Consider the following 62,209-nt stretch of genomic DNA (forward strand, 5'->3'; position numbering starts at 1 on the left):
GACACCCGAAAGATGTGGCATATGCTCTAAAGGAGGTGTACGAGGGCATATATTCATCTAAGGAGGTGATGCACTCCTAGAGTAGGCGTCCTTACTCTTGGGATAATATCCCGAAACAGGGAAACACGGTGTACTAGTGACCGATTTATCGATTACTGAGAAATTTTGGCGGGAAAGGTTTACTTCCGCTGTTGGGAGGTCCCTGGGTAGCCACTTCTTGTTGGGGGATGCGTTTGAGTCCTCCCCGTGCTGCGGGCTTGCGTGAGGCTTTTTTAGCGGGGCTAGCCGAGGGGGCGGCAGCCTTTCAGGCACTGGCGTGGTGGGAGGGAGAGGATGCAGCACGGAGCAGCTCTTCCCAATGACGAGGATGAAGTCGTCGTACCTGGGACTGGCTTTGATCCGCCGACATCTATCTGTGAGTCCAAGTACTTGGACTTAGAGGTGTAGTCCGAGGAGCCGTTGCTCATATGCGGGTCTTCGACTTGACTTCGGGACGGACTTGTGCACAGCTTAGCGCAACGGAACACTCAGGACAAGAGTGGGACATTCCTTGGCTTCTGTCTTGTAACCCATCCGGATATTTGTGCCATCTTGCGTCCGAAGGAGACGATGGAGTCTTCGCCTAAGGGAGGACCCGTATAATGGTGCCAGGACTGCACCATAAAATACATTCGAGCTTTATATGTGTGGAATTCCCCTTTCTGATGTGCCGCTGACGATAACGTAATGTTGCGCTTACAAACAAATTCTTAATGTCACAAGTGCAGTTGTTTCGGATTCTAGAAAAATTAAGCACGACACGTATAGCAGCACAGCGGACTAAAAGTGATCTTGATACTTGAGGTGATAAAGGGGCGAATAATGTTGCAGTGCCAAAAGTATGCGTACTCAATAGAACGTCGGTCAACCCTGTAAGTCTAACCAAGTGAAAGGCACTCCATATCAGATAAAATATTTATTCATAACAATTTATTTGGCTAACCAATATTAGAAGACATAGTAACAATAAAACAAGTGGTTAACAATTGGTCATTAAAATCATATTCTATGTACACACAAATAAGTGCCAATGTTAAATGTCACTTTTAATACGGTATCACATAACATCCGTCATTGGGAATGTAATAAATATAATTGCATTAGATTTTCAAATAATTGCAAGTTATATAACATATTTTGGATAAAAACAGTAAATCATAACATTAAAATAATAGAATTTTTAATTCAATAAAAATAATATGAAATATTTCAATTATGTTATAAGAAGTCTCTATTCGTTATGCTATCATGTTATGACTCTTACTAAAGAACTTGTGTTCCTTTAAAATCAGCGCCTGCTCTTCCTGCAGTTTAGAATCAGCGTTTCTTATATCCTCTTTAATTGCTTCAATCAAGTCATTCAATGAATTGAAATTTTTTTCTGGTCTCATGTAACCTAATATACATATCTTTAAATTCGATCCGTAAAAGTCATTGTCAAATTTGTGCATCACATGTGTTTCCTGTAATAAATAATGGTTGTTTATTTATTTTTAAATATAATTCATATGTAGGAAATGTAAAAAATGTTATACAATTACTTATCATCAGGCATGAGATATAGTTTTTACTACTGATTAGTGGAAGGTTCCTATTTAGATAAATCAGACAAAATTTAATGTTTGAAAGAAACTAAATTGTATGTAGAAAGAGAAAATAATAAATTAAACCATTTAAAAGACCTACATTTCACACTTTACCGACCATACAGTTGAATTTTAGTATTTGTCATTAGATAAAGAAAGATAAACTAAGTTTTTTATTTGCAATGAAATACAATGTAACTAAATTATGTAATAGTTGACAGATGTAACTAACAGATGTACTTATGTCAACCACATACTGGGTACATTACAATATTAATAATAGCTTTAACAAAAATATTCCAAGCGCTTGGTTATAACACATAAGCTTTGAAAGGGTGAATGACTGACTTTATAATTGCAGTGCCAGCCAAACTACCTTTCTCTAAGCGCACACTCAGTGCATATACTATTTACATATATAGTGTAATAGAAATAAAGTGTTATTATATTAATATGAAATGTAAAATTGTGATCAGATAAACGAGAGAAGAAAGGCAATGTAGGGAAAGATTTACAAAGGAGGATAGAGAGACCATGTGAAGGACAAAAGAAAAACATAAAAGATATTGTGAAGAAAGAAATGTTTACCCGAAATGTAACATTCCTGCCCCACACAAGGCATAAATTGTTATATCATATATAACCAATTACCCTGTATTGTTACATATTGTTGCTTCCATATAAATTACCTAATAATATACAGAGTATGATGACATATATCTAAACAAGACCACAAAAATATTGACTTATTTTGGGTTCTTTGCCTACAGGAAGAACCAAATAAAGATTCTATACATAGTTAACATGCAGCAATTTATCCCCTAGACGTACAATGACTTCTCTAACTCATTACACAATTCATGTGCCATTGTAGACTTTGTGGAATCTCGCTTGTTGGGGAATGTCTTTGGCGAACACGGGACGGTATATTATTGGATTGTTTGTTTTGGTCAAGCATCAATGGTGTTTTGTTCAGCTTCATACAGGTGTATCCCCACTGATAAATAAATTCGCCTCAACAAAAAATAAACAAAAAGTATCACAGAGAGATCATTGTAAACTGAATGCCTAACTCATTTGAAAACATTCTTGTGACAAAAATTATAGATATAGTTACAAAATACCTACAAAAACTTAGCAGTGTAAAACTTGTCTCATTACACAACAACTTATTATTACTGCGTAATATTACTAAATCATTGTAAACTAACACAGAAATAATACACTATAGGAATGTATTAAATTTTATACAGCAATCTAAGTTTGAAAATAAAGCACATTGATTCAGAGCTGAAATATAAGTAACTACTGTTGCGCCTGGCAAGCTAAACTAAATGGTATCATTTGCTTGTGTCAATCTCAATGCACATTTTATTGATATGTCAAGGGGTTAATTGACAGTTGAATCTCAACTTACAATAGACATTTCCTTGTTGTCATAGAATGGGCACCATCCAATATTTGCAACCATTTTAAAAACCGCTTGGGAGTCTACTTGTGCCCAGCCATAATAAACTCCTGGTTCTAGACCTTTAGGAAGTGATCGCACAACTTCTATAGAATAATTGGCTGAAAAAAAAATTTAGTTTTACTCACAATAAAAAAAAGAAACACGGTTCATATATTTTGGTCAAGTATAGGGATCCATTGACAGCTGCTTTAGGCTATCCCTAAGAATAATGCGAAATAGGTTTCATATATTCATAATATCCATGATACACTTAAAAAATCACTATGTATGCACCGAGAAGTTTGTACTGTAAATGGAGCTGTGTGAGAATTAATTCTCTGTGACCAGTAGTATGTTAATGGTAGGCCGCGGAGTATGTACAAAGACCAGCTTTTTTATCATTACTAGTATTTTTATTATTTTTTTTCATTGAGAGTTTTTCCTATAGGTATTAATACATTTATATGTTTCAATTACAATTACATTTTTTCGTAGGTAGTTTTGTTATCTCATTTTAGTCAGACTCATTTGATTAGATGACAGACAATTTCATAAATTTTAGATTTTAATGTTCAATCTAAAATTATACAAACTGCTATTGTATTAAAAAAAATTGGTGGCAAGGCATCAACTATTCAATGATTTTACACAGTCATTATTTATAATGTACTCTCCAAGGGTGTTAAACATTATTTGAAAAATTACAAATAATAGTGTTTGTTGCCAACAAAACAATTAGCTATAGTGCTACAGAAACCGTTGTACCACACCTTAGGTATGCACAATGTGAGCTGGGTGGATGTATCAGCCGACCAATGCAGTTTCAGTAGTACTAAATTAAAATAAAACACAAACATGGTAGAAATTTAATGGTAGTATTAAGTAGTGAAACTGAGTTCCTTCAACTGAGCAATAACAGTATACTCTATAATATTGAATGCAGTCAGCTCAAGTCTGGTCATCATGGCGATCTTTGGGGGAGACCTTTGCCTTGCAGCAAGCATCTATCGGCTAACACCATGATGATGAGTAATAAATATGTATATCTAGGAATATTGTCATATTTATTTTTCTTTCTTAATACAGATCAGAAGGCATACAGTTACTAGGTTTTTAACATTCCCATAAACATTTTTGCCTTTGGCATTTACAGGTTAATCAGGTAACATGTGCTACAGAACTTAAAGTACATTTAATAATTAGTAATTCTGGAAGCTTTCCTAAGTGTCTCAACTTCTTCTCTCCTTAGGACTATTTATATTCCTCTCAAATACAAAATATCTTTATACAAGTAGGCTTTTACATGAAGATCTGGATAGTCAATTATTTTAACATTACAAGTAGTAAGCCAGCCAGCTAGTCATGTACCAAATTGATGCAAATTGCTGAATCGGGCACTTTGATTACAAATACATTATGTATTTAGCATTTAATATAGATTATACAACAACATTATACTTAGAAAATGTAACTAATATCACCAGATAGTAGGTCATTAAATTTATAACTCTATGTAATTGTAAAGACAGTGAACAATAATGAATGTTATCTATGTGAAATTAATTAATCCTCTTGATACTTTTGTCTACTACAAGGCAATGTACTTTAAATGTTTGCTATCTAATATCAAGGCCGAATAATAAATGTGTGATACTAGAGTGTTTTAAATTAAAAATTATTACCATATTTTGAATACAGTATTTTTCTTACTAAAAATGTAATCCCTGAATTTCATAAATTCAAAGAAATAAAAAATTATATAAATATGCTTACAATTACATTTAATATATTTAATTCATTGAAATGACCTATACAAGGAAGCATCAATATTTATTATAATTATGTATTAGATCAATATTCCAAGTTGTCCAAAAATATTGCGGATTCAACATTTAGTTTACATCAGAACCTGTTTGTTGTTTCTTAGGTGCAAAATGTAAGAATAAACTAATAAAAATGAGAATAAAAACCTTAATACTACACTACAACTTTTTATTACTAGTTACGAAAATATCTTACCTGTTGGACAGCCTAATTCTTTAGATCCTCTTCCAAAACCTTTGACTACTTCTCCCTCAATAAACAAAGGTAATAAAGTCCGTGACATTTTACCCAAACCCATATACGTGGTTATAATTAACTATTAACCAATATCATAAAGAACCTTAAAACAAAACTAATGAATGTAAACTTTTCGTAAAAGTTTAATCATATAGAAAAATATAACATACCTAATATTTTGTAAATAATGCAAGCACATGAGTCAATTAAAAATGTTTAATATGTGATAATTATTTCTGAAAATATTACAGAATTTTTAATTTATTATCGACGTGAATACGTGAGCGCTCTTGATTAATAAACAAGGAACACTATACTCCAAGCAGTAGTATAATAACTACTTAAGAAAAATTTTTGACAGTAGGTTTTCAAATATACGACAACGCTATTGCGAGATAGTGATGAAACTATTGCGAGCGAAAATTTCCAAATCTGAGGGAGACACAAAAAAAAATGAATTCGTTTGCATGAAGCGAGTTCATTAATTGCATGAAATTTTAAAGAAAGATATTTGCATATTGCTTAAAAGTCAAAGGGTATTTAATTTTTTTAAGTTAATCAACACTTCATTCAATAATTATAAATCCACTTAATGCTTCTGATATTTATTATTAAACAAGGAATTGGTGTAATAGCACCACAATAATTTATTTATTTTAATATTTATTCCTATTTTGGGAAGTTTGTTACGTAGTAAGTTACGCCATCTTTGCCATATATCAGTTCGGATATGATCGGAACAGCGTATATTTTATTGTCACTTAAGTAAGTAACAAAACTTGAAAATAAATTCCTCTGCTACTGTATTAAGAATATTGTAAAAGTAATCCCAATAAACCCGTTAGAGTTTATTGTGGGCTCTTCTCAGAACAAAATGTGTTAGGGAACTTTAGTTTTCAAGGAAATCATTATTCCTGTAATCTCAAAATGATTCTGGTTTCTATGAAATTAGACTCTATAGACATATTTTCATGTTGCACATAAGGTCATTGTACATTATTCTATGTGGATAATATTATTAAATTGTTGTAGTACTTGGGATAACTCATCCAACTTCGAAACAGAGATCATTCGCCGAATCTAACTCGGATAAGCGACATTCGGAAAGCTCCGAAACATCTTCTAGTCTAAAATACCTCAAAGTCAGAAGATGAAAGGCTTTGACAAGTGTTTGTTGCTGGTGACGACTTACAGATCCGAGACATAGTCGCTCATATGAAGGCTCAAGGTTACCCAGAGTTACTCCAGAGCAATGGAGAAGCTATGCACGGATTTTCGATGCGAGCTTCAATCATAAATAAAAAGAATCGCAGAAGAACCAAGGCTACCGATGTATAGTCTGCAATAGCGTTGATGAATATTGCATGCAAATCCATTGTCAGTAATTTTTCACAAGGAATTAGGAAACTTTTATTGTACTTAAATCACGGTACTTTAGTCATGAACTGTAACAGATAAAATAAAATTAAGAGAAAAGTAAAACAAAAGGAATATGTGAATGATAATTTTTCATCTTAGTCACGTTAAAAATATTAACTATATACTTCTAAGAATTTGTAGCTTAATGTTTGATTCTGGACACTCGAAAGTTTTTTAATTTGTTTCAGTAACTTACTGTTTACGTGTCAGTGTCAACAAGAGCGATTCTGTCAAATTCATTAAAAACCAAAAGTCAATGTCAAACAATCAAGATAGGCAAATTAATATAGAAGTGATGATTTTAGTTTTGTCCTAAATTATGCAAGAAAGTTTTAAAAAAAACAATAAACATACGATCACATATTCCCAATTTTATTCAGTAAGTCTTAAGTCGGTTATTTGAACGTATTGACATGTTTATTTATTTGTGATAAAACTAAAGAAATTACTTTTTTTACAGGCTGAATATAAATATTTTCAATGTCATGGTTCGCTGAACTCGCCGGAAAGGCGGAGAACCTTCTCAACAATATAGATGAACAAACCGGTGCGGCAATTCGAAGCCATAATGCGTTAAAACAAAAAAAACATGACTATGTGATTCATACTGATAATTCATGGCCTCAGAACAGGCGTACATCGCCTCGTTCTCAAAAAAAACCTGGTCATGAAGCAAAACGCAGTCCATCTCCTGCACGAAAACCTTATCTATCCACTACACAATCTCACACTAAGGAAGTAGAAAATATTTCACAAGATCAGCTAAAAAAGAAACCACCTGCAAGAAAAAATGCTACACAGAATTATACTCCTATTACTTCAAGAAGTTCTGCCAATGAAATGAAATTTGGTGATTGGGGTATTGAACAGTATGGGCTTAGGAAAAGAAGTAGGAAATTTTTATGATTATAAGAGTACTTAATGACATAATATTTTTAAATATTTTATTTATAGAGTGTAAATATTAGGAAAGAATAAATATTTTTAGTTTATGTCAAATTTGGCGGGTTCTGAAAAGATTGAAAATCTAATTAAAAATCGCTGTTGAAAAATGTTAAAATATATAAACTCTAAACCGTTGTTAATAATTGTTGGTTTAAAACAAGTTGTAGAAAAAAACTAGTATTGAGCATGTTATTTGGCACATCAGGCATCAGACGACTGGCAATAAATGTCTGGACTCGGTTTTGTAGTGTTGTTTTTATCAAATGATGCTTTTAATTGTGATAGACAAAAGTAATACATACAAAACTGAGCATAGTTGAATATCTGAATAATAGAAATTTTTTTTTAGGGAATACTTTATCAGGTGACATAAATTCCTTACACAGGGATAATGTATATAAACTGCAGAACCTTGAAGTTGAAAATGCAATGTTGAAAAATGAAATTAATGTTATGAATAAAGAAATTTCTGAGCTGTTGGATAGGTTAAGGAAAACTGAGGATGGTATGTGTTTTATAATTGTGTTATCAAAAATGTTAAGCAATAGTTTATAAGTAAATTATTAAGTATAAATTGAGATTGAATCAGAAATGAGGTGATCCATAGAAGAAATGGTGACCTTTTTTCAACATAGTTGAAGAAGTGGTTCTTGAAGTGTGTGTGTAAAGTGGCAGTGGTTGGGGCACATCACATGTGCAACTGATAGTATTAGGGATTGAAAGGCGTCAGTGACCCGGTAGGCTCCTACAATATAGTTAAGGTCACACGAGGATGCTGCATATGAGCAACACAAAACTAGTCATCATGGCAATCTTTGGAGGAGATTAAAGCCTTGATGTCTATTGGCAGAATTAAAGATGATGATTGTAATTAACTTTGAGAATACAGTGAATGTTGACTTTCACACATAACTGGGTAGTGAAACTGTTTGTTTAAAACTACAAGGATGTAAAAAAATCTAAATTAAAAGCAGATTTATAAGTAATTTAAAAAGGAGTATTAAGTGCTTTAGGATTATTTTTTATTTGACAAGTGTTAGCTGTATTTTGTACTAGGTCAGTTGCTTTGATAGCTCTTGTCATAAAAAACTGAATAGAAATGTATGGTGTAAAAGTGGATGATTTTCCTCAGTTATATAGTGGATAATATTTGGTGGCTTGTAGTTCTTCTACTATCAACATTGTCTTTTATTATAACTTTATCAAATCTCAATTTATTCTTATAAATGTTGTCATGTATTTCAATAAAAGTTTTTCTGTATAGTTATTTATTTGGGGTTCCCAAAATTCAATGTTAAACTGTAATCAGGCAATTGGGCAGGTTGTAGCAAACTTTAAGGAATGAAACACAAACAAGTCAAATATATTTATATTATGACTATTAACAAAAACTTTACTGTAAGTAACATTTTTATCAAAGCGAGATAAACTCCATCAGCTTGATTTTGGAAGACAAAAGCAGTTAGTCAACTTTCTTTATCGTCATCATTTCAGCCGATAGACACATACTACAAGCCAATAAGTTTCTCCTAAAAAACACCACAATGAGCGGCCTTACGTTTGACTTTGATTATGTTATCTGTTGAGTGTAGATAGGCGGTGGCCCTACTTGTCAACTCTCAATTACTCAAATTATTATCACATCCAATTTTAAACAATTATCTGCAAGAGGCAAACCTACCTTGTACTGTTTTTCATGCCTGATTACCCCAATGTTTTCTTCTTCTTTTCAGTCTATTTACTCTAGTCTATTGCCCACTGCAAAGCAAAGGCCTACCCCAAAGATCATCACGATCCTCGTATTCAGCGATTTCCCGTGATCTTATCTATGTCGTCAGCCCACCTAGAAAGGCACCAACTCGTGGTCACCTGGAGAACCTGAACCTAATGTCTGCTATACAATGTTTGTGTCACTGTATATTAATAAATGAAGTACAGTAATATACTAGTATTAAATGCAATTACATATGTGTTTTGTACATTGTATTTTACTTTATTATACAAATTTGGAAATAACTTTAATGTACTAAAATTTTGTTGTTCTTTTTCCAGATCTGAGCCAATACAAAAGCGCACCAAATAATATTGAGTTAAAATTAAATAATGATATGTTACTATCACAATTAGAGCAGTTGAAACGTAAATTACAAGATCTGATCACCAAAGATGTAAAGAGTAGGGAGCAAAGTCAAGAGCTTGAGGCGGAAACATCACAACTAAGAAGCATGAATAGGCAGTTGGATGAAAAGTAAGCTTTTTTATCCACTATCTGTTCTAATAAAAATATTGGTGATTTATAGACACAATATTTATTTACGTAATGTATGTCTAATCATTTACAATGATTACTTCTAAAAAAAAGTTTTCCATTTCACATACTGGAAGACTAATATATCTATAGTCTCACAATGATCAGTCTTACGTTACCCGCATTCAGTGATTTTGCGATCTTGACTATTTGATCGGTCCATCTTCTGGATGAATTACCCACAAGGTGGACGCTTATGGTCGCCAATCGAGAACTTTTCGGCTCCAACGGCCGTCGGTAGTACTGGCGATGTGTCCCTTCTAGTAGCGTTTACAATAGTTACGTGCTATTCTACGAGCTTCGTCGGTGACCTTGGTTCTTGTGCTGATCTCCTCATTATTGAATCGATCTCTAACCGAAGTTCTAAGAATAGCCCTTTCTATTGCTCTCTCGGTAACCTTGAGCCTTAAGTCCAACCAAACTAAGTCTCAGATCCATATGTCATCACAGGCAAGACACACTGGTCAAAAGACCTTCATCGTTGGACATTAATGAGTTTCGGAATTCACATAATTGATTAAATTCCTATTAAAAGAGCTACTGTGTAAGACAATTTTTGATTTAATATCTCCATTGATTACATACTATCACACTTTGTTTTTGTTTTGATTCACATCTAATGTCTGATTGCTAGGAACAAATGTTTTAATTTATAATGGACAGGGAAGTGTTATTTTTACTATTTTAGCATTTTTCATGCAATTTTTACCTCTATAAGAACCTTCATTGTGCCTATAAGAAATTTATTCATATGTTATTCATTAAGCAGAATTTATTTAGATACAGAATATAGAGGATAGATAAAATAATTAATAAATGTTCATTTTTTTATATTTCCACAGACTAAAATTAGTAAATGAAGAGCTACACAATAAAGACTTAGCTATATCTAAACTGGAGATTGAATTACGTCATGCACAGGTTGTAATTAGTGAACAGCAGAGCAGCATAGAAAAATCCACACTGGAATGTCATCGTTTAGAAAAAGATTGGGAAAGTTATAAATTGAGAGTAAAGAGTATGCTTTTTGCTAAAGATGAAGAATTAAAAAAATTGAGAGATGGTAATAATTTGACAGAGGACACAAAGGAATTAATTGACCAGATAAAGGCCCTGAAGTAAGTTACATTAATCTTTTTTTTAATTGTGTTGACTATATATATCAATAAAAATATAAAAAGGTAACAAGTGATAAAATACTTATATGGTATTATAATCATCTCGTTTTGCCAATTTACTGTTATTCATTTATACTTGTTTACGGTACACGTTTGTGTGACAAGAGAAGCCAGAAGGCTGAAATTGATTTTTTTATGATCATTTTCACATTATCTGTACTACATAACTAGAGAATTCAAAAGTTTTAATTAAATTTACAAAATGTTTTACATCAGAGGTTCCCAGACTTCTACCAAAGATGGCTTGCTAACCATCCCACTAGTTGGGAGCTTTAGCTGCACAAATTCTTACATTTCCTATTATGCCAAATGCCCGAAGAGGCATAATAACCTGAAGCTACATGAACGAATGTAGCTCTGTGAAAAAGCAGTGGCTTTGCACCCCTATCCTGGCATATTCCACACAAAACTCCATCAGACATCAGAGTAAGACAACTGGCAATGATTCTTTAGGTTAGGTCTTGAAGAGCATTGTTGTTATCGCTGAATATTTGAAAGTGCCAAGCCAAGTGCCAGGCACTACTCTTCTTGGCATATTATTTACCTATATTAATAGGTGAATTCAAACAAATACTTTAGTTCTTTGCTATCAAAAGCAGATAATTTTTTTGAGACCAAAGCTTACAAATTGTAAAACATAATTTTTTTGTGTAGTCAACGACGACCCTCATCGAGTCTCCCATGGACCCTGGGGGTCCTCTTGAACTACTTTGAGAACTGTGCTTTACATAATAATACGATTGTTTGACAAGTTTTTGTTTATAAATATGTAGGTATTATGTTTGTGTTGCAGAGAAGAGCGTGATGAGTTATCCGAGCAGATACTCAAAGCGAAGGAGGAAAGCGAAGGTATTAAGGTGTCAATGACAGAAATGGGGACTCGGCATGCCGCTGTGGAGAGGATTGTAATCGCACTGCGAGACGCCCTCAAGGAAGAGAGATCAGCCCGTAATCGTGCAGAGATGCAGTGTGTTACTTTGGGAAAGGTAGATTTCTTTCTTTTGCTTTTTTCTTATGCTATGCTCATCTATGCCAGAACTAGTCTCATAAACTGCAAATACTTAAATTTGCATGTAGTTGGCTCTCATTTACTTAAACGTTAATTCCCAAACAGGTCGACATGGACCCCCAGACGTCCTGGGAAATATGAAAGGGCTCTATGTTAGCGTGAAAAAAAGAGGTTCACAATCTGTAAGCGTGGATGCACAAAAATCAGTTTTCGATAATGAACAACAAGTCAAGCTAACATTTTAGTGTTGGCTTGTTGCATACAAAGCAAATTCCAGTAGAAATGTGCAAGGTGTTTATCGAAACTAGTGAAATTTTGAAACTTGTCTCTAAAAAAAAGTCTGGGAATCTCTGGCGTAATATTACATCATTTTACATTTACATTTATTGCTCAAATGCTGTTTGGGCATTAATTTTTATATATTTAACTGGTTTGGTGTAAGCTAGATCTCTTTTCAGTAAAGTAAAAAAATATAGACAAGTTTTATACTAACAAGAGCTAAGTTTTAACATAAGCTAGTTTAGAGTATTCATGGATAAATCATGACTGTTCAAGGAATTGAAAACGACGCACCATGAAATGGGCCAAACGATTGTCAAGTTGCGGAACGCGTTGCAGGCGAAGGCGGAGGAGTTGAACATGATACAGGAGAATAGTTCAGCGCCCACTACGGACACTAGCGCCCTCAACGTTGCCGATTACGACGTTGCACAGGTGCGTTCTATAACCAACTAGTCTGGGAGGTAACGAGCTCAGCTCGTATATCAATCGGACGCTAACTGATCATACCAGGAATAGAAGCGATCCTGGAGTTTCTTCCGCCAATTCTCACAGTGCCATCACTTTCCAAAATAGTAGCAATTTTGTTAGCTAGGCAATAACCAATGACCAAGGTGAGGGTCGGCCTTCTCGGGCATCATTGTATCGCAATGCCAATCTCGTGTTATAGACGAGTGACATCACAAAACGACGTGCCTGTATAGGGTCCTATCTTGTACAGCAGTAAAAGTCCGGTTCAAAAGCAAATACAGTTTTGTTTTAATTATTTAAAATAAAAATTTCTGGTATTTGCATTTTTGTTTTGGTTTAATTTTTAAAAGCATAAAAATTGATATTTCATATAAGACATGGTACATGCCAATATAAATGAAAAAAATATCAGCAAATAACAAAGATCGTTGAGGTTAAATGTGTATGTTTCTGTCTGTGTCTCCGTCTCTTCCGCGTGTGTGTCGGGGCTTAACGCTATCTCTCTCTGTGCGTGTGTGCTAGTGTGTGTACAAATTTGTATTTTTGAAACTGTTCATCATATTCATTAATGACGTAAAAAAAATTACATATTAGACGTGAAATATGATTTATTAACAGTTACGGATTCTCGTGAATGTAACTTATGAGTTGATAGTGTTTGAAAAGTATTATAATGGCAATAATTTATATATATTATCAATGGAAAATAATAGCAACTACAATATCTAAACGGGTACAGAATATGTCAAGATTTCGATTTTAGCATTACTGTATTGTTCAGCTTGAAGAGCGACGATTAGGGTCGACGGCTTTTGTAGGTGGGACCCCCCATTAGTTGGACTGAAGACATAGTCAAGCCCGAAGAAAGTCGCTGGATACGGGCGACTGGGGGAGGCCTGTGTTTTGTAGTGGGTGTCTATCAGCTAACATGATGGCGTTGAAGATCGATATCAAAGTGGAAAACGCAAATATTTGCCAAAAGATGTAAAATGCCTGATGACTTTACTACATTTGTAAAAATTGTAGTAAGGTCATCAGGCATTGCCTTACATATAAATGATTTAGTATAATCATGTTTAATCGAATACTTAATAAATACATTTTTAGGTGGCAATGGACAATGAAAGAATACAGCATCTATCGCAGATGTTGGTGCAGAAACAATCAAAAGTGGAATCTTTATTGGCGGATAACAATACACTCAGGATACAGTTAGATAAATTACAGGTAATTTGATTTATTAGTAATATTTTACAACGAACGGAGCTCAGAAGGAGGAGCCTAGGCTCTCGGAGGAGCTTTCGAGTTTTAAACTATACATAGCTACTAATGCTAATAAGACAAAATAAAAGACCCTTCGGGAAAAAACTTTAGGTAATTTACTTGATACAGGTGATTGGTTATAGATGCAAAAGTTTTTAAGGGGTGAATTGTCTTTTTATTTGCTTACTTATCTCATTTGTGTGCCAAAATTTACATATTTACATAAATAAAACAGTGACAGACAAATGATAAATATAAGAAATTTAAATAACTCGTAATTATATTTTGTGTCTAAAAAATTAAGAAATTCTTTCTCGGTCTGAGTGTACCGCATATGTAATAAAGTTCCACAACATGTTAAAACCTTCTTTTTCTTAGTTTTAAATCTAAAATAATAATACTATTACTATTTGAAACTTAGTAAAGAATTCAAGAGTTTTTAGTTGATTGCTTTGGTTGATATTATAATGTACACATAAAACATTGTTAGGAGTAAGTTTTAGGTTTCCCATCGGTTTTTCTCAGCGGATCAGTATTCTAAGCCTGAGGTAGCTTACTGCTTATAATGTTAAAATAAATGACAGTTCGAAAGTGCGTGTAAATGCGTCCTTCAATAAAGATATTTTGAATTTGAATATAAATAAATAAATAACATTAAAATTTTATATGTATTGAAATTCGCAGTCGAAGTATAAAACAGAAATGGCAGCACTTCGAGCAAATCACTTGCATAGCGTGGTGCAAGTTCAGGATGGTGAAATGCGGTCGCGTACTCGCGGTAACAACTACTCGCCGAACGCGCTCGCCAAACTGTCTTTACGTATTGGTGTTCTCAGCAGACGGTATCCTGTGTTCAGGGTCTTTCTAATTGTTTACATGGTGAGTTTTTTCTATACCACTGTACAAAAAAAACCCCATAATTGTGATAACATTCATTTAAAATTAGCTCATAGTGTCAATTGGGTTTAATTGATGTATTAATCTGTCTATAACCGGTATTCATACACGCCAGGCTCAGAGTTTTCTTGCGAGATCGAATCGTATGAGATCCGTAAAAGGGTAGGTTACCGATGTAGCTCGAAGAAATACTTGTCTGAAGTCGGGGCACATCTGGTAGAGCGGCGTGGGTAGGTCCCCTATTAGTAGACCGACATCATAGTTAAGATCGCGGGAAGTCGCTGCATGTGTGCAATGAAAGATGAAAAGTTACGGTCTTTGGGGGGGTGGGGGTCTACGCCTAGCAGTGGGCGTCTATCAACTGAAAACAAGAAGAAGACATATCAAGTATTATTACTGACTGACAGAAATTTAATAAAAAACCATAGATATAATAATTCTGTTATCTACATATCTTTTAAAAATTTCATCAGAGCTTACTTGCCGGTACATATGAAAGTAATAATTATATCCGATTTCTATTACTTTCATGTTTGCTCGATTTTTCCTTTTAAATAAGCTAAGATTGTCTGAAAGAAATCGATGTTTGTATTCCTTTTACCAGTTTCTTTTACAATAAAGAGTTAAAGAAATAAAGTTAAAATACAATGTCATTTTTTATTTTAGGTTGGTTTACATTTATGGGTGTTCACTGTACTTTTGACGACCGCCCCCGAAGACTACTCAAGGCCGAGGAAGTAACAGCTGCCATTATGTACATGTATTGTATTGTTTTGTGCAAATTGTATCCGACTGACTCCGATGCGATATATCGTGACATTTTAACGCTTATCGCAAATGTGTTGAGAAAAAAAATATGTAAAAACCCATCGATTAATAATAACTTTTACAAGGTTAAACTTATCACGAGAACACTGATGAAAAGGTTATACTCGCATACAGGTTATCTTTGATAAACTTTCAAGAACCACAATAAGTTTAAAAGCTTCAGGTTTGTGGTTCTATGTGGTAATATCTTCAAATTCAAGCATATATATATTATTTTCTAGTCTTTGTTTGGAGATTGTTTTGTAATACATGTGATGTATTCTGTATAGCTAAATTATCTGGAAGCTTTATTGTGATTTTCGCTCTAAAATCAAACAAAAAACCTGTAATAAATATAAATTATTTATTAATCTGTAAATTATCGTATTTATAATTTTTTTAATTAACTTTTATTATTTGACTTTTCAAAATTCTATAACATTCCATATTTTACACATGGATGAATAAGAATAGGTTGGGTCACGACAAAAATAAAATATGGCGTAACGAATTTAATAGTTTTTATTTTAATAGTTTAGCTGGTTCTATAAATTGTGCAATAAAGAGTTCAATACATAAATGATTGATTTCACACGAATCAATTGAATTTGTGCAGTATAGATTGTGTTGTTAACATTTAAAAATAAAATTTATTCCCACGCGGCAATGGTCGACTGAGAAGACGCTTTTAAAAGTGCAAATTTCGCATATACATTGCCCTACAAAATCTTATAGCTATAAATAAATAAAAAAAACTGTAAATAACTAATAACACGTAACTATGAAAATTTCGCGGAATAAACATTAAAATATCTATGTTGATAATAAATGCAATATCTATATGTTTTAATGTAAATGACAATAAAATTTAAAAATTTGTAAAATATGATTAATATACGAATAATTTTAACCAGAAATAAAAGTCGTATTTATTTTGTTACTTTGTGTTTTTAATTTTCAATTATATTTAGCCATATATTGCCCATATTGTCCACTTTATTTTATTAGCCTAGATCTCTCGTCTTATCTTAAGTTGAAATGTTTAAAAGTAAATTGATTTGCGACGATTATATTTCATTGTATTAAGTTGTAAGTTTCGGGATTTCTCTTAATCGAATAAGGAATGAGGAGAACCTTGACGAAATTAACCGACAGCTCAGTGAATTGGCATGTTGAAGTAGTAGTGAGCTGGCCACATAATTAGAAAATTACTTTTTTATTTATATGTAAGACTGCGGCTAAAAACTACGGGTGTATTAGATAATAATTACACAAAGCAAATGTTTGGTCCAATTACAAATCCGCACTAGCACAAATATTCTTAACTAAGAAAGGGACTAATATATAGCTACTTTTTTACTCGGCACTGGTCGGTGTAACATGTGAGGATGCCCCCCAGAGGGGTAAAACACGTGTAGAGTTAACGGTGGTAGTTGTGTTACGCATTGTTTGCCGCACGCGCATTTATCAGTAGGCTGGCGGGCAGTGCACTTCATTGCACGACTACTGCTGCATAGCGAAAGTAGCTATTTATTAGTCCCTTTCTTGGTTAGTATGGACTTCCGCAAGGTAACGCCTGAATCTATTAGACAAATATTCTTTTTCTCAATTTATGGACAATGTCTCCAAAACCATAAAAAAGATCAATGTCATAGTGCACTATTAAGGTTTGTTGTTCGCTCGCATAATCTTTTTGTTTGTAGTTATTTATTAAATTAGGTACAGGTAAGTGGATTAAAATGCAGAGCCTTTCAGGGAGAACAGATGGCCGTTGAGGCTTTAAGGTTCGTGGAGACCCCGAATCGGCAAGCGCAACGTAAAATGTCCACCCGCAAGTGAACAGACAACCTGGTTAAGGACTTCGGAAGACACTGGACTCTATCTATCCTTTTGAAAACTAATAAAGCTTATGTCTAGCTGTAGACATCTTATGTCTGAAATAATGATAATGTAAATAGTAAAAAATAGTTTCTCGGAGCATTTTCGCTATCGTTGCCAAGTAGGAGCAGTAAATTAGAGAGAAAAATAAGATCTGTTTTTATTTAATTTTCATTTAATTGTTATGTTTTGCACTCTGTGGTGCTTTTAAGATTTAAAAATAAAAGATCTAAATTTTGATTTTGACGTACCATCTTAATGTCATTTCATCCTTTTATTATCGATCTTATGTCATAAAAAGAATGCCGGAAGTTTAAACTAGAATGTGCTATCTTATAATGGCGTCCTAAAACTAAAAGTTATTTTTATTTCCAACTTATTCAGAAAAATAAAACAGACATTGCAGAAAGGATTATTTTAAAAATAATCACGCTACCCTTCACAACATTTTCAAAGATTAAACTTAATTGTATATTAATCTGTTCTTTATCTAGGAGGGTTTAAACGCATCTTCACTGTTGATGTAAACTCACATTATTATTGTGATTGTTATTACAATTTCTTTAATGCAGTAGTAAAACAATTTAAAGCTTCATTTAGCTCCACTATCATTTATAATAATGCTTCAGGTTATTAGAGAGTTATTAACTAGTTTTTGTTTATATATAAAAGGGATTTATTGAGTTATTTCACCAGACACCAACAATAACGACGGTACTGTTTGGAGGCGGAAAAAGTAGTCGATGAGATATGGTATATTCTCATAGAATTTAAAGATAATATTATATATTCATTATATATTTTAAATATCAACCGATACGATGGACCTTATAAGGCACTAGGTCGGTGTTTTGCTGTTAAATCGAATAAAATATGAGGATTTCCGCAGAGGAACCAAAGTTACCGACGTAGTTCGAAGAATGGTTAATCAGAAGTGGTGGTGGACGAGGCACATCGCTCGTGCAACAGACAGCCGTTGGGTTCTGAAGTCGGTAGACGCAGCGTGGGTAAGCCGGGACTAAGTTGTCTGATGACGTATTCAATGTCGTGGGTAGTCGCACGTAGGGCTGTGTGTGACTATTCGCTGACGTAATGGTAATGATGATGATTCTCATGTGACAGAATTATCACAATTCTTTTTTAAAATTCAATTTTATGTACAAACTAGTGTATTTGCCATGCTATAACTATTCGAATTAGCATTTTACGTTTCATAATTGAAGATGACTCAATATTTTTCAGAGGTAAAAATCCACTACGTAAATGGTTATTGATAAACCGCTGGACATATAAGTATGAATGACGTAGCGTTCACGCTCCATATTACTGGCCACTACGGCCATATTACTTTTAAATAAAATCATTTTTATGCGTTTAAATTCGAACCCCATTTGAATTTGCGACTCGATAAGTGATGTCAACGCTGCTGTTGTATTAGGGTTGTGTAAATTGTAAATACTCTTTATATATGTGAATAAGCGATTAAATATAAATGTAATTATTTATTACTCGTACATATAAATCATATTTTTGGTACAAAGATATAAAATTTACGCACGATTAAAAAAAGCATGAGTGTGCTTTACCACAGAAAGTCCAAAGAAAGTTAGAGTCCACCAAAAGCATGAAAATCAGAGTTATAAAATAATACCGTCCATGCTTTGGGATCACACCACATCAGAATTAGTATTTTTTCGACAATTATATCACGCCGGATAGATAAATAAATACCGTCAAAACTTTTTTTTTAAAGTATCATTATATTTATATATTCCCATAACATCTGTAATTAGTGACAGAATTAAAGTTTTTTTTAATATAACCCATCATTAATTTGGGTGAAGCCCATTATAATATTATACAAATTCGCATTTAATATCGTAACTTTAATTATTTGCTTATTTGTAGTCTTTCATATTTTACAAGATCCTTTTTTGCTATTTTAAAAGGTTAGTCACTTAAAATAATCATACAACTATCTTATTGGAATCTTGTATTAGATTATAGTAGTAGAGTAGTGTAATGGATATATAGTAGATTGCACTAATAATATTTCTTCAATGAAAATACATCATGGCTAAAATCAGAAAACGGTTTATCAATTTAGAAATAGAAGTAATGTTATGAAAATAAAGAATGATAAATTACTTCGAAATTAAGATTGTAAATATCATATCGAACTTAACCTCATCAAGGTGATAATGTAACAAAACTGTGAAGGTGTTCAATTTGCAAAGACGCGATAGCTTCTATAACACAGGATAGTTTGCCTAAAAACATGTTATATATTATACTAGAAATTTGGAAATCTTTGTAAACGTATCATCGCATATCATCGCTTACTTTCTTGTAGATTCCTCTTATTTGTCAGTGCTTTTGCAAACTGATTAAACTGGTTATGATGAGACCTTATATTCAAGAGCATTGAACATAACCACAACATAACCAGTACCGTTTCGTTCTCTATCGGGTGTACACGTATTTGTAACAACAATGAATTTATAATGAAAAAAATATTTGGACACTTTATTTAAACAAGAATTCAGTGAGAACAATAATAAAAAATTGTAATGAGTTCGTAGCGTCGTTTAAATAAAACATATCATCGTTTAGTGACACCTTGAAGTCGGGTTTTTTTTTCTATCATTGGTTTTTCCTTGTTTTATTAGTGTTTGCAAGATGAGTTTGAGGTTTCATATAGCATTTTATTTAGGTAAGTAAAAAAAATATGTTTTGTTTTTCTCTTTTGAAGTGAAATGTTATTGAATTTAACAAAATACTGTTCTGTTTTTTTTGTTAATGACATTTGATATAATCTTAAAATTATTACTATTTAATTCACGATAGCATTACTAACATAGGTCGAACAATTTAAGATAACTAACCTTGCTTGTCTTCGAGATAAAATTTAAACGAATCAGTTAGATGTTGGTTAAAGAATTCTTATAAAGTTTATTCGCACAGCCTTCTCGCTTGTTTCTTCTAGTTTTGCTATAACTCGACCTATGGCCTTGACAGATACAAAACGCAAAATAAAAAAATCTTTCATATCCTTTTAAAATAAATCGAATTAGATTTATTTTTATTTTGATATCTACAAATATTTCACTAAGAATTTAAAGAAATAAAGTTCTGATTCATTTGAATGACGTATACTTTTTGGGAGGTAAACAGGAAATTTAAATACTCATCTGCTTACCGGACTAATATACTATCATTTTAATATTTCTTGCGTATTCAAGCTAATTCGATTTATACAAAAGCTAAAAATTATAGTGATTAACCTTTACATAAAGCCGATGTATCATAAAACCGATTAGAATCTAAAAGTAAATCTTTAATCTAATGCGCATTGCATTGAAAATATACATTTCGCGCAGTCTGTTAAAAATTTACAACATTTTTTGTGTTGTTTTGTTTCCCGCTGACTAATTTAAGAATTTACCGGTTATATAGATTATAAACTAATCAATGTTTCAAACGGTAACTACTTTTTGGTTTCGAATCCTTAATTTTCTTCTCATTATTATTGTCTTGCTGACTAAATTAATAATCTATTTTATTTCTGAAGGTTTTTTCTCTTGACGAAGGACATAGGTGTTATATATATCTGTCATTAAAGTGACTATATAAATATACATACTAATTTTGGCTAGTAAAGCATATACTGTATTCTATTTTGTTTTCATGGCACTGTTAAATTATCGGCTTATTTTGTCGTTAAACCTCGTGTCTGAATGTTGTTAAAACAGATGGGATGTTTTATAGAATTGTCTTAAAGCAAGTTATTATATTTTGTATAAATACAGGTAGTACGCCTATTTTCGGTAAGGTGGTGTCGTATATGTGAATAAAGATTTTAGTTTATTATATTTTATGTACCTTTAACATTAGCGGTTAGATCAGAAGTTCTCAGATTATTTTCTTCTAAATCACATTCAAAATTTAGCTGGTTCCCGTGCAATCTGTAAAAAAGCTGCAGCTACATTTTTTCCATGTTATTTAAGCACGAAAAAAATGCGAAGATTAGATCTAACAATGGAAATTAGCGTTGCGACTATGTTCTGTTGAACATGAAAGGTACTGATTTTTACGAGAAACAGTCTGGCATTGAGCTTCTCAAAATATCTGCCGAAATTGATAAGTGAAATTAGGCCAACATTTTAATTTTTCTCTATCGAAAGTAGATAAATTTTTGTGGACCTCAGTATACGAATTTTGTCTTTTCTAAAAGCAGTTTAGTTTTTTATTGTTGGCATATGAACTAACTGTTCAAAATGGTAACACTAACTTGTTTTTAAGAAATTATAATGTACGTACTTAGGTCATACGTTCTGTCATAAACACTTCAATAAAAAAGTGTGTGTTTCTATGTATAAAATGAAGTTGATATAAATTTTACGAATTAATTTAATTTGTTTATATAGCACAAAGAGCTAAAAAGTATTTTTTTAGCATATCTTATTAAATTCTGTAACATCAAAATAGATGACCTATTTAGGACCTAGTTAGGACCGTTGGGAAGACGCTGAATGCTGGCCGTTGCCAACTATTACAATAGTCACTGGGGAAGGGCTTTGTCCAGCTGTGGGCGTCTTATATCTGAAATGGCAATGAATGATCATGCGGTCATAAGTTCTGTCACGAACACTGCAGAGAAAAACAAGTCATATTTTCTACCCCTATTACCGAAGAGTCATATCTCGTTAATACTCCTGTTTGTTTTCGAACATTGTCTAAGAAACAGGATCGTAAGAAGATTCAAATTCTATTTGTTTTGTAGAAAAGTTATTATATTAAGTATGATTAAAAAAAAAACTTTTAATTAAAGCTTAAAATTTAAGAAAATACTTTCCTCGAACATAACATATAAAAAGTAAATGAAGTACGAAACAAGGATTTCGCCTATTTTTGTGTCAGTCTTCGTCTTCTTTTGCCTTGAGTCTCTGGTCTTAGTTGAGTACTCTTTTAGCTTTAGTTATGTTTCACCCTAAACGCCTTTTATAGTCTTATAAACAAGATGGATTTTGGGTAAATAATTTTTAAATGTAAATATGGATAAATGACAAAAAAATACTGGAATGGTGGATTCAAAGATAGAATTTTTTACACGCAGACGTTGCGGGCTTTTCTCAGATCACGGTGCGATTGAAATCCTCGTAGCTTTTAAATTAAAGAATGCCACTATAAGGGAGTTTAATTTAATCCTAGTTTCTACCGAATTGGGTTCTTTTAGCATTCTTCTCATTACGTACTCGAGTGAACACTATAAATGATTCTAAGTTGTTAATAATATAAGTGAATTAATAAATTAGCCAGGTTTTATGGCAATCTATATACATTTTTAGATTAGAGGATTAATATATTTAGGGCAATAATGTAAATAATTTTCCGCGTTTTCTATTCTTTGTTTTTGTAGACTTAATTACGTTACGGTCGGGGATAAACCGATAATTGTTTTTTTCCGTTTGGAAATCTAGAAGATGGCTTAATCAATATGGATCGTGAATTAGGTAGTCGAAAGAATAATGGTTAGTACAACTATTTTGATTTTGGAATAATAATGATATAAACAATTAATTTCTTTTTAGAACTATACGCGTTTTGCGGGTGCTTGTAAATTACTACCTATACACGTATTTACTTCTCAAAAATAACCCCAAATTATTGGCGGCGCCCGAATTCAAATCCTTCAAATAACTCCTCGTTCAAATTTGAATTCGAATTAGAAATTGTTTGAAACGGAGTATTTGAATTCGGAGAGTGTAAGAATTTACATTAACGTTACCGAACGTTAATGTCTGCTATTCATGAATATCAAATATGGATACAGGAAAATGTCAAAATTCAATTATTTAATGGTGTCACTACATGTTCACATATATGTTTATAGTGGCTTGGTAAATTAAAAAAATTCAACCAGGTTTGAATCGAAATAACGCTTAATCACTCAACTTTATTTTTTTGTAAAACTGTGTTTGCCATTAAAAAAGTAATTAATTAAAAAATCTTTTTATCCTGCTTTTTTTTAATTTATAAACAATGCTTAGTGGTAAATTCCTTCTGTACTAAATTATTCTGTTGTTATTGATGCGAATGTGTTGTTATTAACACCTTTTATTACTTCTACATAGACGTAAATCTATATCTTTTAAATTATAATTGATTAATACAAAACCGTTTTTAGACGTTCCCGGGGCAGAAGTAAGTAGGCAGTCTGTTTCGAGCTTTGGTATCTTTGTTTTGAAGTTTATAATTTTGTCTATGTTTAATGTTTGCCATCTCTTAGTACCTCTTAATAACAGGTACAACATCGAATGTCACCATGTTATTTATTTTATACCATTTATATATAAGTTTATTTTCTACGACCAAGTCCTGGGTGGGCTATGAAGTTATAATATAGTAACACATGGGAATCTTATTTTTTAAAAGTAACAACACTGAGGCTTGTGCAATCTTATCATACACACTCCTTAAATCTAGATTGCAAATTCGTGGAAACTCGCTGCCACATCGCTCGTGGTATAACTGACATTTCTTCACGAATGTTGTTATTGAACTGTGTAATCATTGTCGCTTCATCGGCGTAAACGTGGATCTTTATCCTTAGAAAAAATCCAGTGGCGTGAGATCTGGACCCCGAAGAGGGCTCCGTCGCTACAATATCAGTTCCATTAAACTTAGCCTTCATATAAATCTGAGTGATGTTTTGTACTATCCAAATTGTAACTATTATCAAAATTAATATTTAAATAAAAAAAATCTCTATTTGTTAAGAAAAACATGCATTTTCAAAATGACCAGAATGAAGCGGCCAGCATCCAGTATCTTCTAATACAATACAGCTACAATAGTTTTGACTAAATCAGTCATCATTATTATCATTGTCTTTTACACATAGACTCTTATTATATCCACATTTCGAATTTCTCATGATGGATTTCATTTCACACATTGGAAATCTTCGAATTATTATTTATTTAAGATATGTTTTCTTAAAAATTGCGATAAATACTTAATTTGTTCTGATTAAAGCTAAAAATATTAGATTGGTTAATGAATAAGATTTAATATTACTTGAATAGTTGCTTAACTGAGAGGTTTGTCCACCTTATGTGTGGTCGTATGCTGCTTTTACCAGTGCGTGGTCTCCCACTGCCACTTGACCATGCCACTCCGCTTGGATTTGTCGGTTCTTTCGTTCGTCTACGAATTTTTTATTGTTTCTTTAATTTCTTTATCATTTTTCCACATTAAATCAAACTAATCAACTTATACAGCAACACAAATAATTTTCATAAAAATATATTATTTCATTGCCTTTGTATAAAGATTCTATTCCTCCGCTATCGCTCCGTAAATACTTTACACATGTGTTATTCAAATCAGAATGGTTATTCCGTTCAACGTCTTAAGTCATATTCTGTGGATTTTCCGCTTATATATAGTCATAGCTAATAAACATTGCGGTCTGTAGCTTTGCAGTTTACGAAGAATACATTTCAAGTCTTGTTATTATTTCCTTTAGTGTTGTATAAATTTAAAACTTACATAAATAGCTAACTATTTAATCTAAATTTTCTTTACATTTGAAATCCGAATTCCGTCACCGGATACCCTGTACTAACGCATTTAATCAATTTGCTTTCATTTCATACAGTAGATTGCGGAAGTCACAGTGTTTTATCATGTCTGTATTTTTAGTTAAACCGGTTAAACTAGTAGAGTTGCGACTTTAAAAAAGTTACGTTTTAGCAGACTTAAAAAAAAACTAACCACCGTCTATATCGAAACTTCTTTTTTTGAGTTTACTTCATAATTTCTCTCTTACCAACCATGAAGGTGCTATTAGCGTATCATAATATCATAATCATTATTATTTGAATCGTAGAGCTTACATTACTGGATGTACTCCTCCCCATACATATTCAATATAGCCAACTAGCGTCTTCTAACATAATATAGCTACAATAAATTTCACTAAAAGATTAAAAAATTATCATTACTTCTGATATCTACATTACAAATTTTACACGTTGTTAAATAAATTAATATCTTAAGTTTTGAACGCGTTTGAAAACCTAACAATTATTATTAATTAAAAAAATGCGATGATCTATAAGTATTACCTGAATAGTTGCGAGATTTCTCTACGAGATCGAATCGAGAATGAAAAGATCCATAGAAGAATGACAGCAACCGACATTGCCCCGCGAATTGACAAGTTGAAAAGACAACGAGAAGGTTACATAGCTTGCAGAACCTTGGGCCTTTCAAAGTTGGTCTTATTGAAAATCTATGGAGGAAGCTCACATCTAGCAGTAGACATCTTATGCCTGAAATGATATTAATGATGATACAAAATATTATTGTACATATTAGCGTTCGAAAAATAAAAACTAAATAATTTATAATAATTATGTATTATTAGTATATACTTATAAAAATATATTTTACATTATATCATTATATTCAAATGGGTAAGACAGCTTATAAGGTTTACCTGATAACGACTACGATTTTATATAAATTTGAATTATGTATATATTCTGAGCAGCAATTTATAATAGGTTGTTCGTACACTTGTCATCGTGTGGTGGTCACAGTTCACTATTCATAAATACGCGGTTTAAATAGTCAATAGGACGTTCTTAGTCTGAAACAAACTGGACGTTCTCATCAGTGTTAGTTGATGATCTATGTCCAGCAATAGGCACCGCCGAAGTGGTAATCATGATGAATATTTCCTTTAATTTTATACCCAAAATTAATTCGAATTGTCATTGGTAATGTAACATAGGTGATGTAGACACAAACTAACAATCTGTACGACACGATTTAAATATAACATGATCTTTTTACATAAGATGCTCTTACAATATTTACGACAGCTGGTTCAATTTATAAACATTTATAAATCATGTTTCTACTCGGTGCTATCTTTTGGATTTTCAATAAAACATTCATCATTATATCGGCTATCGTCGGGTCAATTTAAGGTTGAGGTGACTGATACCACGCAAAATAACCTCATAAATAACTATAGTTAAATTACGAAGTCTGTTAGTTTGTTCTCCCATAGTTTTCTTTAAAAAAGAATTAGACTGTTTCTTTCAATCCTGAACATATATATTTGCGCGTTATTAATTCCGCTACTAATTCAATGGATAGCAAGATGAATCAATAAGTCCATCCTCGACCTGCCTATGTCCAGGGCCTCCACAATATGCTACCAACAAGTCCTAATTATTTTAGCCACATCGCCCACAGACAACCAGTTAAATTCGAAAAATTATTGATTGTAGGGAAAGCAAGTGATAAAAAACCATACAGGTAAGTACGGAAAGAGCTTGTTATTTATTCCATCAAGACGTTTCGAAAGACACGACCTTGAAAAATTAACAGACGATGGAGAAGCTATTCAGGTAATCATGTAGACGGCATTATTGTCAAAGAGACTTACCAATGATGGTAAGTCTCTTTGACAATAATGCCGTCATTAGGTACCAAAGTATATTAAATGATATTTCGATCTATTTCGTATTTCGTTAGCGATTCACTATTATATTTCAAAGTAAATGGATGTAATCATTAAAAAAATATTATATAATTAATTTGTCCTAAATTCAAACAGAACAGAATGAAAAACAGTATTGTTGATGACAATTTAATATCTATTTTATATCGTCTGTAAATACGATTTGGATTTCCCAGCTTTTGCTTCGTATGACATTAATAGATAATGATTAAAATATACACTTATAAATTTAAAACGAATACTGTAGCAAGGACCGGTATTCAGCGTCTGCCGACGACTGTAGCGAGCTTGTATATCAATATTGTAGGTGGATGTCCCACGCTGTGCTTGCCGATCCGTGATTTCAAATTCCAGAACCTCCAGCTGCTATCTGTTTTGCACATTATCTGACTATTGCTATTTAAATTGGTCAATTAGCCTAGCGAAGTTGTTTCCACTCCAGAATCTTGAACACTCTGCAACCCTTAGTTTTTTCTTTGTGGCCTGCCCCGCTGACACCTCAATCTACCAGTCAATTACGTCGGTTGCTTTCGTTCGTCTACGGATCACCTCATTCACGATTCGATCTTTTCAATAAATTTTGAGCAAAGTCTTCTCGTCGAGTCGAGTATTTATAGTGATGGATAATAAAAATCAAATAACCCATTTTTATTGTGAATATCAGGACATGTTCGTAATGTGTCTATATATACTTATTATATAATGGTTGTGTTTAACACTATTATTGCTTTGACAATCTCTGTCTCGGAGTTTTTGACGTCAACCAGTCGACCGCGGGGCGTCGACGGGTGACCACCGCGTAGTCAGCAAGGCTATTGACATTATTAACCGGATCAACCCTACCTGTATCTTAGTTCTTGTTTGAATCTCGTCCAGAGAAGACGTGTGAGTGACACATGGCCAGAAATATACTATTTTAATGCAGTATCTGTGTAAACTTCCAAGAAAATGTTTTATTAATTTATTTTGTACGATTAAATAATTAAAATTAATCGTTATTTGCAATTAAAAATTCTAATTCACATGTTTGTTTTATGTTTGTACAAAATTCATAATATTATAAGTAGTGAATATGTATATTATGTAACTCGTAGAAAGAAAGAAATGTATTTCAGATATGCTCAAATTTTAGTTTAAAATGGTTAATTGATTTTTCTACAAAAAGTATAATTACAATAGATATATAAAATAAAAAGAATAAAATAGAATAATAGACCCACAATTCTATCATCTTGCAGTAATCAACTGACTCGTCAAAATGACAACTAAAACACACAATTATTATTGCAATAATGAGATCACAACCTTGAGAGATGATTAATATATATTACCCGCATTCTGACAGTAATGTATTTTTACTAAAAATGTAGAACGCGTTACCATAAGTACAGACATCATTGGATAATTTTCAGGCAAACCCCGTCATTGAGGAAATATATAAAGTATAATAACTTTAAGGAAAACCGCATCAGAATATAGGAGTTGATTTCAAGTTACCAAAAACCAGTTTGTGAGGCAGCCGTTATTATAAGCGTGTTGAGACATTATCTATAATTTTTACTATAAAACTCTACAAGTTTTTAGTGTATTTATTTTATTAGTTTAATTAAGAACTTCTGCCTGTCATGACAAGAATGCCAGAAGAGCCTAAATTGGTGGAAGATAGAATCAGATTAAGCTACCCTTTAATGTATGGGTGCACCCTTCAACATAAATCAACGAGGGTTCCAAACACATACTGATTTGAGAAGGGCTCACAAGAAACTCAGACGGATTTTTTGTGATCACTTTTATAATATATTGCGATTTCGAACATTTATTATCATTGAAAATCCATCGTATTTTTATAAGATTTCTTTACAAGTTTTTGTTTAATAAACTCGTGTCTCTAATGTATTATATAATAATTCAAAGTCATTGCATGAGAGTGTATTGTACCAATTGAAATTCTTAAAATAATAAAATTTTAATGAAAAAAAAAAAACGGGAACATTGTACTTTTTGATATTTCCTTTTAAAAAGTAAAAGAAATTACAAGTAAAAGTAAAAACACTAATAAAGTAAAGAAATATAATTTTACACGACTGTTTACGCCTTTATACGGTGGTGTATTAACGTTAAGGCTTTCGTCATTATTATCTCTTTTTTTACTTTGGAACTTTGAGTTCTTTTATAATTTCTGATTTTCATAACTTTTGTTCAATTTTCTTTCCTATCATCCTTTATGTTTTATCCCACACTTTTATTTCCAAACCCTCCCTGTATTATCCCCCTTACACTACTACTTCATTACTTCACCACAATTTTTACTCTATTACGTCTTATTTATTTTTATTGCATTACTTATTACTGCTTTGCAGTAGTGTATAAATATGGATTCTATTGTCACCTCCCAGCAGGGTGGCAATGCTGCTGCAATCTATCTTCTCTCTCTACTAAATACGAGCAAATGATTATGCCTACCATGGTCTGGTCCACCGCTATGCACATACGTGGGATTCCCTTTGAGCTTAAACCTGTGTAGATACTCCAAGAATCCCCTATGCCCCGCGAGTATCTGTGCCAGAACCGTGTCCAGCCAACTCGATGTCCGGGAAAAATATAATTTCGTAAATATTTTTCTCTTAGCCGCCACGGGATCACGGGAAAAGAGAGTAGGGATTGTTTAATGATTAGAAACCACAGCAGCTTATGTATGGCATTTTTATCGCCATCGTCGGGTAGGCTCCTACTGGAAGGACATAGTCAAAGAAAATCTCAGGACCGCTCATCGTGGCGATCTTTTGGCGGAGGACTTTGCAACGCAATGGGAATCTATCGGCTGACATGATGTTGATGATATTTCCATCGAACTCGTGGATCCGGCGATATGTTCTGTCTGAATGCCTCTTAGTGCGGCAATCGCATGTAATGTAGGTTGACATTTTGAATGCCGCAACGTAACACTTTTTAATGGAACAGTATTTAGACAGGTACGCTATGAAACTTCCCCTTCTCGTCTGGACATATAAAAATATTACCTAGAAAGAAATCGTAGACGGACAGTTTCTATGTACAATTAATAGCAGATAAACGAGTTATACTATCGATAATCATGCGCACAAGATTCGCATACTTTATATCAGAAGTTCGATACAATACAATCATTTTTTGATTCGTTCCAATTGAATCTTTTAATTTAAAAGTATGACTCTTATGTAATACTTTTTGCAGGAAATTCAATTAAAGTAACCAGAGCTATAATTTGAGCATATCAATAAACCTTTGATATTCTCAAGTATTAGTACTAGGTTTCACAAATAATTATTTTTATTTCAATACTCTCCCGTAAATTGTTTCAGAATTAACATGATAAACTTAGTTCATTATTAACCTAAAACTTGTTAAAAATCCTTATACAGTGTGAAAGAGTTTTTTAGCGATAAAAAATCTTGGAATGAATTGTTCTACTACTGTGTTAAGGATATTGTTAAAATAACGACAAAAAAGTGTCTTTGAGTTTGTCGTGGGCTCTTCACAGATTAGAGCGCATTTGAAACCCTCTTAGCTTTAAGTTAAAAGATTATAAAATATTATCTAGATAGATTAATAGATAAGAACAGAATAAAAAAGGAAAGACTAATTAGAAGTTTTCACAATATTAAAATGAAAAATGAAACAAAGTAAAGATGTCGGTATCATAAATATACATTTGCGTTATGTAGATATTCTGTATGTAATAATCATCGTTATCGGTCGTCCATTACTTTCCGTAAAGACCGCTACGATGACCATCGGTCTTGCGCTGCCCGCATCCAGCGACTTCTTGCGACCATTTTAGAGAAGCTAAATCTAGTCTAATAAATTGAGCTATTCTGGGATTATATCAATGACGTACAGAGGTCATCTGTGCAAATGTTCCTAGGTGCATGATAAAGTAAATAGATTAATCAAAAATAAATGAAAATTTTCGAAACCTATAAAAATTAATGAAAACAATTCTAAGTACGTAAATTTTACGAATAAAGATTTGTAGATGATCTTTCGTTGTATATATAAGCGTTGTAACAGTTTATATGATTTTCAGTGACTATCATACAATGGGCGCAGAGCGAGACTTACTTGACATCGGACATAATTCGCGAAATCTTTGGCGATGGGAAGGTCCAGGCGCCGCTTGCGGCTAGTCAGGTCGCAGCTATCACACCATACAATGTCTCGTTAATTGATCCAGAATATCTGGAATCCATGGATAATTATTATCCGGCTGCCGCTGAGTTTGACGGATTTGATTGGACACTTACAAAGGTATTTCTTTGGTTTTTATATTAAAAAAATATTTTACGACGATACGCGTCTTAGTCGATTTTATTTAAACAAGTTTATGAAGCAAAGACAAATCAAAAAGGTTTCGAAATCCATTATATACAAATTGCAAAAACTGTTGCTAGCAACAGATATTAGACAAAGTATCGTTACTATTAAACTATATTATTTAAGACTAATATTTAGTTTAAGTTTGTTAAGAAAATGCAACTTAATTCGTAAAATGTATGAATTTATAACAGTTTTTAATGTTTTTATTAAGAAACCGATGTAAACTTTTGAAAAAAGAATTTTAAAAATTTCAGTATTAATAATTTAAAATGTTTAAAAAAGATGACGCCTTACTTATAATAAAAAGTTGCTACACAGAATTTTGTAAATGCTGCAGGTATAAAAAATATAAAAAAAATAATATCACACATAGACGCCGGAATTGTACTCATATGTTGCAACTACACATATAAAACTAGACATTTTATTTGGAATATCAGCTTAGAGCGAGATAATCGGCTATGTTCGGTTTTGTAAAGCGTTATCTTTGTCATAATTGTACTGTGTAACAACTCTCTTCAAACCAAACGTGCCAAACCATATGCTGGGTTCCATATCCACCTGCTAATATGTAACATATAATTTTTGCCTAAATGTTCGTATCAACTATTGTCTTTGCTCTTTGCATTAAGGTACATAAAACAATTAAAATCCAATATTCATTAATTGGACATATGTCAATAATACTATAGTTATTTAAAGAACTAACGGAAATTTTAAGCAAAAAAGTAATAAATAATACTTATTATTTCAGCGAGTAGCGGCGTCATCAGAAGAAAACTTTCTGCTATCGCCTTTAGGTCTCAAACTGGCACTGGCTATACTGACAGAGGCCGCAACGGGAGCGACGCAAGCAGAGCTCTCTTCAGTGTTAGGCTTCGATCTCGATAAAAGTCAAGTACGGAAGAAATTTGCTAGCATATTGGACTCTCTGCAGGTAAGCATTTGCAATTTGATTAACACTTTATGTACGTAACTATACATGTAAATATTTGATTTAGATTGACGGTATAGCGATTGTATTATCATTCAGCATCATTACAGCCGTAGGAAGTCCCCAGTTAGAAATAGATCTCCTTCAAATAGTTCATGTCAGTTTTCTCCACTCCAGCACTTTAAAGCTCCAGCGGTAATCTGTTCTACGTGATATTTTGTGTACCCACTGTCAGTTAAACTTACCAATCTGCTAGGCTTTCTCGATTACTACGTTTTGTGGTTCGATCTCCTTATTTCTATTTCAATGCAGAATTCCGAGAACAGCGTTACTAACACGTTAATACTTAGTAGTAATTTCTTTTCTCTCTATTGTAATTATATATTTCTTAGAAATAAAAAAGGTACTATTAAAGGAATTAATATATACCATTTTAATATAACATTAAAAATAAATTCTACAAGCAATGTTAATTTATAGGTTATAAATGTTAACCACGCTAACAAAGAAACGAAGTTTTTTTTTCTATTTGATCTATTCAAATCAAACAAGTTTTTCTTACAATTACCACTTAAACAATTATACAAGCGGATACAAGTGAAACAATTCAGATTTCTTCGTAAATATCTTGTGTTTATGGTTGGAATAAAATGTTTCTGGTAAATTATCTATTTGATTCTGTTGCACAGACGAAGTCTTCCAAGTACATATTGAACTTGGGAAGCAGAATTTACATCGGTGCTAGCGCCGAGCCTCGTCAACGGTTTGCCGCTATCGCCGAGAATTACTACAAGACTGAGATAGCGAAAATTGACTTCAACGATCCAGCCACTGCTGCTAATTCCATAAACTCATGGGTTGCTAACATCACGCAGGGACAGCTACCAAATCTAGTTAATGCAGGTACGTGTCTATAATAGCACAACTTGAGAGACCACATCATCCTGTCCTCTTCCTAGAAGCTTCTTGAATAGAGGGATCTTGAATATTCGGAAAATTTACCCCCAAACAAAAACTAAGGCATATGTCCATACCTCCTTTAATCACTATAAAATTCTTTGACTCCGGATTCGGGATGAATTGTCACATGTATGTGAAGCCCTCAGAGGCAGGCGTTATAATTCTGCTTGCATTATAATATCAAAGCAGCTTCACCTGTATCCTAAGTAGTTAAGTTACCTGTATGTATACCTGAGCTTTATTATTGGTTTAAAGAATAATCTACGAATTAGTGTCTCAGTAATGTAAAATCATTACTTTATGTGGCAATTAAAAGATTGAAAAAAAAAATTATTAAATTGTCAAAAAAGATTATTTATCAAGTTTCTTGTAAGTTCTTCTCGACAGAATTAACATTTTAAACCTCGCAGTGTATATATGTAGTATGTGTATGTTTTCTCTACTTTTCAATAGTGTTAAGCACAGTGGCGTACCTATAACTTTTGCCGCCCGGGGCGATCTCCAGTTTGCCGCCCTTTCTATTATATGTCAATCAAATAGTGGTTTTTGATTAAAAAAAATATTGATATATCACTTCAAAGTAATCATATAAACTTTTCAAAAGGAATGACATTTATAAACTGACATCAAATAATTTTAGTTAGGAAAAATTGCCGAACAAAGTCGTAAAGATCCTTTTACGAATTCAACGAATTTTAATAATAAAATAAAATTATTATCTTGTTCTTGAATTAGAATCCAAAATTTACACTAAAATGCATTTATATACACCGAGGAATAATGTTCGAAATCATAAAGTTAATCATAATTTATATAAAACAAATATTAAACTTATAATAATCATTTATTATTCAAGAAAGAAAATAAATTTGAAATGAATAAGTTGCTTTTTACAATTATAAGTAAATATAAAAAATGCCGCCCCAAGGTAAGTGCCGCCCGGTGCGGACCGCACCCACCGCCCCCCCCTAGGTACGCCACTGGCTAAGCAAGACATATTCGAATGAATAAATATTTGTTTAATTAATTGATACTACGGTAGTGAGCGAAAGAGTTCTCGTAGATGTGGCAAGACACATCAAATTACAATCGTAGGTTTTGGCAAGTAATTACTCCTCAAAAGTCCGTTAGCACTGCAGCGGATATCTCATATAGGATTATCCATCAAAAAAAAGTTCGATCCATAAATAGATGATAATTATTTTATTAAACAAGGAAAAAAGTTAACCGTACAATTTCTATCTTTCGCTGTGTTGCGTCGAGCTGTTTTCAGATTAGATGGAATCTTTTTTTTTTAATGATCGTATAATTTGATATAATATTAGCCTTAATAACCTAACAATTCTGATGACGTTCTCTAATATTTTCAAAACCCTGGAATAAGTTAATTAACAACATCAATATATTTTATTACGTATTTTTTTAGAGAATATTAGCCATCATCATAATTAGGTTATTGAAATTATGACAGTTAATAAACGATAGTTAAAGTCATTAAGTTTTTCTAACTTGTTAATGAATTCCTTGCTTACAAATTTGATTTACATAATGTTGCTTTTGCATGTTACAGATGACGTTACAGGCGTTGCAGTTCTTATATTAACTACACTGTACTTCAAAGGCACTTGGCTTCACCAATTCTCCCCTAACGAAACTTCCGTCCACAATTTTTATGTCACTTCAAAAAGTGCTAAAGAGGTTCCCTTTATGCATGTCAGAAACAAGTTTTATTACTTAGAATCAAACAAATTCGACGCAAAGATTGTAAGAATGCCGTACTTGGTAAGTTACACCCAATTTGGTTAAGTGGTTGAAATGTAAATATTAAAATTAATGGAAGCTAATTTTGTTAAGGAATATTTAAAAATAACCCAGACTATCAAATAATGACTTGGGCAATTTTAGTTATAGCAGAAGGCATGATGCTTGATACTTAATCATCATGATCATCATTTCCGAAAGATGACCACAGCTGGACTTTGGTTTCACCGTACATTTACAGTAGGAACGGTTGGATGTAGCCTTCATGCTGTCTTTCGAAGACCTCGTCAAGGTCATCTGTCTTACTTGTGGGTAGATATCATACGCTGCGCTTGCTAGTCAGTTGTCTCCACTTCACAAGTGAAGACCCCAGTGCGAATCTGTTCACCGCGCTATGCAACTTTCTCACTGATGCTTCAACTTGCCAATCCGCTGGACTAGTAGTAGCTGAACTGTAGAATACTTTCGTTCATCTTCAAATCTCCTCATTCCTGATTAGATTTTGTAGAGAAATCTCGATCATAGGCCCCTCCATGGCAAATAGCATAGAATTATCTCAAACAAAACACTTTTATGCGACTTAATTATTATCATCATCGTATGCATGTGCACCGTTCACTCTATGTTTTGCACTAATCGGTGTAATATAACTCCTGAAGATGCCCCGTGGATGGGTGAAACACGTGTTGAGTGATTTGGCAGTGGCAGTTGTGTGATTCGCATTGTTTGCCGCATACGCATTTGCCAGTTGGCTGGCGGGCAGTGCACTTTGTTGCACGACTACCACTGCATGTGCGGAAGTGGCTAAATATTGACCCTTATCTTACTTATCATCATCGTGTAAGCCAATACACGCTCATTGCACGATATAGGCCTTCAATATCGTCACGATAACTAGTCGTGCGCTGCTCTCATCCAGCAACTTCTCTTGACCTCGACTATGTAGCTAGTTAACCTAATGGGGGATTTACCTACGACGCGTCCACCGGTAATTTTAATAATTTGATGAGTATGAAAAAATAAAACGTTAGGTAATTTTTAAAAGGTACTCCGGTAATGTTTTGTCTTTAATGTTTTTTTTATCAATTTCAGGGCAGAAAGTTCGCTATGTATCTTGTGATACCCAACACACTGACTGGTTTGACTCAAGTTTTCAACAATCTCAGTGACCTCCGCGCCGAGTTGTCTCGTTTACAGCGACATTTGGTTCACATTTCTATGCCGAAGTTCCAATTTGATTATACTTCAATCTTAGATGGTGTGCTCAAAGAGGTGAGATATCAGTTGTACATGCTAGTGTTACAGCGTGGATGTCGCTGCGGGCGAAGGGAAAGTGGTAATATACCTGGCTGCACTCGATTGTAAGTCCGACATGGCTTCGCATATCGCGAGCATTAGCAAATTGTAATTGCATGTTAGTTTTGTTAATGTAAATCACAATATGCATGTAATTATGTGTTAACCGTTTGTGAGAGATTATTCGTTAGCCATTGTGTGGGAACATTACTTATGTTAATAAATTTGTATTGCGAAGTGATTGTCAGAATACTAATTGTCGATTGAACTGCCGAAGCCGAAGATCTTTCGAGACATTATTAATGTTAGTTAAATATAAGGTTGTCGGAAATTATATTGTTTTTACTTTTAAAAAATATCACCCCTATTTCTTAGACATATAAATATGTCTGAATGCTTTGTATAGATTACAACAAATATATTTATCACGATTTTCTCAATTTCATGTGTTAGTAAAACATGCAAAAACAGGGTTTTATTTATAAAGAAAAGTCGACCAGTATCAACACTATATATCTCATCATACATATATCTCCACCAATTTGTTTGTATTAAGAAAATAAGTTTTGTACTCAGAAGTATGTCTTCTAAATAACTAATGGAAATATTAGTAAATATTTCTAACAATTTCTTCTAACCGTCAACAAACAGTATATCTTGTTGCCGCGTAGACAAAAACCTTTTAATGTAAAATTTTGTTTTCTTGATAACAATTAATAGTAATTTTTGGTAACATTTACATAATTACATAAAAATGTTTTTTTTAAGACTCAATATTTGCATATATAAATATTTGATATTGATATTTGCCATCTGTTACCACGTAGATTAAACAAGAAAGTAATTAAACCTGAATACGACGATCATGTTAAGCCCATGTATAATTAGAGGTTTAGTAAAAGCATTGCAAGCATGTGAACATATGTGTATTCTATTTCGTATTGATTTGATGATCTCAAACCTATAGATATAAACATATACAGTCACTAAATATGAACAAAAAATCCATTGATGTCTTAATACCTTGATAAAATAAATATTTAAGTTAACAAATCGCTGGATAAAACTGGGTATTCCCCTAGACTCGGAGATAAGAACTTGTGAAATTCTCGGGTTTTTACTTCGGTGCAGTACCGCGAGCAATCAGCTAACTTATCTATCAATAAGAAGTAGTTGTAATTAATGTTATATGTAAGTAATTTGCATTTGTAATCGCAGTTGGGGATCCGCCAAGCTTTTGAAGACACTGCCTCTTTTCCCGGTATCGCTCGGGTACACGACTTGGCCTTTCGAATGAAAGTCTCCAAGGTGTTGCAGCGTACTGGTATTGTGAACAATGAACTTGGCAGCACAGCTTATTCGGCTACAGGTTTGTTCAATCTTTTACAGTTAATATAAATCGGAAATTGTTTATATGTTTCCTATAAGCTATTCTGCCACGGAACTGAATGCAAAAATTCCATTGATTACAAAATTTATAAAAGGTTTTAAGGTATCATTATTTTCAAACCTTGAGTAGCCATGCATTGCAATAAGTTGGGTTAGTTACACAAACCTTCATCTTATATCCTAAAATTTAACCAAAATCAGAAAAAAATCAATATATTAATTATATATATTAATTACTGGTAGTCGTGATGTTATCACATGGCTATCTCATAAAAAATAGGCATATCATCTTTGTATACACAATTCATTGATCAAAACTTCCGTCTTAAAATAAGAGAGAACTTCCGTTTACTGTTATAAAAATTGTAACACTCAGCTTTAAGATAAAACGATGTGTCTTCTAGCAATCTATATTATCTATTATATCTATCATGATTATTTTTATGTACATACTTTAATACTTTTATGTTCATATTGGTCTTAATATCAATTGATGTCTTGAACACCTGAAACATTAGGTAATTTTAGGTAAAGTAATTATATAAACAACTAAAATGGTTGTTAGTAAAAATAAACAGGGGATTTTAAGTTACTATTTTTACAGTATCTAAACTACTTTAAAACTCAAGTTAACAATAATTATGAAAATAAATAAAAACATTTTTGAAATAAAATAAAATAATTTTTTAATTTCCAGAAATTACGCTTGAGAATAAATTTGGCGAGGAAGAATCTTTCTACGAAGTCATAGCAAACAAACCTTTTATGTTCTTCATCCAGGACGACGCCACCAGACAATTGCTTTTCACTGGGCGCGTGACGGACCCTAGCCTTGTAGATGGTTCATTCAAGTTCTAATAATAAGTTGTAAATTAAAGTTTTTAGAATATTCAAACGTTTAAATAAAAGTTATAAAATTATTTAAATATGACTTGTTTTGTATATATAGAACATGTGTAATATCTCCGATTTAAAATCGAATATATATCTTTTTTACATTTATACCTTACCTTTATCTGAACTTTCAAATCTCATCTTCTCTGATCTGTACTTATAAATACATACAGTTTACTTGTCATTTCGTTGTTTTAATTATTTGAAACGGGTTTATATATTTGACTATTTTTTGACTCGCCTATTTTTATAAAAATCTATATAGAAATTGTACTTTTGTACCTGCACACTTAAGCTCACAATGAATAATTCGAATAATAATTTTACATATTTATAATAGAAAAAATAAAGTCATACAGTTAGACCAAGTACTTTATAAATCAATGCCATTTATATTTTGTATAACATTGAATATAATGTCAATAATTATATTTTTACTACACAATGTATCCAAAAAAAAATAATAATTGTAAACATTTAATAAAGTAAAATAATTCTAAAGCGAAATAAAAATATATAATTTCGACTGCTTTATGACTTGTCTGAATTACTTTCAATATTTGATGTTGTTTTGTACACCCGGTCACTTATCCACAATGAATGACAAACTTGGACTGTCTTTTCACCGAGGGTCACCAGAGATCAGCTGCGCAGAGGCGGCCAATGCGAGGCATTTAAATAGTTCTTAAAACACATTCGTTGTTATGCATCCTCGAACACACGGTGGAAAGTAGTTTAAGAGTAAGGTGTGAATCATAATCCTTAATAGAGGCTGAGCTGATAGAATTTGAGAACATCCCAGACAGCTTTGACTATGTGTCTTCTACGATGTCTGTTTTATTATGAAGTTTTTGCTTCTCCACTTAAAGAAATCGTTGTTTCAGCCGGTTCTATTGGAAATCTTTGGGGGAAGTCAATATCTAGATGGTACGCTGAAAAGATGATGCCAAAGTATATAAAGCAAGGATTAGTAATTTTTGCTAAGATTGAAATTTACAGAATATCCCCACTATACCGCTATATAGCAGGACTGCGGAGATGAAACACATTGTCGGTCTATTTAGGCGCCCATGAAGCTTCGTTTTTTATTACCTGAATCTCCCATTTTCTCGCACTCATTCTAATGCCACGGCGATAAAGAGCAAGTACTAACTTGTTTAATGTCACTTACCGTATATCAGCCGACGAAGCTAGGGGGATGAATAGGTTCACCGCCGTTTTATTTACACATTCCTTTTTACCCTAAGTGTAGCCAGAGCGTCGCATTTCAAAACTGATGCTTCTCTCCCACAATAGTTTCACCTTAGAAAACTAGGCTGTAGACTTCCGACCATCCAGCCCACCTTCCACCCCTACGACTCGTAAAGGTCATGTAGGTACTACTGTACTTCACAACGGGTGACCAGTTTAATACTGATTCAACTTCACCATGACAAAGTAATGAGAAGGCTATCTCTGTACCTGTTGTAATATTTAATTCATTTTTAAAACATTATCAATAAAAAATAGCACATGTGCTGAGTTCATCATCCTTACAATGTTGGATCAAAAGAAAGGCTCCCTTAAATTATTCTCCCTTAAATGCTTTAGGCAAGAGAGGTATGACAAAATAAAAGACCACCCACGACTAAAGCTGCAAGATGAGTAACAAAAAAACCGAGTTGGTATTACTCAGGTACTATATCTGTTATATCTAACGGTTTCAATCCTTCTTGTTATTCGAATATATTCAAAGTTCATCTGTCGACACAGGTACTGCAAAGTTTTGTTAACTGTTAGTAGGGGTACCTAGTACAGGGGGTGTAGTGTTATATATAATTGCGTTATGATAACGGTGTAGCCAGTATATATAATGTAAAAAAAATATGAATGTAATAGCTCAGTAGATAGTTTAGTAGTTTGAAACGGGCGGTCACATAGACTGGAGCCTTGAAGTTCTGAAGTGGAGACCACGGATTGGAAACCACAGGGTAAGAAGTTGTCCACTCACAGGCTGAACCGACGAGTTTATTAAGTTCTACGTCAAACTCTGGGTTGTCTACGATTTCAGAATGTAATAGATTTAAAGAAACAACATTTAATATCTATTTTGTTGTTGCCATCTCTTGGCACTACATGCGTCTCGATGATATCAATTAGTATAAACAGTCTCAGAAATGTCTACCTTTAAATGCTTGATAGTACTTAATAATAGTTTAAGTAATAAAAGCTCAGAATATATCTTATTTTTTAACTACATTTACACTATTTATACGTTGTAGAGATGACTATTAATAATATCAAACTCATGATTTATACATATGTCAGATTTTTTATCTAGTTTTATGTAAATGTTTAAAATCATATTTTTCCATTTTTAGATCTGTGGATGTTGAAAATAGCTTAGGATTATTAAAAAAAGGTTGCTAGACAGCATTCTTAAGGGTATATCAACATTATTAAACAAGTTTATATGACGTATTAAGTTTCCAATCCACCCAGTGCTTACTTCATGTAGAATTAATTCTCCCGTCATTCACATGTTTCTGCGTTTATAAAAACGCATGTTAAATCCACTCTAGTGTAAACTAGCCTTATTCGTTAACTTTATTATTCAGTCGAAAGCAAGTGTCGGTGGAACACGTCTCTCTTTTTGTTTTTATATATAGATGCTACTGAAAGTATTTCAAAGTCGATCTCTATTAGCCTAGTCAAGATGATATTAATTTCTTTTGTTGGTGAGTACATTTTTGCAGTTCACCTTGACTTGTAATTGTGTATGACCTTAGTCGCTTATGCATTTCCTTTAATTATATTTTTATTACTGCGTAACCAATGTATTTTCCTCATACTTTACAGTTTGTTATTATTGTTATATATCTTATTTTGTTACTAATTTCTAAGCAAAGAAGACGTTACGTTTTTAAATGGTTTTTTATCAAGTTGGTCGTGCTGCGCAGAATTTTTTCTCTGACAGCATTGTATTATTATAGTAGCATAGATTTGTGCTAGTAATAATAAGCATCATCAAAATAATGGCTTACTACAGCTCTACCGAAACCGCTGCACCGCGCATTAAGTTTGCGTGCACCAAGACGGAGGAAGTACAAACCGCTTCATTAAGTCAGTCCCTAAAAGTTCATTTTTATCGGCCCTCACCTCGCCACACACATTCTTTAGGCGCGGTACAGCGGTTACGGTAGCACTATAGTAATAGGAATCTTTTTATGTTACCTGAATTATGTTAGTAATTGAACGCCTATGATCACAAAAACATTAGATTTTTAAGGTGTGCTTAAAACAACCTTAATCTCAGATATAATTCGGTGGAAAACTTGATGCAACGTCCAAAGTCAGGGTTCTCTCAGGAGTTCTTTACCTTGATTATTTTAAACAGGTCTATGCTGAGCGCTTTCCGCGGTCAACCCAAACATATAATTATTAATAACAAAAAGAGATTTTGCAACGTAAAATAAGAATAAGACCAATGAAAACTGTTGCTTTTGTCACTAACAAAAGCTGTATCTCTGCTAGTTTTCAAAAGGCTTACAAAGTTTCACTAATTGTCAATGTTATATTTACTAAACTACAATGAGACGTAGAGATGTATACTTTTCCTTCGTCGTTTCAGCCCATAGACGCCCACTGCAAAGCAAACACTTCCCGTAAAGATATATTTGGGGAATATACCATAAATGCCATGATTGGAAGGCGGATCGCAGTATATTATGATTTTGAAATAACTCGGTTCACTAGAAAGAATAAATACACTTTTTAAACGAATTGTTTGTTCCAGCAAGAATACGTGCAATTTTTTTATTCTTATTTAATTTCGAATTTCAATTTATATTTTAAATGTTTGGTATAAATTTATGGATTGAATTTTGACTACACATTAATTTTATTACTTTTGTGATATAAGTGAGTTGTTTTTGTTACATAAATTCTTTTGTAATAGGGATTTCATTGTTACATACACGATTTTTTACAAGCTTTTTTAAAGAACGTATGTATCGTGTAAAAAAGAATTAGGTGTATACACATTCCACTTTACACGATATATATTTTCAACGCCTATTTAAATTTGCCTTTCGTACTTCATTTTGTTGTCCATTACATGTGACGTCTTTTAATGTTCTGTTAATATATAAAAAGAGTAAATTAAGAACATCGTATGCAACATTTATATCAGTTATTTTATATATTAAACAATTGTAACAAATAATAACAACTTGACTCTTGTCGTATTCGCACATCGCAAATGAACGTTTCTTTTTCGCCTTTTAATAATCATATACATCATATATATGTTTTATTACAGTTTTACTCATCACCATTAGCAGTCTAGATTGTTTTATTGGACAAAAACCCGAAAATTCACGTTTTAATTTTTTTGATACTGAACTCCTTCGGTATTCAAGTGAAGACAAGAAAGGTAATGTGGTGGTGTCACCAGCTAGTATAAAATCAACCTTGGCAATGCTACTGGAGGGAGCTAATGGTGTAACTGCGATGGAAATAAGAAACGCTTTAAGACTGTCTCCCGATAAAGAGGAATTTAGGGAACAGTTAAACGAATACTTGTCTTTGTTAAAGGTAATTATGATTTTGTCGAATTATACCTCGACTCAATATTTGCAATTATATTCGGCAATTTGAAATGTTTAGGTAGAAAGCCAAACGTTACAAGCAATTAGGTAATATTAATAAGTTGCTACGAGTTGCGGAGCCTTTAGTGTGGTTGTAATTTACCTTGCGACGTTCAGTCTCGAATTATCGTAATGGTATCTTGGGTATCACGGAAAGCTTGAAACCTAAAAAAGTTCGTATATTAGTTAACGGAATACATTACACCGCGACGAGGGCGACCAGTGATGGGGTTTTGGGTTATCTATAGTCCAAAGCTTTAGTCAGATATTTTGTCATAAATATGTAATAATATTTCCTATATTCCTATTAACCTATATATATAAATTGTATATTTTTGTTTAAAGTTAGTTGCTATAAGAACAATATTAAATAAATATAATAATTTTTACTAGAGCTCGTAAATAATTTTACGAATAACAAAACCCTTTTCAAGAATCCCACAACGCGGATAGTAGTGTCGTATGTATGAAAACAGAGAGCGGAATAACATTGCTTTTGGGTTTTCCAAATGTTAATAAACAAGGAATTTCCGTAATTATGAGTGCTTTTAAAACTAAGCTCCTAGGGAAAACATTGACTCATGTAATTAGTGGTATTGAAGTTTTGAAGTGAAAGACACTAACATTCTCATAAACTTATGAAAGTACACAAAAATCAATGTTTAAACAAACACCGATCTTCATTAACGTAATCAGAGGATTAAAAATGAGTAATATTTAAATAATAATAATAGTCTCTATAAATTGTCTCATACATTCGTAGGTTAATATATACGATTTTATAAGTAACAGACTAAATTACGCGGTAAGTTTACCTCTTTGTAAATTCCAAAAAATTGTTAATCACGTGCTTTGCCAATAGGCACGTTACTCTATTTCAGAGTGTGTTCACGATAAAGGATGTTTGGAAATAATTTTAAGGTAAAAAAAATGTTAATTCAATAATCAGAAAAAAATTACAAACATCACTGAGTTTCTTGTGAATTCTTAGTAGGTGGCGCGTTATTAACGAAAGCGAACTTAATTTTAAGCTGACGATTATAAACGATTGTAATGATCTCATATAATAAAGCTATTAAGAATTTTATTTAATTAATATATACATTTAATTAACGTGATTATATGAAATGTATAGGATATTTATAATAACTAGCAATTATATTAATAACATAAATGTACTACATTCGTATAAGACAAGAACCCAAATTATAGTTATAATTTCATTTATAATTAAAGAGTAATAACAAGTATATACACAGTAAATGTATACATATATATATATATATATATATATATACATATGTATCTATCTATATTTGTATCTTCAGTTATCGTAATTTCAATATACTCTATAATTATTATTGTGGATTTATATTAACAACATTTCACTTTTTCATAACCTGCTTTAATGAATACTATATAAAGGTTATTTACGCGTAAACGTGACGAAGGCGGATGATATTGTAAGCTTAAGTTATATGTCACAGTTTTATAATGACATAATAACCATGAGATATAACGATAGTTAGAGGATAAAATAGTACTGATTGTTTAAGTTTGCTGATTAAACATTATCAATGTATTTCAGAATTGTTAATAGATATAAAAAATAAACCATATTTCCTCTGGTCACGCTGTATCTTGAAAACGACTCTATTGATTTCTTTCGTCTTTTTTATGTTTCCTTGTAGAAGAATATATGAACAAAATGTAAAAAAAGGTTACAGAAACTTGAAAGTTTTCTGAAAATGTAATGAATGACCGCGAATTTGTCAGTTCGCATGATTGGCAGTTTCTTTTAAACTTCGACAGTTTAAAAGTTTATTTTTAATATCGCCCCTTGGACAGATCACATGTTACAAATTTAAAATATAGTTTAACAGCTACATAGATTACTATTTATCGATGACAAAATTAATTTATTTAAATTTTTATTAATTGAAAAAGTGATCACTCTGAGATTTATAACATTCATTTATTTTTTCTATTGGAATAAGACGAGCCAAAAATTTCTGGAAGTTTTATTGAGACTGCTTGTTATAATTTATATTTTTTATTCCAGGCGAATGGTCCAGGTGTAACACTGCACAATTCAAATGCAATGTTTATATCACCTACAGTTAATGTAAGGAAAGAATTTGTAATTATGCTCCATAAAGTGTATTTATCGGATATTCGTCTTGTTGATTTCCGGGAACAAGTGGCTGTTGCAAAGTTAATAAATAGCTGGGTTAGTAACAACACTAAAGGACTCATTCCAGCATTAGTGGAACCTGGTAAGTTGACTCTACTATCTGGTTTTATTTATTTTTTATTACAGTGAACAAATATTTAGAACATAATATAGTCTTAAACTACTCTTTGTCCTAAAGTACATTGTTGTAAAAGAGTTAATGCGGGTACAATTCCCTGAATACAATCTTATATAATTTCCACTTTGTGCATTGTTCGTATAAGATTGTTCCTACTTGTATCATAGCATCACACTGCGATTGGCAACCCGCCTACAAAGCGATGAGATAATTGTATATCTCCCAATATATTTGGGGGAGGGCTTGGTGTTGCAGTGGGCGTCTATGGGCTGAAACGACGACGACGACGATACAATATTATACGATTAAATAATATTATGTTTTTTGACTTATAGTAATTAGATAATAAGTCTAGGACTACGTAACTATTGCTTCTTATTTTAATAAGACCTAACCAAATTATTATTGGCACATTTCATAGTGATATATATATACATATATATATATATATGTTTATATATGTATATGTATATATATAACGTATATGTGTATAATAAAACGTGTAAAAGAAGATAAAAGAGGTATGGGGGCAGCGCAAAACCGATCATCGTGGCTGGGGTTGGTCTATGCATTGTAGTAGGCGGCTTTCGGCTGACATGTTATATAAAAATGTTTTTTTTTTACTCGAGCTCTAAAATATTTATGAGAATTCTATACGTTTTAACCTATTTTTTTTAAATTTATAACACGGATGGAAGTTTCGTGGGTTTTAAATAAGTGAAATGGATAAACACTTACCATTTATTTACATGTCAAAGATATGTTAAATAAGGCATGATTTTTACGGAACTGAATGTTACAGAGCACATTGACCCCACGTCGGAGTTGCTGCTTGCAAACGCGCTTTACTTCAAGAGCACTTGGCAGCATGCTTTCGATCCTCAACACACTAAAAAAGGATGCTTTCGAGTCAGTGGGACGTGTCAAACAGTGGCAATGATGGAATTGTTTTCTGTTCTGAACTACGCCTATATTGATAATCTTAGGGCGCATGCTATTGAACTGCCTTATGAAGTAAGTAATTAATTAATAGTAAACGTAATTTTTATCGTTAAACTGTGCATTGGCTTAAATATACGCTAGGTTGTGTATCATCATCATTTCTGTCGAAGGACGTCCACAGCTGGACACAGACCTCCTTCAAAGATTTCTGATAGGACCGGTGCTGCATTCAGTGCAGGCAACTTCTATCCGTGCGTGTTATGACCACGTTAACAAGTCGTCTGTCTACCATGTGGGTACCACTATCCTGCGCTTGCTGGTTCGTGGTATTGTGAACTGTGGTTTGAGAACTTTAAAGCCCCAATAACTAGTTTTGTAGGCTATGGTCCGCCCACTGCCATTTCGTTCGTTTAAACATTAATAACATTCAATCTGCTTATTATTTTACCGGGAACATCCTCGGTTAGGGTATCATTTCGCGTTTTACTATTTTTCAGCAACTTGTAAACGGAATTTCTTGAAAGATTTAAACGTAAAGCCGCCCATAATTTAAATTCACCAAAGTGCACCTTTATTATATAACGTTGAATGGCATAGCTAGCAAATAAATTGTTCAATAAAAAATGACCGTTGTTAAATATATTTCCCCAAGAAAAATAATTGTAACAAGTATATGACATTAAATATTTGTGATTATAAACATGACAAGGGAAAAACCTATTTCTTTAATTTGGAAAAGACACCGTTTAATATATAAACAAGCAAGACAGGTTTTCGGTTACATAAATACAGATTTGAACGCTTAACTACTTTTTGTCTCATCAACACTCGAACCGGTTTCTGACAGACTAAATAAAGGACGTCGAATAAAGACGAAGTCTGTCTTAAACAAAAAAAAAAAAAAGATTGTAGAAGCGTGAAATGAAAGAAATATTTAAGATTAATGCATTATAATTAAAATCGAAATTGAGGTAATAATATTATTACGTAAAACAACTTTGATACAGGTCATATTGATGGCATTGGTCACACAATAAAAAATAACGTAGTTATTCAAAATAGCAGACATATAAACATTAATAACTATGTAAACGATTAAGGACTGTTGATTTCTTTAGACGGTGGAAAATAACTTATTTTTTATCACGAATTCTCGCTTTTAGCTTGTTGACATCTTATTTAATGCAAGCAGTTAGCATTTAATCAGCCATCCATTGACGATTACTGATGACGTAAAAGAGTAAATTTTCTGATTAATATTACGTACCTGGTAGCTTGATCTTATAGCAAGTGTCAATCTTTTTTTAGAGCCACCGCACTTTTGACATTAGAAACTGTTATGGAAGCACAGACAAACACCTACGTAGGAGAAATAATGAAATGATTATCTTTATTTTTTATTAATCAAATTAGGTTTTTTATTAGTAATTTAGTTGTTGTATAATAATAATATGTATAATAAAGGTTATAAGCACGCTGGAAGATTTATTGGCCAATACTGATTGTCAGTTGGCTATTACGGTTTTGTGAGGTTTGAGGTAGGTCGCTAACGGAGTCCGGATGTATTATATTTACAAGGAGCTCCCTCTTGAGCTGGCTTGGACCACATTACGTGTTTCACGGAATCGGGAGGCTGCTAAGCTCTTAGATCGGTCTGGTTTGACAAAGCAAGGTCTTCTGAAAAGGTCCCCCGTCGATTGCGCTGTTGGCAGTAGTTTCGTAGTATAGAATGAGTCATTAAGTTGTTCTACAGTCATTTTTTGTTTCTTAATTTTCACGGATAGCAAACTCTGATTCGCAAAGGCTTTCGTGGATCGTGTATTACAATTACAATTGTTTTTAATCTACGAGTACATCTCCCAATCAAACAAGATAGAAGCGTTGCTAGGAATTCTTCCGCTAGTTACCTCCGCGCTAACGTTTTCCGAAATAGTAGTAATGATATTAGCTACCAGCAGAGGTTTAGCTTTCTCATGCGTCCTTCTGTCTGAATGAAAAGCGGTAATATTCGACGAGTTACAGCCCAAGCTGAGCTCCCCTCGCGAGGGCCCTGGAGCCTAGTCATTCAATAAAGCGCTCACCGAAGTAAGATAAAATAGTAGTATCTAGTATCGGTCCGATCCATGGCCCCCCTGTGAGGCAAAGAACTTCACTACTTTGAAATAGGTATCAGGCTTTAAAAATTCCAATCCAATGCACTATATAAAACAAAGTCCACGTTTGCTATGCCAGTTATTAGAAAAAATATTTTTTTTTTCATAAAATTTGACGTAATTATTGAAGTAAAGTTATTTGCATATTAATATTTAGAAACTCAAACATTGTGAGTATAATAAAATAAGTCTTCTTATAACGAATTTTATATATGCATATTTCAAAAACATTTGCAAATTCCATGTTGTGGTTTTTATTTTTTTTTCCTTATGAACGTGACGTATTTTTTTTTTTTGGAGGTGGGAGTTGTAAATTATTATAAATGACTATAAAATATCTTTGATTACGTATCATATAATTATAATTTAATTAAACTTAAATGTTTTTTTACCACTTTTATGTTTTAAAAACTTTACAACCATTATTCTTACAAAAAGCTATCAAATAAGCTTATGGCAACTTTTAATTAAATTTCTTTGATTCTTAAACGTTTTGATTTTTAAACAGGAATCAATTCCAATAGAAAGAAGATCTTAGGCCAGTAGAAAAACCGGTAAAGGATTTTAAAATAATATTGCACGCGTCGACAAATTAGATTTGTTTAAAAAGTTATTATAGCGAGTTATTAATTTTTAAACAAGTTTTCTTCAAGGTTTTCCTCTTTTGTGGCAATTATTAACTACAAATGTATAATTATTTCATTATTATGTGTTATGGCATGGGAAACATAGGCGAGTCTTTTAATGTTTTGATATTAAGTCAAAAAGAATATAGGAGTCATATACATGTACAAAAAACAGCCTGGCTCGGCATACTGTCCCGTAAAGTCTGTAGGGGTTTATATTAGCCTACTGTTGTAATATGTCACTTGCTTTCAATAGCTATACATAATAAAACATATATATGTATACTTATAAGGGTGTATTGTAAAATAATTATATAATTTGACCTTTAGTGAATGCTTTAATATTACTAAAAACTACAACCCTTTATGGCACATTATTGTGTATACCAAAACAATTTTGCAGTCATCGTTATTTTAGCCATAAGACGTCCACTATTGGACATAGGCAACCTGTATTGGTTTTCAATAAGACCGGTTTGAAGCCTCTATCCAGCTTTTTCCGATGACCTTAACAAATTTGTCTGTCCGACTTTGTGAAAGAGGTCAATTGTCGCATCCATTTTGTCTGGGCAGCTTTCGGGAAATTGCTAACTATCGACATACGGCAGTGAAACGTTTGAAGTGATTACAGTCGACGAGTCTACGAGGTCGAATCATTAATCATATGAGATCTACGAACAAAAGTTACCGACGTAGGCTAGCGGGCTAGAAAGTTGAAGTGGCAATGAACAGACCACAAAGCATGCAAAAGAACTGCCCGCTGGGGCTATAAAGTTCTGAAGTGGTGACGACGAACCGATAAGCGCAACAATTCTTTTTAAAGAAATTAAATTATTGTTGTATTGATCAAAAAGTATTTGAAAACATACTTTTGATTTTAGTTTAGTGGAGATCAAATCGTTTGGATTACATAGATTTTTTTACGCTTTTTAAATGAGATCACGACTAATCAATGTATAATTTTGTTTTGGAATATTTAAAATAAAATGACAATTTATTTTTAAGGGTGGCCGTTATTCGATGTTCTTGCTTGTGCCTGCTGATCAAGATGGAGTCCATTCTGTGATTAGAGATCTGCCCTACATGAGTCTGCCGCAGATTGTAAAGCTAATGGATTCGACCGACGTCCGGCTTTTGTTGCCTAAATTTACAATAGATTATAATGAGGATATGGCTGGAACTTTAAGAGCTGTTAGTATTATTTGTATAACATTACATTTATATGTTTTCTTTAAGCTATAAGTTAAGTAAATCTTTTTTTACTAAATAAAAGAAGATAATGGACAATTTAATATAATTGCAAATCTTTTTTAACTGGTGCCTTTGATATGGGTTATCATAGAAATTGCTGCATTAATTAAATACATAATATTTTAATTAATTTAAAATCCACACTTTGCCACTGGTCACCTTGTACATTTATTAATTTTGATACATAAACACACTCTATTATTCATCCGTATTTATATTATCTAGGTTACAATTTAGTTATAATTTAGTTACTTATTAATTTATAGTAAGCATTAATATAAATATTATATAAATGTTACATGCTGAGTTTGCAAAAAAAAAATATTAACCAATAGTTGTGTAAGGTTCTATAAATTATTTATTTATTTAATAATAATATGTTGAATCGCTAAATTATTAACTAATACGTAATGTTTTAAAGTAGCAATGCAATGGCGATAGATCTTTTAGACAAATGACGACATGTGATACTTGAACAATTCTATTAGAAACTGCTCTTTGCTAATAAATATTGAAATAAATTCCCCTAACACTTCTAGGTGTCTAAGAAATTGCTCTTTCGGTGTTATTATTATAATATACAGCTAGTTAGTATTCACATCACTTTTGGCGCTCTTCAGTATTAAAAGGCAAGTTTCTATTTAAAAATTTGTCTAAATTGCCTTCAAGTACAAGGCTGCCCTCTCCTAAAACCTGTTTTTATACCACGAAGTCCTTGAGTTTCATACAAAAATATGGTCGCTTTATAAAATAAAAATACATAGAAAGTTTGTTGAAGGATTATAATTAAGTATATTACCATTTTATTTCAGATGAAAATTAAATCTTTGTTCTCTAAAGAAGGAGATCTCTCTGGAATATTTAACGGCAGTTCACCACAAGTGAATAACATTTTCCACAAAGTTCATATAGCCGTAGACGAAACAGGAACAGTCGCGGCAGCAGCTTCCTCCGCCATGGTCATACCGCTCATCGAGAATGGAGTACAAATTCGTGTCGACCGTCCTTTTCTATTTTTCATCAGAGATAATAAGTTGGGCTTAGTGCTGTTCGAAGGAAAAGTAGAAGAGCCTACTGCGTATGTTGAACCAAAACCAGTTGCGCTTAAACCTAATGAAACTAAACCGAATGACCAGAAAATTCCGGATAGCGCTGCAGCGAATCCTAATGGTGTGTAATGTATATATTCATTATCTTTTTAGTCGCTTCTTCATGACTGAAGATCGGCGTTAAACATGTCAGTCGTCGCTACAATTTTTCTCCAGACTGTTCTATATTGTGCAAGTTTGAAGAAGTTGCGAACGGCGTTTTCGTCAGACGACGAGGTGACCGTCTTCAAGCTCTTTTACCCTCAACATTGCCGACCACTGTCAGATTATTGAAGCTCTTCCGTGCAATATAACCTCAAAAGTTTAGGATTTTTGAAGATTGTTAGGCCAGAATGGTTCTAGAGTGACGATCATGAGCCAATAAATGCGGCGTGGGTCGGCTTCCTTGTAGTTAGACCGACAAAATAGCCAAGGTTGGGGGAAGTGGATGGGTTCGGGCAACGCACGATCGGTCATTGTGGCAATCTTTGAGTAAGGCCTGACCAGTGGGCGGCTATCGGTTGTTATGATGATGACAATGGTAGTTGTCTCTTGTTAGAGGCTGCTTAGGAAGGTTATATTGCTATAGGATTTATATCACAAATTTCGTTGTAGCACCATACTATTACGGGAGTTTATTAGCTATTAAGTTTTCTCCTTATTTTCTCTTATAAACGTGTGACTTCTTATTAATAATTTTCTTGCCAAGTCTTAAAAACTTTTTTTTATTTCAGTGACAGCAACCGAAAGAAAGTTCCCACCTAACTTCCGTAGACAGCGTCTTTTTGGATGATTTGTGTAACTTTTCTACGTATCCTTAAAATTATTATTTATTAATAAATTTTATTAAATTATGTCATTCTTAATTTCGTCAACGTGATATTGCATTGGTTCTATAAACTACCTATATGTAATATTAATAACTCAGTAAATTTAAAAAGTATATTAATAAAAATAGTAGGAAGATGCCATTACTGTATAAAGATATTTGTCAAAGTTATTCTTCTATTGTTTCAATAAGTATTTCTTATTGAATATAAAAATTCATTATAAATATTTACAGAAGAAAGCCACACGGAAGCTATTTGATTGTAAGAAATTCATAGCTTTATTGATATTTTTCTCGTCACGTACATACATATACATGTGATCACAGTCGATGGTCTGAAGTGAAAAATAATATGAATATATTAATAATTAAAATACATTAATTCTTTATAAACATGTGTAAACATGTATGACTCTTACATTTTCTATTTCTGTTCAAGTTCACTAGACCCTTTCGGTACCACTCTAAACTCTTAGAAAAAAGATCAGAAATGTTATTTATTCATATAAAAAAATTAAGAGTAAATAAAGCATTTTTTTATAAACCACCTTTAAATTATATACGATATATACTATGTAATACGTAGAGTATGTTGTATACTTTAATGTACATATAATAGGATTCATTAATCAAACACACACCATGAACTTACTCACACACATAATAAACACACTCACTCCGTGCACACCGTCAATACACTTTCCTCTGCTAGTCTTTCGTCTTCTTTTATGTCTACTTCCTTAATTTTTAATTTGAATTGATAACAATGTATAGTACTTTGCAATTGGCGTAGAATATCTATTAATGTTCATATTTTGTTATGTATGAATCTGTCAGTTCTGGATCTTGGAATAAATAAATAAAATAAATACAGCAAACTAACTCTCCTGATGTATTACCCTTTGTCTGTTACATTCGTGGAGTATAGAAAATTAAATATTGAAAAGATATTTCAGAGTAATCATTTTCTTTATTAAGTAAACGAAAAATAAAAAGATTTATTTTGTATAGTTTCTGTCCAATTTCACATATTTATTCCATAAGAATCTACTACAAAGTGTTAATAAATTGATAAAAACGATAAAGTCGTTTTTAAGTTATGGAGTGAATAAGTGTAGTGTAGTTACAAGATAGGGTTCAATGGTCGATTAAAGGCCTTCCTGTCTATCCAGGGTTGAAATAAAATTTCTCTCTAAAACTAGTAATGTTAACACACTACTTATAGTCACTCTTTTGCTAAAGATATCCATCACCAGAAGAAGCATTCGAAAAGGCCATTATATTCATCGGTTAGTATAAAGTAACTTAATATGCGAATAATGAAAACAGTAAACTCCCGCACACTGAATGCGGACTATAAAGACCAATGAAATGGACCACGGAGAAATGGTATTTGGGATCCAGGAACAGGTTGTGTAAAGCGACGGCCATATCAATACAGTTTCGTTTCGAAGAAAAACGTTCGTGACCTTGCATTCAGTAAGATAAGTTTGTTTTCAAATTCAATGCACGAGTTCCGATCGCGACGGTTTTTTAATGCACATCAAAGGGATTCGCGCCGCTACGTTTTTCTTAATGTATGCCAGAGATCCTCTTTTATTTCTATTGTCTTTGAGTCGATTTACGTAAAACAGGCGCCTATAATATGAGCCATATTTTAGTTTAATCAAAACAATAGCGAAATATGTATAACTTTCTAAAACAGTATTTTTTAACCTTTCATGTGCCATGCTCCACCTTAGCCTCACATTTTTTTTATTAAAGCGAAAGGGTTCAACTAATATCGAGTCAACTTTCGAATTGCCCTCCATTAACAATCAAATAGTCACCCTGTGGCGCGTGGGAACCACGTTGGGAAACACTGGTCTAAAACATTAGTTCCCAAGGGCTCTCACGGATCCACGGGAGACAAAAAAATGAGGGTTCACAATTCGAAATGATTTTGATACTGAAGAACTAAATGGTAATTTGACTTTAATTATCAATGCCGGCAGATAATATTTGAAGAAGCTTAGCGACTGTTACTTACATTAAATACTTGTAAATTCAATATTCAACAAAATTTAAACTTTCACAGTTAAATCTAATCTTCAAATTTTTGTCATATTTTGTAAACAAAGGAAGAAATGTAACTGGAGAGGGTCCACAGGAACACCAGCTAAATTTTAAAAGTGGTCTATAAGTAAAAAAACCAGTGTGGAAAGATAATTGTCGAGACTTGCCAATCACCGCGGCCGATCTTCATATTTTTTGTCGAGTTCTGGGAATATGGTAAAATAGTACCTGCAGGCGGTCTACCGAAATCAGCTAAGATTTTAAAGTTGTATATGATAAAAAAGTCTGGGAATCCCTATTCTTAAAAATGTATCTCTTATTTTTAGCTTTTAGATTGATATAATGACAAGAAAAAGTCTCTCCAATATATTATACAAAGTAAATAATAATTTTTTTGACGCATTAAAAGAAATCGAGCTTAATATTAATGACACAAAGGCGTTTGCATCAATTTTTTTTTAATTTACTGTTTGCTTGCTGGTTAAAATATTCAATACTATTCTGAGCTATGAGAATCGTCGGGCCCTACGTTTTGAGAGGTTGTATTATTAATAATCAAGTAGTAACCATTTGATAATAATTATATAGGAACTTTCTTATTTTTTCTTTTATTGCCCACATTTATTGGGCGCCGTGTCGTCGTCATTTCAGCGCCCATAGACGTCCACTGCAAGGCATAGTCCTGCCCAAAAATATCTATGGGGGAAATATGATAATCGCCACGCTTAGCAGGTAAGTTGGCGATCGCAGTGCGGTATTATGGTGCGCAGAGGACGCTGCCGCCATCCTCTGGAAACTTGTTAAGAGTAGTAGTCGTCTTATATAACTATTGCAAAGTGTAAATTATATTTGATTTTATCCCGGGAAAGGAACCCACGAGCTATGATCGCAAGTCTCAGTCCTCTACCCCTGTGTTACCACTAGGCGCCGTGTATCGGATAAATGAGATTATTTGTATTAAAAGTTGACGTAAACGAAAACGTGTTTTTTTCATGATGGAATAGTGTTCTAAGTAAAAAAGGCCCAATATTTCCCGCGGGCTGGCGGGCGGTGCACTTCGTTGCACGACTACCACTGCATTTGCGGAAGGGGCTAAATATTGGTCCTTTTCTTAGTTAAGATGGACTTCCGCAACGTAATGTCTGATTCCATTAAATAGGAATAGTGTTCCTTATCAAAATTTATTAATGTCTGCCCTTAATCTTTACTCCATGTGTAACACTGGTTAGAAGACAGAATTGCACGATTTTATCACAAGATTATTTTAATAAAGGCACATCTAAAAATTAAATACCAAAATAAATAATTATTATATCTTTATATACGCGTTGTATTGAACACGCATTGGCATACAAAGCTATAGGCTTATAACTTATAATGTTTTTGTGTTACATACAAAATTATCCCTTCTCTCTTATTTGTTTTTAAACTCTGAAGCACAATTAACGACGATATGTTGGCACAGAAGTTAATTGTCAGTCCCGCATAGTTCAAAAAATTCTATTAACATAGCTAAAAAAATAAACTATGAAAGGCATTTAAGTAAACATTTATAATCTCTGTCGCATCAAATCAGTTACATTGTTTTCTTAAAGCATGACACATTATTAAGTTGCCTCGTACGTTCTGACGTGTCTTTGTTTTAATAATATTTAGAATAACCTACAGAAATGTTTTAAATTGCTTAGAATATACGGAAAACATTGCGTCATTTTAAGAGTATATTAAAACGTTGTCAACATATCCTATTTTTGTGTAAAGAATTGTAATTGATTATAAACTTGGAGAATAAATTATTCTGCTACTGTAAGCATCGTGAAACTGTTTGTGGTAGGCTTCTCAGATCAGGTAACGTTAAGAACCTTCGTAGCTTTAAGTTGAAGGATGCTAGGAGATGATATATGATGATTATAGGAAAGCACAATCTGAATTTAGTTTTTTCTAGCGACGTCCACAAGTCATCATTAATGATTTCTGAATAATAAAGAAAGAATATCTTACATTATAATTTCTTTTATTATCGTTGTCTTTTTACGACAAGGTATGTAAATAATTAACTGTAGCACTGCTTTTAAGATGACCAGATATATTAACGCCCATGACAATACTACTATTTTGTTTGTATGTGATCCTTCTGATTAGTAAAAAGTGTTTTTTAATAATTTACGGATTTGATTACCACGTTTTCAAAATTCGAAAAAGCTATAATACAAAAGTAGATTTGAAACTGTTTTTGTTCGGTAAAGCATAAAATAAATACATTCTAAAAATAAAACAAACAATATTCTATCGGATTTAAATACATTTAAAAATGTTTAACGCAAAAGAAAATAAATTCTGTGAGATCGGTTATGAGAAAAAGAAATGTGCGAGTAGATTTAAAAAAAATAAAGTAAGATAGTGCTATCATCCCCAATAATCTTGGAATTTTGCCATTTTGATAAAAAAAACCTCATATTCACATTTCGTGCTATGAAATGATTAAGTAAAGATTCGACCTTTGATGTCCGTAGGTGGAGCGGCCCACACACGCGGTCATCAATGCGTTGATATCCTGTTCAAACTATAAATGGGTTTTGGTCTTAATATGGTTTAACTAGAAATATTGATCCCATCTCAATACCACAATTTAAGTTTTAAAAAAGCTTTTAAAGCGATAGTCGGACAAAAAATTATCAAATCTATTTGAGATAAAAATAATTTGAGTCGCAAAATAATTTATACCAAAAAAAGTGTTTTTTGGTCATCAGTGGTGTAATCCTAAAATTCAGTGACGGAATTATCATTCTTTACTTATGAAGATTCTCAATCTCAACATCGTATTTACGTCGTCTATTCAAATTGGCGAGAAAACTAAAGCTATTTTGTTTGAAATTATCATCATAATATCAGTCGGTAGACTCTCATTGCAAAGCATAGACCTCTTCCAAAGATAGCCACTTAGACCGGTCTTTTATCCAGCGACTTTCCAAGACCTTAACTAGGTCGCTTGTTTAAAATGGGTGATACAAACTCTTTTAAAATCATGTTTGAAAAGCGAAACAGGATATAACAGGGGTGGACAAACTGCGGCTCGCGAGTTAGAGAACTCGCGACTTATGTTACTAGGTTCTTCTCGATGGAATGTATATTCTGAACACAGGCAGTAGTAAATGTAAAAATTGGGACAATACCACTATGTATAAATATTATATATTTTTAACTGTACATTATATTAATATCTTGACTTTTCGAAAGAATGAATATTTTTTATTGTCACAGTGGATCTCTCACAGAACTCCGTACCTTATTTTAAATTCTGAAAATATTAACCGAATAGAAACATTAAATGATCATTTTATCCTTTTTATATGAAATTTTATATTGTATATGTATTTCATGGGCCACAATTAAAAATAACTCTCTCTTTTAAAAAGAAATTTAAATAAGATAAAAAAACGGCCCATGTGAAAGGAGTGAGTTTTGTTTGTGAAATCGGTTAATAAATTGATTTGCATCGAATCCGTTACCTTTCGAGGACAAGAATAAACCACCGGCTTATAAGTAGGATATCGGCAGGTGAAATCTGTAAGATGAGACTGAAAGCCAGTTTAGACGGCGCCATGTACAATGGGGTAGCCATGTAGTTGACGTTTGCGAGGAAATAAAAACGCTCATTAAAACTAACTTATACTTAAAGAATAAGACTATGTTTATTACACTCATTGAAAAAAAATCTTAAATCAAATCAGTCACAAATAAATTAATATATACACTGATACTGATGGACGCCCATAGCAAGGCATAGGCCGTTCCCAAAGATGGATACGATGACCGGTCTTGCACTGCTCGCATCCATCTATTTTCTCGAATGAAGTTAATGCTGTTGGCCCTAGGGGCTTTTACAGCTTCATCAGAACCAAGTTTACGGAACCTAAGAGTCCGTGAACTATTCAAAAACTTAAAATAGGCTATCGTAGTCCAGTTTGCACATGATCGATGGCATGTACGTAGTAATAATACACAAGTTTATGTGTAGTGTGATGCATATGAGAGGCTTTGGAGAGCAGCGAGGACCGCTCGGTAATCTGAGGATGTCGGCGCGTGAGCGAAGACGACACTTGCGTTAGAGAATACTCGTTTTAGACAAGTTTTGTGAAAGTGTTTGCTGGAACAGCACAGGAGGCCCGCATATCGCGATCTTATCTATGTGGTCAGTTTTTCTGGGGGCTTACTCACGTCGCGTGACGACCTCGAATCAGTAGACTAGGTATTTATATGGTCATAGAATATGTTATTTTTTTTCCTTACTAAAAATATAAATAAAAATTTTCTCTTAATGTATTTAATCTATAAATGTATATTTTTAAAAAGTTAATAATCTCAAGTTACTTAATATAAAATACATAAAAAATAATGAATTTATTTTAAATTATTTTTTTTAAAGACGGATATATCTATTCGTCATCACTCTTGTTTTAATAGTATCACCAAATAATAGCGGAAATGTTAAGTTAATTATTAAATAAATTAATAAAAATAAATGAAAAATATTACTATCCTAAAAGATTGTCACCCTGAACTTTATGGCCATGTCCCAATTTTTATATTGCCTTTATGGTGACCCTTAATCCAATAAACGAGTTGCAGAAAGTTTAAGTCATTTTACTTTCTTGACAACAAATTAATTTGTTGAGTATTGGAACAAGCTGAAAGTATGTTATCGCTTTTATAGGAGTTCGATTTCTGTACCTGTTTGGGAATGTAAGTGGGCTAGCGCGTATTTTAATAACTCAGAAACTTGACAATAATTTATGAATGACATGTTAAAAATATGAATACTTAACTTGTAAGTAAAATTATCGTTTACACTTATTAAAATTTTTCATTTAACTGGTTTTTTAAAATATCCGTGTTATATTTTTATAATAATAAATTAATACATTAAGCAACTGATCAGAAAAGTACATAGTAAATAAGAATAATGTATCTCAAGTTTTTAGTTTTTGTTTGATTTTATTTTAATGAAATATTTTTATTATTTTAGTTAATCACTACAAAGTTTATTTTATTTATTAATGTATACTAAAATAACATATATCATACGTTTTCGTCTGTAGATGTGCAACTTTAAATGGGTATAAGAATGGTATACGCAAAAAGGGATATTGAAAATAAACAATATACGATGGAATGCAAAGAGTTTTAAAGTCGACTCTTAGATGTTATTGTATATACATTCTATTATGTTGAACATTAGGAATTAAAATACGTGGATCGGAATGAGATGAACGTAAACTTGCATTGAAGGACCAGACAAGGTAGTTTACCGCAGGTAGGTTTGCAAAAGGATAACCTGTCAAGTTTATAACTTGTATTGGCTTACATTGTCTACTTTGAAAAGTAATGGGAACAGGACAATGAATTTACAACGCGTGCGTTTATTTTTTTATTTTTGTATATTTTAAACGAGGTAAACTATCTAACTAAAAATTTATAAAAATACAAAAAAAAAGCAAGACGAAAAAAATTAAATATGCATATTAATTACAAATTTACATAAATATCATTTTACAAATATTTATTCTATTATTAACATTATTATTTCAACGGTAGGACGATTGTTCACTTTCATAGATTTTTAATAAGGAACAGATGCAAGCGGCTCACATTTAGCGTTTTCCAACGACTTCAACAAGGTCGTCTGTGGTCATTGTGGGTGGACCTTTTACACGATATGGGTTCGAAATTAGTAATTTCATTTTGTTCTGATATCGTTCTGTTTACAAATATGAATGAACTTGTTTGTCACATCGTGTTGGAAGCCGTCTAGCGTGTCGGTATCGTGTGGTCTCCACTGCAAAATCTTAAGGCCCCGACGGACGTCTGTTCAGCGCATTATGTGGCCTGCTTCCTGCGACTTCAACTTACCAATACGCTGGGCAATTTTTTATAACGACCCAAGCGTGTATCATGGAAAATGCAGGGCTTTTTATTGTTTTATTTTTTTAATTTGTCATCTATTTTTCGCTACAGTAACTTACGTTTTCCTAACTTACACGTCTTCTTATATACATCACCTCCCTTTCCTCTCTTCCGCTCCTTAAACATTACAGTAGGTTACATATATACGTTGGGCTGTTGGGCCTGTCAGCTGAGAATAATAATATTTTTTTATTAATCTACCGACTAATTTCAACTTGAATAGGCAACCAAAATATGAGCTAGAATAAAAAAATAAAGCTTCGCATCATTATTATGTTCTAAAACATTTTGCTTAAATAAAGATGGGGGAACGAAGATGAGGGATAATAGAGTGGTTTTGTCACATTGGCGCGACAACGATAATCTAGTAGCATAGGGAAAAGTCACCGGGAGGACGTGAGGGTACTTAAAATAAATGGACTGCGTAGAAAAGCGAATTTAGTCCATACTTTTTTTTTTCCATGGCTCGTTGGGCGTCTGTGAGCTTCCTCACGAGGCCTTGAGAGAGAGACCACATTTCAGTGCCGTAAGTTTAGTAGCACATATTTTAATTATGATAGGTATTTTATAACTATAGAAACCTGATATTACGGCTAAAGCAACAGAAACGTTACAAAGAATAACATAACAAATGACATTGAAAGGTTACGCGTTCAATACTTAATCGGGCAGAAATTGTTTTAACTTTAATGGAACAAAGTTATAGATTGATTGGATTCAGTACTGTTATTTGAGATTATTTATAAGAGGTACAAGTTTGTGTGATAAGTTTATAAAAGGTATAACTTTAAATACATCTGACAATAGCAATTTTTAATTTATCAGCGAAAAAATTTACGATGTGTTTACGATTATATAGGAAATAAACACTCCTGGGATTAGTATCATTTTTATTTTAACGTGACAAATAGATGATTTATTATAGAAATAAATTGTAAAATCGGCATTAAAAGTAGCTTTGAATTTCTAGCTAGGTTTTTCTCGATAGAACAGCATTCCGAACTGGCAGCTGTCTATATATGAATGCATATTGTTATGTACGTTATATCAATGTCTTTTTTTTTAGAAAATGCTTAAGAAAGCGTATTTAAAAGAATAAACATTTGTTTCAAAGTTTTATTGGACTTTTTAATCAACTTTATGAAGTTTATAACGACAAATATACATGAAAAATTGTTTGCACAGCTAAGACTTCTATGGCAATATGAGAATCAAGTACATACTCTCAGCCGAGCTGGAAGTATGTAATCAAGTTTCTATTTGTTTGTTCAGGTAACGATAGTATTATTCTAATTTATTTCTATGTAATACCAATCTATTACGTACAAAAAGAACCGAAAAGTATATAATTAAAAAATAAGAGTAATTCATTATGTACTGTTATTTATATAAAATTTTATCCACTGCTGGCATAACTATGTTATTTTACAAACAAACTCTGTGTCCAATATCGATGCTTTTGAATGTACTTGAAATTTAAATGCTAAACAATTATTCAAGTTTCTTATTACGAATGCGAACGAGAGACTCGCATGCAACTGCGTTGTTCAATAGCATAATAAAGAGAGTTATCTATTTGTGCAAATTTAAGAAAATCTGAATTGCAAATAAAACGCATAGAGAAAAATTTGATGCAGTTT

The 62,209-nt window shown here is 32.6% G+C and overlaps 3 protein-coding genes across 4 annotated transcripts; 2 read left to right on the forward strand and 1 right to left on the reverse strand.

The window, feature by feature from the left end:
- Positions 1–981: 981 nt before the first annotated feature.
- On the reverse strand, positions 982–5,480 carry Rfk (Riboflavin kinase). 2 transcript variants are annotated; one of them, XM_068763618.1, is made up of 4 exons: positions 5,307–5,480; positions 5,095–5,239; positions 3,043–3,194; positions 982–1,502 (listed from the first exon to the last, which is right to left on the reverse strand). In XM_068763618.1, the coding sequence occupies exons 2-4, from the start codon at positions 5,195–5,197 to the stop codon at positions 1,278–1,280; spliced, it is 480 nt and encodes a 159-aa protein (XP_068619719.1). In that variant the 5' UTR covers positions 5,198–5,239; positions 5,307–5,480; the 3' UTR covers positions 982–1,277. The 2 variants fall into 2 exon arrangements, with proteins under 2 accessions (XP_068619719.1, XP_068619720.1); XM_068763619.1 differs by having other exon boundaries at positions 5,095–5,235; positions 5,305–5,480.
- A 1,345-nt stretch (positions 5,481–6,825) lies between these two features.
- On the forward strand, positions 6,826–16,629 carry Golgin84 (Golgin-84). The gene is made up of 10 exons (XM_068763509.1): positions 6,826–6,934; positions 7,016–7,444; positions 7,850–8,005; positions 9,553–9,748; positions 10,651–10,926; positions 11,780–11,972; positions 12,551–12,709; positions 13,853–13,972; positions 14,693–14,887; positions 15,572–16,629. Exons 2-10 carry the CDS (start codon positions 7,036–7,038, stop codon positions 15,644–15,646), a joined length of 1,779 nt encoding a protein of 592 aa, XP_068619610.1. The 5' UTR covers positions 6,826–6,934; positions 7,016–7,035; the 3' UTR covers positions 15,647–16,629.
- Positions 16,630–20,024: 3,395 nt separating this feature from the next.
- On the forward strand, positions 20,025–52,570 carry LOC137920464 (uncharacterized). Its single transcript, XM_068763831.1, has 15 exons — positions 20,025–20,303; positions 31,198–31,418; positions 32,242–32,424; positions 33,111–33,324; positions 34,952–35,163; positions 36,235–36,414; positions 37,657–37,807; positions 38,525–38,678; positions 41,311–41,438; positions 43,022–43,296; positions 45,412–45,625; positions 46,464–46,675; positions 50,388–50,573; positions 51,446–51,803; positions 52,456–52,570. Exons 1-15 carry the CDS (start codon positions 20,270–20,272, stop codon positions 52,512–52,514), a joined length of 2,781 nt encoding a protein of 926 aa, XP_068619932.1. The 5' UTR covers positions 20,025–20,269; the 3' UTR covers positions 52,515–52,570.
- The last annotated feature ends 9,639 nt before the right edge of the window (positions 52,571–62,209 follow it).

Source organism: Battus philenor, unplaced genomic scaffold (assembly GCF_028537555.1).
Source record: "Battus philenor isolate CCGP_79_NKW_IND1 unplaced genomic scaffold, ilBatPhil1.0.hap1 SCAF_18, whole genome shotgun sequence".
Classification (NCBI taxonomy): domain Eukaryota; kingdom Metazoa; phylum Arthropoda; class Insecta; order Lepidoptera; family Papilionidae; genus Battus; species Battus philenor.

Coding starts and splice junctions, on each gene's coding strand:
- Rfk (XM_068763618.1), bottom strand. CDS start 5,197: ATGGGTTTGGGTAAAATGTCACGGACTTTATTACCTTTGTTTATTGAG. Junction 3,195..5,094: donor AGAATTAGGCTGTCCAACAG/GTAAGATATTTT, acceptor TTTTTTTTTCAG/CCAATTATTCTATAGAAGTT. Junction 1,503..3,042: donor ACAACAAGGAAATGTCTATT/GTAAGTTGAGAT, acceptor TATTTATTACAG/GAAACACATGTGATGCACAA.
- Golgin84 (XM_068763509.1), top strand. CDS start 7,036: ATGTCATGGTTCGCTGAACTCGCCGGAAAGGCGGAGAACCTTCTCAAC. Junction 11,973..12,550: donor AGTGTGTTACTTTGGGAAAG/GTAGATTTCTTT, acceptor TGACTGTTCAAG/GAATTGAAAACGACGCACCA. Junction 12,710..13,852: donor CCGATTACGACGTTGCACAG/GTGCGTTCTATA, acceptor ATACATTTTTAG/GTGGCAATGGACAATGAAAG.
- LOC137920464 (XM_068763831.1), top strand. CDS start 20,270: ATGAGTTTGAGGTTTCATATAGCATTTTATTTAG. Junction 20,304..31,197: donor TCATATAGCATTTTATTTAG/GTAAGTAAAAAA, acceptor TATGATTTTCAG/TGACTATCATACAATGGGCG. Junction 35,164..36,234: donor TTGTAAGAATGCCGTACTTG/GTAAGTTACACC, acceptor TATCAATTTCAG/GGCAGAAAGTTCGCTATGTA.